Here is a 72,089-nt window from a genome sequence, read left to right as displayed (position 1 = left end):
CAAGGACCACGGTGGCACCATCTGCGACTACACAAGTTCACACCACTATTGCAGCACCAGCATCAGGCACGGTGCCGTCGATTTCTACAGCAGCAACGACAACGGCTGCACCAGCAACTACATACGTACAGACAACCACAATAGCACCAACAGCAACTGCAGCAACAACATTTGCTCCAACTACCACTACACCAGTTCAAACAACTACTGCAGCACCCATAACTACTCCTGCTCCAACAACTACAGGTACTCTTTTTCTTATTGTTACAGTTATTATTACTTATTCAATAATACTAGTGTGTTGTTTTCCACGCTGACAGTGTTGGAGCTGGGTTTTATAGGAATCATCAAACACGTGTATCCATCTATCCATCCGTTCATTCACCTGATAGATCATCTTATTGATGAAGCTGTTTTCATAGATTTCATGGAGCATGGTAACTTCGTTGGTCTTCGCCTTAAAATTTATGTATTGAGGAAAGAATATGCTCATGTAAGTTTGGAAAGTGTTTGACCATCAGGACTTGCAGCAGACAGCTGTGTGTTTCAGATTTGTTTTGACTGCATTAGTATTTCAGATTTCAGTTGATTGCCATGACATTTGGGATCTGCTATGACCATCACCAGAAAATGAACATATCCTCTGATCACTGTTGTCCTGTACCAGTTTTCCCATGAAAATGGCGATCTACATCGCACAGACTTTTGTATTATATGGTATTGATTTATCATTCTTGGTTCAGTATAATGATATGTGATAATTAATGCAACTGTGACACCTTATCATGCTCGAGTCCTATACTTTTCATTGCACATCTTCATGCACAAGAGAGCGACCCATGAGACCTAGAAAAGCTGATCCACAAGTTTCAAGCACTTCCTTGCTATTACTTCATAATTGTATTAATCAATAGAGTCGAAAACACTACTGGTCAAGGTCATTGTTATAGAAATTGACGGGTTATTTGATTTTTGTTCCCTTCCATCGACCCATTAAAAGCGGTTTAAATACGACATCCCTTTTCCCAATATTTATCGAAGGTGCAGCAACACAACATTTACTGATGTTTCACCGATTTTATCATGGGAGCATGGAATATGCATATAGGTTGATGGACACAAACATGCTAGTTGTGATGTAGCCATATTATTACTCAACATGTATTGTGTTGGATAATATAAACAGTTGGAAAATAATGACCCTCTGTCGATTTGAAGGTTAGATTGGGATAGGCCGTCATTATAAAACTAGAGACTATTGTTGGTTTCTCTCATGTACTTATGTTCGCGATGGACAAGTTTGTACAGGGCTTCCAAAAAGTGGAAAAACTTGTAAGTGAAGATATGTCAATCGACGTGGTGCCTATTATTACACAAAATATTTTCTATCCAAGACAGTGAGGTTGGTCAAAGATGTAGAAATAGGTTCCGTTTATCCAACAGACTATTTGTCCCGCAAACAATATATCCATCATATGTTACAATATCGTGTCAAAACCATGAGATTCAATTTATGTAAAATAATCCTTCACATATTAGACTATTCTTCAAGACGAGTTTAATCTATTAAAATCTCATTAGCTTCAATATATTTTCTTTAGCTTATAGTCGGTACGCGTTATCTATAATGTGTGTAGTATAGACTTTTATCATCACAATGTGTTATATATTACATTTTGTGAACTGATTTGACCAAATAAGCCCATGAAATTCTCTTGCAGAAGCAGCTACACAGATTGGTTGAGATCGTGGAAAAATTTCATTATCCCCGCCTGCTGTAATGTTTTGTTGTATTAGTACCAATAACATTTTTTCAGCCAATTTTTCTAATCGACTGGGCAAGGCGTATTGTAGAAAGTCACGTCTCTCTGAATATGATCCAATTATACCCACATGGACTCGTTGCACCAAGTGTACATTATCATTCGCTACAAATGGTGTTAACCCACAATTCAAGAACAGTAACAAAAATAACTGAAAAAAACTGAGTTTATTAGGCAATTGGTAGCGTGTATGTGGAGGTAATTTGGTGTATTCCGTTAACATGGCATCCACCATATATTGAGCTTTGATGGCAAGACATTGTGGACACAAACTGAAAGAACATTATCCAGCAACAATATGTTTAAGCCATACAATAGCTCTTATCATGAGATTACATTCCGAATTAGTCGTATATACTATATTCAACTGATGTATATTGAACACTGTAATTACCCGGTCACAAATGCATTACAGTAAATCTGGAATATCTGCATTCATAAGCATCCCTTCACATATCCATCATCAATTCAAATGCTTAGAAGTGAAACTGATAAAACCTCACACTCATTCTTTGAATTATAATTCGTAAGAATTAAACAAATATATTTTACTAGCTATAAAACAGCGCACTAACTCCAGATACCGTATTTTCCGGAAAAACAAATGACAGGTCCACCGTCTTAAAAAAAAATGAATTAACTCGTATCTTCTTTTTTCATTAGTATTTCCATCAAAATAAAAACTGTGATGATCTGAATCTAAGATGAGTAATGACTTAATATTAAATGAAAAGAAAAACTCTTTAAATAATATTCTTCTGGTGCGAGCCTTGGTTTGCAAGAGCTTGATGTTATTCAACTCGCTTCATACGTTCAAGATCAAGTCATTATCCCGTTGGGAGGAAACAATGAACAATCGAGCATCACGTTTGTTTATTATATTAGTTACGATTCTATGGTCATAATCAGTGTAAGAGAAATATGTGAAGAAAAGGCATGTTGTACACGTTAAAAAGAATTATCTTATTTATTATTGAGAATTGGTGAGCATCTTATACTCTTATGAAGTGGCTCCAAACAAACCAGAGAAAGTTCTCTTCACATCTAAAAGAATGGAAAGTTCCGTATTAACTTGAGGACCAAACATGTATTGCTGTGCCAAGAAGTGCGACGTTGTCAAAATGGCATATTTCAGATCTCTTTTCAATACTTCACATTCATTTCAGACTTATATTGTTTTCCCAAGATATGAGCAAATTCGTTTTCGACTGAAAGTCTAAACAAATGGTTTTCCTCTCAAATAATATCGAAATAAAATTCATATCGTATACACAGTGCCGACAACTACTACAGCACCTACAACTACAATTGTACCAGTGACTGCCACAGTTGCAACGACAACTGCACCAATAACTACATACGTACAGACGACGACAGTAGCACCAACAACTACTGGACCAACAACAGTTGCTTTAACTACCATTACACCAGTGCAAACAACAACTGCAGCCCCAAGCACTACCAAAGTAGCAACAACTACTGCAGTACCAAGGACCACGGTGGCACCATCTGCGACTACACAAGTTCACACCACTATTGCAGCACCAGCATCAGGCACGGTGCCGTCGATTTCTACAGCAGCAACGACAACGGCTGCACCAGCAACTACATACGTACAGACAACCACAATAGCACCAACAGCAACTGCAGCAACAACATTTGCTCCAACTACCACTACACCAGTTCAAACAACTACTGCAGCACCCATAACTACTCCTGCTCCAACAACTACAGGTACTCTTTTTCTTATTGTTACAGTTATTATTACTTATTCAATAATACTAGTGTGTTGTTTTCCACGCTGACAGTGTTGGAGCTGGGTTTTATAGGAATCATCAAACACGTGTATCCATCTATCCATCCGTTCATTCACCTGATAGATCATCTTATTGATGAAGCTGTTTTCATAGATTTCATGGAGCATGGTAACTTCGTTGGTCTTCGCCTTAAAATTTATGTATTGAGGAAAGAATATGCTCATGTAAGTTTGGAAAGTGTTTGACCATCAGGACTTGCAGCAGACAGCTGTGTGTTTCAGATTTGTTTTGACTGCATTAGTATTTCAGATTTCAGTTGATTGCCATGACATTTGGGATCTGCTATGACCATCACCAGAAAATGAACATATCCTCTGATCACTGTTGTCCTGTACCAGTTTTCCCATGAAAATGGCGATCTACATCGCACAGACTTTTGTATTATATGGTATTGATTTATCATTCTTGGTTCAGTATAATGATATGTGATAATTAATGCAACTGTGACACCTTATCATGCTCGAGTCCTATACTTTTCATTGCACATCTTCATGCACAAGAGAGCGACCCATGAGACCTAGAAAAGCTGATCCACAAGTTTCAAGCACTTCCTTGCTATTACTTCATAATTGTATTAATCAATAGAGTCGAAAACACTACTGGTCAAGGTCATTGTTATAGAAATTGACGGGTTATTTGATTTTTGTTCCCTTCCATCGACCCATTAAAAGCGGTTTAAATACGACATCCCTTTTCCCAATATTTATCGAAGGTGCAGCAACACAACATTTACTGATGTTTCACCGATTTTATCATGGGAGCATGGAATATGCATATAGGTTGATGGACACAAACATGCTAGTTGTGATGTAGCCATATTATTACTCAACATGTATTGTGTTGGATAATATAAACAGTTGGAAAATAATGACCCTCTGTCGATTTGAAGGTTAGATTGGGATAGGCCGTCATTATAAAACTAGAGACTATTGTTGGTTTCTCTCATGTACTTATGTTCGCGATGGACAAGTTTGTACAGGGCTTCCAAAAAGTGGAAAAACTTGTAAGTGAAGATATGTCAATCGACGTGGTGCCTATTATTACACAAAATATTTTCTATCCAAGACAGTGAGGTTGGTCAAAGATGTAGAAATAGGTTCCGTTTATCCAACAGACTATTTGTCCCGCAAACAATATATCCATCATATGTTACAATATCGTGTCAAAACCATGAGATTCAATTTATGTAAAATAATCCTTCACATATTAGACTATTCTTCAAGACGAGTTTAATCTATTAAAATCTCATTAGCTTCAATATATTTTCTTTAGCTTATAGTCGGTACGCGTTATCTATAATGTGTGTAGTATAGACTTTTATCATCACAATGTGTTATATATTACATTTTGTGAACTGATTTGACCAAATAAGCCCATGAAATTCTCTTGCAGAAGCAGCTACACAGATTGGTTGAGATCGTGGAAAAATTTCATTATTCCCGCCTGCTGTAATGTTTTGTTGTATTAGTACCAATAACATTTTTTCAGCCAATTTTTCTAATCGACTGGGCAAGGCGTATTGTAGAAAGTCACGTCTCTCTGAATATGATCCAATTATACCCACATGGACTCGTTGCACCAAGTGTACATTATCATTCGCTACAAATGGTGTTAACCCACAATTCAAGAACATTAACAAAAATAACTGAAAAAAACTGAGTTTATTAGGCAATTGGTAGCGTGTATGTGGAGGTAATTTGGTGTATTCCGTTAACATGGCATCCACCATATATTGAGCTTTGATGGCAAGACATTGTGGACACAAACTGAAAGAACATTATCCAGCAACAATATGTTTAAGCCATACAATAGCTCTTATCATGAGATTACATTCCGAATTAGTCGTATATACTATATTCAACTGATGTATATTGAACACTGTAATTACCCGGTCACAAATGCATTACAGTAAATCTGGAATATCAGCATTCATAAGGATCCCTTCACATATCCATCATCAATTCAAATGCTTAGAAGTGAAACTGATAAAACCTCACACTCATTCTTTGAATTATAATTCGTAAGAATTAAACAAATATATTTTACTAGCTATAAAACAGCGCACTAACTCCAGATACCGTATTTTCCGGAAAAACAAATGACAGGTCCACCGTCTTAAAAAAAAAATGAATTAACTCGTATCTTCTTTTTTCATTAGTATTTCCATCAAAATAAAAACTGTGATGATCTGAATCTAAGATGAGTAATGACTTAATATTAAATGAAAAGAAAAACTCTTTAAATAATATTCTTCTGGTGCGAGCCTTGGTTTGCAAGAGCTTGATGTTATTCAACTCGCTTCATAAGTTCAAGATCAAGTCATTATCCCGTTGGGAGGAAACAATGAACAATCGAGCATCACGTTTGTTTATTATATTAGTTACGATTCTATGGTCATAATCAGTGTAAGAGAAATATGTGAAGAAAAGGCATGTTGTACACGTAAAAAAGAATTATCTTATTTATTATTGAGAATTGGTGAGCATCTTATACTCTTATGAAGTGGCTCCAAACAAAAAAGAGAAAGTTCTCTTCACATCTAAAAGAATGGAAAGTTCCGTATTAACTTGAGGACCAAACATGTATTGCTGTGCCAAGAAGTGCGACGTTGTCAAAATGGCATATTTCAGATCTCTTTTCAATACTTCACATTCATTTCAGACTTATATTGTTTTCCCAAGATATGAGCAAATTCGTTTTCGACTGAAAGTCTAAACAAATGGTTTTCCTCTCAAATAATATCGAAATAAAATTCATATCGTATACACAGTGCCGACAACTACTACAGCACCTACAACTACAATTGTACCAGTGACTGCCACAGTTGCAACGACAACTGCACCAATAACTACATACGTACAGACGACGACAGTAGCACCAACAACTACTGGACCAACAACAGTTGCTTTAACTACCATTACACCAGTGCAAACAACAACTGCAGCCCCAAGCACTACCAAAGTAGCAACAACTACTGCAGTACCAAGGACCACGGTGGCACCATCTGCGACTACACAAGTTCACACCACTATTGCAGCACCAGCATCAGGCACGGTGCCGTCGATTTCTACAGCAGCAACGACAACGGCTGCACCAGCAACTACATACGTACAGACAACCACAATAGCACCAACAGCAACTGCAGCAACAACATTTGCTCCAACTACCACTACACCAGTTCAAACAACTACTGCAGCACCCATAACTACTCCTGCTCCAACAACTACAGGTACTCTTTTTCTTATTGTTACAGTTATTATTACTTATTCAATAATACTAGTGTGTTGTTTTCCACGCTGACAGTGTTGGAGCTGGGTTTTATAGGAATCATCAAACACGTGTATCCATCTATCCATCCGTTCATTCACCTGATAGATCATCTTATTGATGAAGCTGTTTTCATAGATTTCATGGAGCATGGTAACTTCGTTGGTCTTCGCCTTAAAATTTATGTATTGAGGAAAGAATATGCTCATGTAAGTTTGGAAAGTGTTTGACCATCAGGACTTGCAGCAGACAGCTGTGTGTTTCAGATTTGTTTTGACTGCATTAGTATTTCAGATTTCAGTTGATTGCCATGACATTTGGGATCTGCTATGACCATCACCAGAAAATGAACATATCCTCTGATCACTGTTGTCCTGTACCAGTTTTCCCATGAAAATGGCGATCTACATCGCACAGACTTTTGTATTATATGGTATTGATTTATCATTCTTGGTTCAGTATAATGATATGTGATAATTAATGCAACTGTGACACCTTATCATGCTCGAGTCCTATACTTTTCATTGCACATCTTCATGCACAAGAGAGCGACCCATGAGACCTAGAAAAGCTGATCCACAAGTTTCAAGCACTTCCTTGCTATTACTTCATAATTGTATTAATCAATAGAGTCGAAAACACTACTGGTCAAGGTCATTGTTATAGAAATTGACGGGTTATTTGATTTTTGTTCCCTTCCATCGACCCATTAAAAGCGGTTTAAATACGACATCCCTTTTCCCAATATTTATCGAAGGTGCAGCAACACAACATTTACTGATGTTTCACCGATTTTATCATGGGAGCATGGAATATGCATATAGGTTGATGGACACAAACATGCTAGTTGTGATGTAGCCATATTATTACTCAACATGTATTGTGTTGGATAATATAAACAGTTGGAAAATAATGACCCTCTGTCGATTTGAAGGTTAGATTGGGATAGGCCGTCATTATAAAACTAGAGACTATTGTTGGTTTCTCTCATGTACTTATGTTCGCGATGGACAAGTTTGTACAGGGCTTCCAAAAAGTGGAAAAACTTGTAAGTGAAGATATGTCAATCGACGTGGTGCCTATTATTACACAAAATATTTTCTATCCAAGACAGTGAGGTTGGTCAAAGATGTAGAAATAGGTTCCGTTTATCCAACAGACTATTTGTCCCGCAAACAATATATCCATCATATGTTACAATATCGTGTCAAAACCATGAGATTCAATTTATGTAAAATAATCCTTCACATATTAGACTATTCTTCAAGACGAGTTTAATCTATTAAAATCTCATTAGCTTCAATATATTTTCTTTAGCTTATAGTCGGTACGCGTTATCTATAATGTGTGTAGTATAGACTTTTATCATCACAATGTGTTATATATTACATTTTGTGAACTGATTTGACCAAATAAGCCCATGAAATTCTCTTGCAGAAGCAGCTACACAGATTGGTAGAGATCGTGGAAAAATTTCATTATCCCCGCCTGCTGTAATGTTTTGTTGTATTAGTACCAATAACATTTTTTCAGCCAATTTTTCTAATCGACTGGGCAAGGCGTATTGTAGAAAGTCACGTCTCTCTGAATATGATCCAATTATACCCACATGGACTCGTTGCACCAAGTGTACATTATCATTCGCTACAAATGGTGTTAACCCACAATTCAAGAACAGTAACAAAAATAACTGAAAAAAACTGAGTTTATTAGGCAATTGGTAGCGTGTATGTGGAGGTAATTTGGTGTATTCCGTTAACATGGCATCCACCATATATTGAGCTTTGATGGCAAGACATTGTGGACACAAACTGAAAGAACATTATCCAGCAACAATATGTTTAAGCCATACAATAGCTCTTATCATGAGATTACATTCCGAATTAGTCGTATATACTATATTCAACTGATGTATATTGAACACTGTAATTACCCGGTCACAAATGCATTACAGTAAATCTGGAATATCTGCATTCATAAGCATCCCTTCACATATCCATCATCAATTCAAATGCTTAGAAGTGAAACTGATAAAACCTCACACTCATTCTTTGAATTATAATTCGTAAGAATTAAACAAATATATTTTACTAGCTATAAAACAGCGCACTAACTCCAGATACCGTATTTTCCGGAAAAACAAATGACAGGTCCACCGTCTTAAAAAAAAATGAATTAACTCGTATCTTCTTTTTTCATTAGTATTTCCATCAAAATAAAAACTGTGATGATCTGAATCTAAGATGAGTAATGACTTAATATTAAATGAAAAGAAAAACTCTTTAAATAATATTCTTCTGGTGCGAGCCTTGGTTTGCAAGAGCTTGATGTTATTCAACTCGCTTCATAAGTTCAAGATCAAGTCATTATCCCGTTGGGAGGAAACAATGAACAATCGAGCATCACGTTTGTTTATTATATTAGTTACGATTCTATGGTCATAATCAGTGTAAGAGAAATATGTGAAGAAAAGGCATGTTGTACACGTAAAAAAGAATTATCTTATTTATTATTGAGAATTGGTGAGCATCTTATACTCTTATGAAGTGGCTCCAAACAAACCAGAGAAAGTTCTCTTCACATCTAAAAGAATGGAAAGTTCCGTATTAACTTGAGGACCAAACATGTATTGCTGTGCCAAGAAGTGCGACGTTGTCAAAATGGCATATTTCAGATCTCTTTTCAATACTTCACATTCATTTCAGACTTATATTGTTTTCCCAAGATATGAGCAAATTCGTTTTCGACTGAAAGTCTAAACAAATGGTTTTCCTCTCAAATAATATCGAAATAAAATTCATATCGTATACACAGTGCCGACAACTACTACAGCACCTACAACTACAATTGTACCAGTGACTGCCACAGTTGCAACGACAACTGCACCAATAACTACATACGTACAGACGACGACAGTAGCACCAACAACTACTGGACCAACAACAGTTGCTTTAACTACCATTACACCAGTGCAAACAACAACTGCAGCCCCAAGCACTACCAAAGTAGCAACAACTACTGCAGTACCAAGGACCACGGTGGCACCATCTGCGACTACACAAGTTCACACCACTATTGCAGCACCAGCATCAGGCACGGTGCCGTCGATTTCTACAGCAGCAACGACAACGGCTGCACCAGCAACTACATACGTACAGACAACCACAATAGCACCAACAGCAACTGCAGCAACAACATTTGCTCCAACTACCACTACACCAGTTCAAACAACTACTGCAGCACCCATAACTACTCCTGCTCCAACAACTACAGGTACTCTTTTTCTTATTGTTACAGTTATTATTACTTATTCAATAATACTAGTGTGTTGTTTTCCACGCTGACAGTGTTGGAGCTGGGTTTTATAGGAATCATCAAACACGTGTATCCATCTATCCATCCGTTCATTCACCTGATAGATCATCTTATTGATGAAGCTGTTTTCATAGATTTCATGGAGCATGGTAACTTCGTTGGTCTTCGCCTTAAAATTTATGTATTGAGGAAAGAATATGCTCATGTAAGTTTGGAAAGTGTTTGACCATCAGGACTTGCAGCAGACAGCTGTGTGTTTCAGATTTGTTTTGACTGCATTAGTATTTCAGATTTCAGTTGATTGCCATGACATTTGGGATCTGCTATGACCATCACCAGAAAATGAACATATCCTCTGATCACTGTTGTCCTGTACCAGTTTTCCCATGAAAATGGCGATCTACATCGCACAGACTTTTGTATTATATGGTATTGATTTATCATTCTTGGTTCAGTATAATGATATGTGATAATTAATGCAACTGTGACACCTTATCATGCTCGAGTCCTATACTTTTCATTGCACATCTTCATGCACAAGAGAGCGACCCATGAGACCTAGAAAAGCTGATCCACAAGTTTCAAGCACTTCCTTGCTATTACTTCATAATTGTATTAATCAATAGAGTCGAAAACACTACTGGTCAAGGTCATTGTTATAGAAATTGACGGGTTATTTGATTTTTGTTCCCTTCCATCGACCCATTAAAAGCGGTTTAAATACGACATCCCTTTTCCCAATATTTATCGAAGGTGCAGCAACACAACATTTACTGATGTTTCACCGATTTTATCATGGGAGCATGGAATATGCATATAGGTTGATGGACACAAACATGCTAGTTGTGATGTAGCCATATTATTACTCAACATGTATTGTGTTGGATAATATAAACAGTTGGAAAATAATGACCCTCTGTCGATTTGAAGGTTAGATTGGGATAGGCCGTCATTATAAAACTAGAGACTATTGTTGGTTTCTCTCATGTACTTATGTTCGCGATGGACAAGTTTGTACAGGGCTTCCAAAAAGTGGAAAAACTTGTAAGTGAAGATATGTCAATCGACGTGGTGCCTATTATTACACAAAATATTTTCTATCCAAGACAGTGAGGTTGGTCAAAGATGTAGAAATAGGTTCCGTTTATCCAACAGACTATTTGTCCCGCAAACAATATATCCATCATATGTTACAATATCGTGTCAAAACCATGAGATTCAATTTATGTAAAATAATCCTTCACATATTAGACTATTCTTCAAGACGAGTTTAATCTATTAAAATCTCATTAGCTTCAATATATTTTCTTTAGCTTATAGTCGGTACGCGTTATCTATAATGTGTGTAGTATAGACTTTTATCATCACAATGTGTTATATATTACATTTTGTGAACTGATTTGACCAAATAAGCCCATGAAATTCTCTTGCAGAAGCAGCTACACAGATTGGTTGAGATCGTGGAAAAATTTCATTATCCCCGCCTGCTGTAATGTTTTGTTGTATTAGTACCAATAACATTTTTTCAGCCAATTTTTCTAATCGACTGGGCAAGGCGTATTGTAGAAAGTCACGTCTCTCTGAATATGATCCAATTATACCCACATGGACTCGTTGCACCAAGTGTACATTATCATTCGCTACAAATGGTGTTAACCCACAATTCAAGAACAGTAACAAAAATAACTGAAAAAAACTGAGTTTATTAGGCAATTGGTAGCGTGTATGTGGAGGTAATTTGGTGTATTCCGTTAACATGGCATCCACCATATATTGAGCTTTGATGGCAAGACATTGTGGACACAAACTGAAAGAACATTATCCAGCAACAATATGTTTAAGCCATACAATAGCTCTTATCATGAGATTACATTCCGAATTAGTCGTATATACTATATTCAACTGATGTATATTGAACACTGTAATTACCCGGTCACAAATGCATTACAGTAAATCTGGAATATCTGCATTCATAAGGATCCCTTCACATATCCATCATCAATTCAAATGCTTAGAAGTGAAACTGATAAAACCTCACACTCATTCTTTGAATTATAATTCGTAAGAATTAAACAAATATATTTTACTAGCTATAAAACAGCGCACTAACTCCAGATACCGTATTTTCCGGAAAAACAAATGACAGGTCCACCGTCTTAAAAAAAAAATGAATTAACTCGTATCTTCTTTTTTCATTAGTATTTCCATCAAAATAAAAACTGTGATGATCTGAATCTAAGATGAGTAATGACTTAATATTAAATGAAAAGAAAAACTCTTTAAATAATATTCTTCTGGTGCGAGCCTTGGTTTGCAAGAGCTTGATGTTATTCAACTCGCTTCATAAGTTCAAGATCAAGTCATTATCCCGTTGGGAGGAAACAATGAACAATCGAGCATCACGTTTGTTTATTATATTAGTTACGATTCTATGGTCATAATCAGTGTAAGAGAAATATGTGAAGAAAAGGCATGTTGTACACGTAAAAAAGAATTATCTTATTTATTATTGAGAATTGGTGAGCATCTTATACTCTTATGAAGTGGCTCCAAACAAAAAAGAGAAAGTTCTCTTCACATCTAAAAGAATGGAAAGTTCCGTATTAACTTGAGGACCAAACATGTATTGCTGTGCCAAGAAGTGCGACGTTGTCAAAATGGCATATTTCAGATCTCTTTTCAATACTTCACATTCATTTCAGACTTATATTGTTTTCCCAAGATATGAGCAAATTCGTTTTCGACTGAAAGTCTAAACAAATGGTTTTCCTCTCAAATAATATCGAAATAAAATTCATATCGTATACACAGTGCCGACAACTACTACAGCACCTACAACTACAATTGTACCAGTGACTGCCACAGTTGCAACGACAACTGCACCAATAACTACATACGTACAGACGACGACAGTAGCACCAACAACTACTGGACCAACAACAGTTGCTTTAACTACCATTACACCAGTGCAAACAACAACTGCAGCCCCAAGCACTACCAAAGTAGCAACAACTACTGCAGTACCAAGGACCACGGTGGCACCATCTGCGACTACACAAGTTCACACCACTATTGCAGCACCAGCATCAGGCACGGTGCCGTCGATTTCTACAGCAGCAACGACAACGGCTGCACCAGCAACTACATACGTACAGACAACCACAATAGCACCAACAGCAACTGCAGCAACAACATTTGCTCCAACTACCACTACACCAGTTCAAACAACTACTGCAGCACCCATAACTACTCCTGCTCCAACAACTACAGGTACTCTTTTTCTTATTGTTACAGTTATTATTACTTATTCAATAATACTAGTGTGTTGTTTTCCACGCTGACAGTGTTGGAGCTGGGTTTTATAGGAATCATCAAACACGTGTATCCATCTATCCATCCGTTCATTCACCTGATAGATCATCTTATTGATGAAGCTGTTTTCATAGATTTCATGGAGCATGGTAACTTCGTTGGTCTTCGCCTTAAAATTTATGTATTGAGGAAAGAATATGCTCATGTAAGTTTGGAAAGTGTTTGACCATCAGGACTTGCAGCAGACAGCTGTGTGTTTCAGATTTGTTTTGACTGCATTAGTATTTCAGATTTCAGTTGATTGCCATGACATTTGGGATCTGCTATGACCATCACCAGAAAATGAACATATCCTCTGATCACTGTTGTCCTGTACCAGTTTTCCCATGAAAATGGCGATCTACATCGCACAGACTTTTGTATTATATGGTATTGATTTATCATTCTTGGTTCAGTATAATGATATGTGATAATTAATGCAACTGTGACACCTTATCATGCTCGAGTCCTATACTTTTCATTGCACATCTTCATGCACAAGAGAGCGACCCATGAGACCTAGAAAAGCTGATCCACAAGTTTCAAGCACTTCCTTGCTATTACTTCATAATTGTATTAATCAATAGAGTCGAAAACACTACTGGTCAAGGTCATTGTTATAGAAATTGACGGGTTATTTGATTTTTGTTCCCTTCCATCGACCCATTAAAAGCGGTTTAAATACGACATCCCTTTTCCCAATATTTATCGAAGGTGCAGCAACACAACATTTACTGATGTTTCACCGATTTTATCATGGGAGCATGGAATATGCATATAGGTTGATGGACACAAACATGCTAGTTGTGATGTAGCCATATTATTACTCAACATGTATTGTGTTGGATAATATAAACAGTTGGAAAATAATGACCCTCTGTCGATTTGAAGGTTAGATTGGGATAGGCCGTCATTATAAAACTAGAGACTATTGTTGGTTTCTCTCATGTACTTATGTTCGCGATGGACAAGTTTGTACAGGGCTTCCAAAAAGTGGAAAAACTTGTAAGTGAAGATATGTCAATCGACGTGGTGCCTATTATTACACAAAATATTTTCTATCCAAGACAGTGAGGTTGGTCAAAGATGTAGAAATAGGTTCCGTTTATCCAACAGACTATTTGTCCCGCAAACAATATATCCATCATATGTTACAATATCGTGTCAAAACCATGAGATTCAATTTATGTAAAATAATCCTTCACATATTAGACTATTCTTCAAGACGAGTTTAATCTATTAAAATCTCATTAGCTTCAATATATTTTCTTTAGCTTATAGTCGGTACGCGTTATCTATAATGTGTGTAGTATAGACTTTTATCATCACAATGTGTTATATATTACATTTTGTGAACTGATTTGACCAAATAAGCCCATGAAATTCTCTTGCAGAAGCAGCTACACAGATTGGTTGAGATCGTGGAAAAATTTCATTATCCCCGCCTGCTGTAATGTTTTGTTGTATTAGTACCAATAACATTTTTTCAGCCAATTTTTCTAATCGACTGGGCAAGGCGTATTGTGGAAAGTCACGTCTCTCTGAATATGATCCAATTATACCCACATGGACTCGTTGCACCAAGTGTACATTATCATTCGCTACAAATGGTGTTAACCCACAATTCAAGAACAGTAACAAAAATAACTGAAAAAAACTGAGTTTATTAGGCAATTGGTAGCGTGTATGTGGAGGTAATTTGGTGTATTCCGTTAACATGGCATCCACCATATATTGAGCTTTGATGGCAAGACATTGTGGACACAAACTGAAAGAACATTATCCAGCAACAATATGTTTAAGCCATACAATAGCTCTTATCATGAGATTACATTCCGAATTAGTCGTATATACTATATTCAACTGATGTATATTGAACACTGTAATTACCCGGTCACAAATGCATTACAGTAAATCTGGAATATCAGCATTCATAAGGATCCCTTCACATATCCATCATCAATTCAAATGCTTAGAAGTGAAACTGATAAAACCTCACACTCATTCTTTGAATTATAATTCGTAAGAATTAAACAAATATATTTTACTAGCTATAAAACAGCGCACTAACTCCAGATACCGTATTTTCCGGAAAAACAAATGACAGGTCCACCGTCTTAAAAAAAAATGAATTAACTCGTATCTTCTTTTTTCATTAGTATTTCCATCAAAATAAAAACTGTGATGATCTGAATCTAAGATGAGTAATGACTTAATATTAAATGAAAAGAAAAACTCTTTAAATAATATTCTTCTGGTGCGAGCCTTGGTTTGCAAGAGCTTGATGTTATTCAACTCGCTTCATAAGTTCAAGATCAAGTCATTATCCCGTTGGGAGGAAACAATGAACAATCGAGCATCACGTTTGTTTATTATATTAGTTACGATTCTATGGTCATAATCAGTGTAAGAGAAATATGTGAAGAAAAGGCATGTTGTACACGTAAAAAAGAATTATCTTATTTATTATTGAGAATTGGTGAGCATCTTATACTCTTATGAAGTGGCTCCAAACAAACCAGAGAAAGTTCTCTTCACATCTAAAAGAATGGAAAGTTCCGTATTAACTTGAGGACCAAACATGTATTGCTGTGCCAAGAAGTGCGACGTTGTCAAAATGGCATATTTCAGATCTCTTTTCAATACTTCACATTCATTTCAGACTTATATTGTTTTCCCAAGATATGAGCAAATTCGTTTTCGACTGAAAGTCTAAACAAATGGTTTTCCTCTCAAATAATATCGAAATAAAATTCATATCGTATACACAGTGCCGACAACTACAACAGCACCTACAACTACAATTGTACCAGTGACTGCCACAGTTGTAACGACAACTGCACCAATAACTACATACGTACAGACGACGACAGTAACAGCAAAAACTACTGGACCAACAACAGTTGCTTTAACTACCATTACACCAGTGCAAACAACAACTGCAGCCCCAAGCACTACCAAAGTAGCAACAACTACTGCAGTACCAAGGACCACGGTGGCACCATCTGCGACTACACAAGTTCACACCACTATTGCAGCACCAGCATCAGGCACGGTGCCGTCGATTTCTACAGCAGCAACGACAACGGCTGCACCAGCAACTACATACGTACAGACAACCACAATAGCACCAACAGCAACTGCAGCAACAACATTTGCTCCAACTACCACTACACCAGTTCAAACAACTACTGCAGCACCCATAACTACTCCTGCTCCAACAACTACAGGTACTCTTTTTCTTATTGTTACAGTTATTATTACTTATTCAATAATACTAGTGTGTTGTTTTCCACGCTGACAGTGTTGGAGCTGGGTTTTATAGGAATCATCAAACACGTGTATCCATCTATCCATCCGTTCATTCACCTGATAGATCATCTTATTGATGAAGCTGTTTTCATAGATTTCATGGAGCATGGTAACTTCGTTGGTCTTCGCCTTAAAATTTATGTATTGAGGAAAGAATATGCTCATGTAAGTTTGGAAAGTGTTTGACCATCAGGACTTGCAGCAGACAGCTGTGTGTTTCAGATTTGTTTTGACTGCATTAGTATTTCAGATTTCAGTTGATTGCCATGACATTTGGGATCTGCTATGACCATCACCAGAAAATGAACATATCCTCTGATCACTGTTGTCCTGTACCAGTTTTCCCATGAAAATGGCGATCTACATCGCACAGACTTTTGTATTATATGGTATTGATTTATCATTCTTGGTTCAGTATAATGATATGCAACTATATATTGAGCTTTGATGGGACGATATTGTAGACACAAACTGAAAGAACATTATCCAGCAACAATATGTTTAAACCATACAATAGCTCTTATCATGAGATTACATTCCGAATTAGTCGTATATACGATACTCAACCGATGTATATTGAACTATGTAATTACCCGGTCACAAATGCATTACAGTAAATCTGGAATATCTGCATTCATAAGCATCCCTTCACATATATGTCATCAATTCAAATGCTTTGAAGTGAAACTGATAAAACCTCACACTCATTCTTTGAATTATAATTGGTAAGAATTAAACAAATATATTTTACTAGCTATAAAACAGCGCACTAACTCCAGATACTGTATTTTCCGGAACAACAAATGACAGGTCCACCGTCTTAAACAAAATGATTTAACTCGTATCTTCTTTTTTCATTAGTATTTCCATCAAAATAAAAACTGTGATGATCTGAATCTAACATGAGTAATGACTTATATTAACTGAAAAGAAAAACTCTTTAAATAATATTCTTCTGGTGCGAGCCTTGGTTTGCAAGAGCTTGATGTTATTCAACTCGCTTCATAAGTTCAAGATCAAGTCATTATCCCGTTGGGAGGAAACAATGAACAATCGAGCATCATGTTTGTTTATTATACTAGTTACGATTCTATGGTCATAATCAGTGTAAGAGGAAGATGTGAAGAAAAGGCGTGTTCTACACGTAAAAAAGAATTATCTTATTTATTATTGAGAATTGGTGAGCATCTTATACTCTTATGAAGTGACTCCAAACAAACCAGAAAAAGTTCCCTTCACATCTAAAAGAATGAAAATTTCCGTATTAACTTGAGGACCAAACATATACTGCTGTGCCACGAAGTGCGACGTTGTCAAAATGGCATATTTCAGATCACTTTTCAATATTTCACATTCATTTCAGACTTATATTCCTTTCCCAAGATATGAGCAAATTCTTTTTCGACTGAAAAGTCTAAACAAATGGTTTTCCTCTCAAATAATATCGAAATAAAATTCATATCGTATACACCATGCCGACAAGTACTACAGCACCTACAACTACAATTGTACCAGTGACTGCCACAGTTGCAACGACAATTGCACCAATAACTACATACGTACAGACGACGACAGTAGTACCAACAACTACTGGACCAACAACAGTTGCTTTAACTACCATTACACCAGTGCAAACAACAACTGCAGCACCAAGCACTACCAAAGTAGCAACAACTACTGCAGCACCAAGGACCACGGCTGCACCATCTGCGACTACACAAGTTCACACCACTATTGCAGCACCAGCATCAGGCACGGTGCCGTCGATTTCTACAGCAGCAGCGACGACGGCTGCACCAGCAACTACATACGTACAGACAACCACAATAGCACCAACAGCAACTGCAGCAACAACATTTGCTCCAACTACCACTACACCAGTTCAAACAACTACTGCAGCACCCATAACAACTTCTCCTCCAACAACTATAGGTGCTCTTTGTCTTAGTGTTACGGTTATTATTACTTATTCAATAATACTAGTGTGTTGTTTTCCACGCTGCCAGTGTTGGAGCTGGGTTTTATAGGAATCATCAAACACGTGTATCCATCTATCGATCCATTCAACTATTCATTCACTTGATAGATTATCTCATTGATGAAACTGTTTTCATGGATTTCATGGAACATGGTAACTTCCTTGGTCTTCGCCTTAGAATTTATGTATTGAGGAAAGAATATGCTCATGTCAGTTTGGAAAGTGTTTGACCATCAGGACTTGCAGCAGACAGCTGTGTGTTTCAGATTTGTTTTGACTGCATTAGTATTTCAGATTTCAGTTGATTGCCATGACATTTGGGATCTGCTATGACCATCACCAGAAAATGAACATATCCTCTAATCTATGGTGTCCTGTATCAGTTTTCCCTTGAAAATGGCGAACTACATCGCAGAGACTTTTGTATTATATGGTATTGATTTATCATTTTTGTTTCAGTATAATGATATGTGATAATTAATACAACTGTGACACCTTATCATGCTCGAGTCCTATACTTTTCATTGCACATGTTCATGCACAAGAGAGCGACCCATGAGACCTAGAAAAGCTGATCCACAAGTTTCAAGCACTTCCTTGCTATTACTTCATAATTGTATTAATCAATAGGGTCGAACATGGAATATGTATATAGGCTGATGGACACAAAAATGCTAGTTGTGATGTAGCCATATTATTACTCAACATATATGGTTTTCGATAATTTAAACAGTTGGAAAATAATGACCCTCTGTCGATTTGAAGGTTAGATTGGGATATGCCGTCATTATAATACTAGAGACCATTGTTGGTGGCTCTCATGTACTTATGTTCGCGATGGACAAGTTTGTATAGTGCTTCCAAAAAGTGGGTCAACTCTTTATTAATGTTTGGACTATCGATATTGTGATGTTGAGTACACAAATTTGTTTTCTCCCAGAAGGTGTGGTTTTTTGAAATGTTTAGAAATCGATTCCGTCTATCCAACAGACTATTGTTCCCGGAAACAATATATCAGTGATATTTTACAAGGTATCATTCCCCATCTATTTAATATAGTTGGTGTGAAAATAATCATTCACATAATGGACTATTCTTCCACATGTGTCCTTTCTATCCACATTTAGTGATCTTCAATATATTGCCTTTATATCGACTATACAGTGCCGCCAGCTACTACAACACCATTGATTACCATAGTTCCAAAGACATTCACAACTTCAACGTCAGCTACTACACCAAAAACTATTACAGCATCAACAACTACCACAAAACCACCGACTTCCATAGCATCAGCGACAACAGCTGCACAAACTACATATGTGCGGACGTCGACAGTACCCACAACGACAACTATATCAACTATAACTGTTGCTCCTACTACCACTCCGCAAGTGCAAACAACTTCTGCACCACTAATATCCACAGGTACTCTTGTCTCTTATTGTTACAGGTACTATAACATATTCAGCTATGCTTGTGTGATGTTTTTATACGCTGCCAATGTTCGAGCTGGGTTTTGTAGATATCCTGTCTATTCCATATGTCTTTCCATTCAAATTTACCTTCCCTTGGTGCAGTACCTTATTGATATAACTGTTTGTGTTTAAAGTTGGTAAACGTTTTGGTCTTTATCTGAATATTTTTAATTTTGAGGAGATACTATTCTCTTCTACATTCTTAGAATTCTCACCACTAGGACTTGCATTGGACTGCTGTGACATTCAGATTTGTTATTGATTACCTTCAGATTTGGGGAACTCTTATGTGCATTATCAGAAAATTACATTTCTCTTCTCCTTTATCAAGTTTCTGTTTGTAATGATGAAGTACATCCCGCAGACATGCTATAATATGGTTTTGCTTTTTCCATTGCTAGTGTAGTATCCTGAGATGTAATGCAGCTCCATTACCCTGGCATATCCATATGCATCTCGCAGCATATGTATGTACACCAGACAGTGATCGTTGACTCATAAAGCAAACATCTTCCTTTGCGCATATGTATCTTCTTGCAATGACTAACATAAGGGTGTACAAATTACTGATGACACTATTCAAAGACGATTTCATTAGACTTTTCGAATTATTGATTCCTTTCCAAAGACCACATTAGCTGACTTCAAGGATGATAGCCCTTTTCCAAATAGTTACCGAAGTGGCAAAATCACAAAATGTATTCATGGGGGCAAGAACAATGTGTACATTTCACTTTTGGTGATTCAATTTGATCACAATAAGACTATGAAATACTTTTGCATTAGTCCTCATAGTGATTGGCTGTGATCGTAGGAATAATCCATTATTCCGCCTACTGGGACTTCCGTTTTCTACTAATGCTATTAACACTTTGGCAGCTGTCTTTTCTGATCGACTTCCCAAAAAGAATTATGGAAAGAAAGTCACGCATACTTGAATATGATCCATTTATAGGCGTATGTGCTCGTTACACCGTGCTTAGATTCAGTTTAATTTGATATTAGGTATTTACCCATTTGATATTAATTTTATTACATAATTTTGATCTGGGTGAATATAGCAATGAAGGAAGAAGAAATAATTTGATTCATGAGCCAAGTCCCAACAAAAATAAAAGTTTACTATTAACTTCAGAACCGTTAATGTTATTACAAGAACAGCGTTAACGTTTTTACCACCTTATGACTTAGTCAACTAAATTTAAAGTTTCGCTCTGTATTCAATTCTTTGTTTGTAATACATCATATTCACAATTGTTATTTAAACGTTTCTTCTGTACTCTGTGGTGACATTGCATATGAATTTACTGTGCGAATTATGGCGTCAGTGTTTGTACGGATTCCCTCAGATGATTCTGATCCTTCTTTAAATGTGACAACCCATACGAAGTATAGATGATATGTTAACAGCTTCAGTCTGTTCAAAAGTCATATCTAAAGATTTAAATTAAATTTGACACAAGTCATCCTGGCTTGAGAGTCTGTCGTAATTTGTTCAGATGATCCCAAATCTACCATCAAAGGCTGTCACCATTATTTAAAAATAGATAAACATTTAAAAGAATTTGACTAATAAATAATTAAAAAATGTCTGGCCACGTTTGCTCGAAATCTTTCTGAAAAAAAATGGATTTTAAGCATATTCCGATACGTCTTGTCTGTCTTATAATATCGAAAGAATATTAATATTGGAAAACTCTTTAAATTACTTATAAAAATCCATTAACAATAATTATTCCATATTTATCAGACGCATCTTGGTATATTGTTTTTAGGGTTGTTCCAAACAAATTATTACCTATCCGCCAGCATTGGTACCAAACGAAACCAAATTTGTTTCAGAAACTACAGTACATAATTTAAACATATTTAACCATCATTCTGGCAAACATGACACTTTTGTTTTCAAATCTTTATCATATATGGATATTCATATTTAATTTAGAACACTATGGCTATTTAAACCAGCTTAACTGATCTTGAACAAATGGTATACATAGTATCCTAGCTTTATGGATTTTCATGAACGTATAAATGACACCAAGCCAATAATACATATGGCTGCCATTACTAAATGTAAATGAAAGTTGTAAACAACTTCTTAGCTGATTTGCAGTATTTGCTTTGCCAAATTTGAGCGAAATTATTCTGATATTAACCTTTCTCAAGCTGTTCAAACAATGTCAATTTAAACAGAGAAATTAGAACCTTCTTTAAGTAACAGCTTCCCAAACCCTACTCTGATATTGACTACATTTTAAAGGAAGCATCTGGGCATGTGCAAGTTTCAAGTTTTCACAAGTGATACGATTACAAACAATGGATAGAGAGGTAGTTGATAAATACTTATGAAAGGTGCACATGCCTAAAGGCCATTAAGTTGTAATCAAATGATGTCATTGTATCCAAAATAACTCCACCATTACATAAAGCAGCGGAATAGCATTTGGAGAGCTTTACCTCAAAAGATTGCTGAAATGGGTGTGGCCAACGTAGACACAAAGCATTCTGACATATAGCCTTTACGTACTGGAGAAGTGATGTTAATGAGCCTTCAATATACATGAACAAACAAAAGACTATTTTAGCATTCCAACAGTTGGTTTGCTACATATTTACTGAACAGCACAGGATGAAATTTAAATAGAAAGCACGAGACTTTCCTGCCTGGCCAATTCTTCTTATGCTAGGCATGTGTCAGCTACGTTAATGATTAGAGACATGTTAGGGCCGATTCATGCACAGTTGTTCTCGTAGCCTAAGCGGCAATGTCATTATTGTGGGAACTATACAAAGAATGCTAGGATTGTGGAACAAATTATATAAGGTTGCATGATCAAAGGACTATGTATTGATTAGCTTGAGTAAGGATGTGAAAATCGTTAGAGAAGGAGACGAAGGATCAAGAAGACGAAATGCAAGAAGATACTTCAGTGTAATTAGGATCCATGTGGTTTCCACAAAATATCTCGTCTTACATTAACCAGTATTCATAATATGCATTTTTGTTAGTGACAACTATATCAACAAGATTGACAGCTTCAAATGCTATTCATAATGCCTACAAGTGCCACGGCATAATTAATGGCTGAACCAACATCAAAATACTCAACTACTGAATCTCTTCTGTAGAATATATAGAATTTAGTTTGAACAGAACACTGAGAGTTTTCTTATTCTTGTTGTATTGGATTCCAAATTATTTTATATCCTAAACTAACATTTGTTCTGTATATCAAATAACTCAAGAATCAATATGATACAGCTTCGATTTGATTCAGAACATGACAAGAAGAGATTGATGAACAGACCAGAATATCGTATTCTATTTACATAGGATTTTAGTAAGATATCAATTTGTTTATGTCTTGACTATATCGGTATCAACTTGTGAATCTTACCTGTAGATACGTGATATGTTAGACGATCAAGGAATGGAATTTATGAGCATTTATAATTTCCACTTCTTAAGACGTCTGTGTTAAAGCAAATGAAGAATCACCCTATCTCAGATGTTATTGGTTCTTCAGTATTCTGTCCTCTAGTCAATCTAATCTTGCATATTTGACCCAAATACCAAACCATAAATGCTTAGACACCCACAATTTTTGTCACATAATTGATTCATTAAATTATAGCACCAAATTTTTTACATACTTCAAAGTTGTATATTTCTTATTTCCACATTGGTTATCAGACAAGTCAAATTAATAGTTGATATTTGTCGTATATTCTCTAAATAATGATGGATATATATCCATGGACGCGTATGGTTCGAAACATGGAGACCATGTTCGAGCTACATTTTAAAAATATACTGTACTTTGTCGGTTGGTTATCTTATAAAACCACCATTTTTACAAAGCAACCTTACTAAAATCATACAACTAAAGTTAAAACTGTTGAAAACAAAATCAAACAAACTGTCAATTTTAGATTTCTTATCCACGTTCAATATCTTGAAATAAACTTATATTTAACAAACTGATAATACATCTAAATCGTTTATAAACTTGATTTGCTCATAAAGATTGGTAAACGTGTTATGTTATGTTGGCTTTCTATCTCAGGGATATAAAGGATAATGAAAGGGCTGATGAAACATCCAAAGCTGCCATTGCGGTTACCCATTTGCAAATGGTAGATTTGATTGATTGATTTTTTGATATAAAATGGCATGTTTTTATGCACCTTGCAGTTTCTATAGAAAGTATCATCCACCAATAATCGATGTAACATCATTGCCATCCATCGCGATCTGAACCCCTTATAGAAGATAGGAGTTGATATTGTGCATGCATAGGACACATTTGCCTACTTCATGCATAAGGTTGAAACTTACATCTTTATCATGTATACCTTACAAAGGTGAACATGAAACTGACACTGTCCATTTAAAGCAGTCACTAATTTTCTGAACACTGTGCTTCCAATAAAAAGTTTAAATTTGTTTTTAGATTACAAACAATTTCCAAGCACACAAAGAAACAAGTTTTGTTTTAAAAGAATATACATCATATAAACTAAATATTTGTTTGAAAATAAATTATTGAACATTTACTCTGCTAAATCCCGGTGATTGAATAGTCAGCATTCAGGTCCTGAAACCTCTTTGATAACCCATATATCATAGACTAACTGAAGTTGCTGTTGAAGGGCAGCCACACAAACAGCTGGTTCACTTCACCACATATTTTACGCAGTTCCTAAAATAGAAGTGAGTAATGAACATGTTAAACAGTTTCCTCATTTAAAACACTTATGGATGCCTTTATCGTATTACCTTAGAAGTGCCTTTCGATACCCCAGTCCACTTTGTATAGAGCATGTGCTTACCTATGCATAATCCAATTAGAAACATGTTTCAATGTCTGAAGTAAACATTAGCCTTTGGAAGTGTTTTTCATAATGCCTCCTTTACGAACAAAATATTACAATCTATACTGAGGTATATGGCCTTTACAACAACAAAATAATAGTTGTTTTTAAGGTGTCACCATTATTTATTATTTGGTGAAATTTTCTTATTTTCCATTCATGAGATAGTTTATTTCATTCAGATCATTTTCCGTGTGGATAGTTAGAGATATGACCTTAAAAACTTCATTAAGTCAGGTGGAGGATTCGATATTGATGTTGGAAACACTGATTGTTAATCATTTATCAAATGCGGATGATTTCGAGATACGCACAAGTCACTCCCACATACACATCAAGGGCAGGCAATATCTGCATCTGTATTGTAAGGGTCATAACTTTAAACACATTTATTCAAATATGATGTAATATAAATGGATGACAACATAAATGGTGTTTCACATATGGAACATTATAAAATGTAGCTTGAACAACCCATCTTCATACCGGTATTTGACCTTTAAGAAGGTGTTGTCTTTGACTAGGTAAGGCATATTATATTACATTGTATGCATTCGTATAATAAACAACTATTTAAATGCACAGGTCTGTACTATGACTTGACGTGTAAATTCATATTATGTGCACCCATGTATAACCGACACATTTCCAGTTAATATGTTTGTACGTCAGCATGGTATATAAGAGCAAATATATTTGGGAGAAGGTGGTGACATGTTAGGAATAATCAAAATTGATTCCAGATCAGAGGCTTACAGTGATAAAAAGCAGTATTCTTTGTACATGAGACAGTAGTTTCTGGAGTTTACAAATTTATTAAGTCTTTCCTGTACTAATTCCTTTTACTAAATGCCCTTTCCAGACGCTAAAACAGATTTTTCTGTTCAAATTCTCATGTGAACAAAACTCTAGTGCATATCACAGGATAACTATGTAGCATATGTGAGTCGTGAAAGAAAGTGGCATGTGTTACAACGGGGGAACATTATACTAAGTGATGATACAATGGATGTATCATAATCGTACATAACATATTTAAGTATGTGCACTCACATTATGACATGCTCTCATTAGTCAGGAAGTTCAATGAAGTGAAATAAATTATGTACAGGCTATAATTTCATGGGGTCCGTGCCTTATAAAAGGGCCATTGACATATGAAATAGGTATATGAGCGTTCACTGTATTTTATAAATTTAATTTTTACATGTTTCACCTTAAACTGAATTTAAACTATTTTTGTCATATTAATTTTCAAAGCTTAGTTTCTTGTGAACACACACCAGATACATGCATCCCTACTGTAGGGTTAATCTTAACATGAGTGCATTCCCTGCATATCCTACAGTGTTCATTCAGGGTGAACACATAGTAGTTTGTTTTCACCCCCACTCAGTGTAGCGGGATGTTTAGATGTGAATTTCACAAAGGAAACTTATTATCGTGTTCCACCAGGAACAATTAAGACTTTATGAGGGAATTAACTTACAAAAGAAAGTGTGACCATATAGTTTATCTATTATTATATTTTCCTTTCTGTTTAATTTAAATGCAGAACTGTAGCAGTTTTTATTGTTCTAGTCCTATTTCGCGATTGCTTTATTTGGAAAAATACTCTTCTTAAACTTTATTGCTAATTGTTTCTTCATTTTTACAATTTACTTAATATATAATCATTATTGTGCTGAGGTGTTTTATATATATATATATATATATATATATATATATATATATATATATATATATATGAATTTAAATTATTTTGTGATTTTTATATTTGTTTCCTTATTTATAATTGAAGTATGTGCAATAACAAGAGAAATCTACTCAAAAAGATTTGGACAAGAACCCCCGGCCAATGGTTATGTGGGATACGTAGAGAAAGATTCAGTCCCAGGAAATACTAATGAAGATGAAGCAGTATATATAAATGATACAATAGCTGCGAACGTAACAGTATTCATCAACCGTTGTGCTTATTGGTAAGTAGTCTGTATATAGTACAATGGCCTCGAATGTAAAACTATTCATCAACCGATGTATTGGTAAGTACACTGTGTATAGTATAAATTATCCTGTTGATAATATAGTGCATACAGTTTACATGAATTACCTTTTTTAAATCATTTATATATCTACTGATTATTTGCTGGAAGAGCTTATGGCAGTTTTGTCCAACCTTTGGACCGCGGGCCGCTTGCTGATTTTAAATGGAATGCCATATCTCGAGCAGCTATATTGTCATGCTTTTCAGTTTTCTGCTGCGGCCGTCGGTTTCCAGAAAAACATCGTTCAGTGGCCCATGGTGTCAAAATGGTATGGACAGCACTTGCTTATGGGATGGTCTTTTCCATCTTGTGTCCATCGTCTATCATCATTATGTCGCCTTGCACAAGTTTGTTATGTCTACACCTACTAAATTGCTGGGAGAATTACCGATGGAACTGTGCACTTACACACACACACACACACACACACACAATCATATTTATTCCAAGATGTTTTAAATCCAGATTTGATAATCATATTTATATAGAGTTTTCAGCAAAGATATGTCATACAATTTATGTGGTCGTAAATATTTTAAGAAAATGATGAGTTGCTGGCCTCCACAATTAACATAGTATGTTCCTAATTCTCCTAAATGGATGTTCATAGTTTCATGAGGTTGCCAGTAACGTCTTCGTATGGTGCTTAGGGTGCCCTAAACGAAAATGCTGCAAACCTTACCACCAACATAGTTGACGCCAAGGCTATTTTTGATTATCATATTACTCAAGAAAATCAGAATTGTTGTCAGCATCAGAAGTAAATAAGAACAAATAGTAATATCTGGGGTTTTGCATTCAATAAAACATCATTTCCTTGTGTTTCAATTATGATAAATGGTAATTTCTTGGTGGACACCGACATTAATTTTTCAGCTGTCATGTCATGATCCATAAGTCCAATGCAAATAATGTGGCTTTGTGCAGCCGCCGGCAAATAAGATTCCAGATGTGTATATCATGTGTCTGTAATGTATGTCCACAAACAAGGTCCTGTGTTACAATTGTTAGAAGCAGGATGCCATTTTAATGGTGTTATAAATTGTTTCAGTTTCATTATGGATACCATTAGTTGTGAGTTCATGCTATTTTAAAACAAATATGATCCAGAATGATTACGAACAACAATCCATAAGTCAAAATGTTTGAGATATTTTTGTTCGCTGATTATAACTTAAAGACTTGTTCTTTAGTTGCACACATTGTAGTCTCTTCAGCACTGTTCCAATCCTATATGAATTGCATCATGAGGAAATTATGGAATTAAAATGATATTTCTACCTTGTATATTTAACGTTCAGAAATTCACCAACATATTTATGTTCCGTGTTGTACTGACATCTTGAGGTTGTGATAAATGTTGCAGCAGGATCACAACTATGATTCCTTATACATTTAGATTTACTGTTCTTACACCGGAGATCATGAAATATTTAAAAGCAGTGAATTTGGAATGAGGTGAAAGATATTTCCTGCTGGTCTTTTTCAAATCCAGTTTTGTAACACATTTAATAACTAGATAATGAAACTGTCTCATTTCCCCGTTGCAAAAGGTCACTTAATAAGCTCATGATTGTGCCAGTTGATATAAATGTCAAGCACTTACATTATGTTATTGAACTTTTTTTTAACAATACTGAAAGTTACATGTCTTAAATTGTTCAAGATGATATGACTGCAATGTTCATAAATTTGTTTATTTGTAAGGGGGTATAATTATGTTTTGGTGAATTAATCTAATATTAAATGCATATTTGTAATGGGTTATGCTTACATTTTTGGTGAATTTACGCATTCCTAAATGACACTACTGCTATTATATAAATACATCTTAATCAATAAAATCCACCTTATCTCTTTCAGTGTGTGCTTGTATGGATTACTTGAGTGTTATAATGACTCAAATTGTGGTAAGCAGAACTATATGCAAGATATCTTAATTTGCCAATCTCACCATTTGATTATAAATTGATGAATCTTTTCAACAGTAATTTTTTCAAAGCACTATATATCTCCTATGTCTTTATTTAGAAAGCTTTCTGAAGTCAAATAACTGGTGGATGTTGCATTGTGATAGAATGTCAATAATGAAATTTGATGATATTTTTTATAAATTATCTAACACGGTTTAGCACTGACTGACTCTTTAACATTTTTGGGCAAACTGAAACCAAAAACATTTGATGTACAGTGCATCACAATAATATCATAACATACCAATGAAGACATGATATATTATTACAGGCGTGTGATATGTAACAATAATGATATAGCACCTACTTATTCATGGAATATATCATCTAGCTTCGCATCTTATATTTCAGAACAATAAACTACGTTATTAACTTGATATTGCTAGTCTATAAATGTCACAGTACATGTAGAGTTCACTTACTGGATAAACTGAAGCACATTGTTATCCAAACAACGATCATGGCATTGGGCAGAAGCATAAAATTGCTTGTCCTTGGAAAACATGTACAAATTGACATGAAGCAGAGACAGCACAGGCCTAAAATATGTGCATATGAATCTTAATTGGAATTAACTAAGTCAGAAATGTACACCATTGATTCTCTGAAATGCAAATACTGCATGTGCACTTTTATAAGACACCTGTTGTAGTCACTCATTTATAAGACAAAACTGTATGAAATCAATAAAATAAAAAAGGCTGTTAGTACGACTCAGATATATAAAAAATGATAGAATAATAATAAAGACAAGAATAATGTAAAATAATATTATTATATTCTTCAGTCGAATATATCACACAATATTTACATTTACATTTGCTATTACAATCCAAATGAAATCAATAATGCTGACAATTTAGATCCATTTTATCATAGATTTATTAAAACGATTATAGGTCACAAATGCAAACGAAATAATTATGCGTGCACTTATTTATAACAGTTTTATAGAACGTGCCCTCTTTTCGACATAGGCGGGTTCTGTGTTTTGTATTACATTGTCAAAGGGACTGTCAATCATGTCTCGTAAACTGCTTGTACCATTCATGCGTATTTTTAAATGATACATCAATTTAGGCCTTTTTAATGGAATTTGCCTTAAAGCCATTGGTGTTTATAGCGACTCAGTGGCCATTTTGACGCCGCTTCAGAATCCATTCTTTCCATCTGCAGCTCTATTTGGTGCATGTGTAAGTGAATTCCATTGTTCCATGTTTCTGCAAATATCTGGTGCTACCGCTGCCAGAAGATGTAATTTGTTATGACAGACCTATTTTCAGCAACAAATCAAATTCACTTCTGCAGTGCAGTTACGTTTCTCAAGCCTGCCACTGAATGCTCCATGACAATTATTTCATTTTCGTTCATCATGTTGATGAAGGTACTAACATTAAGTAATACATAGTGTACAGTACCTACAAAATCAGTAATAGTTAAAAACAACTTGGAATATTGTTTAAGTGGATAATATGCTGCTTGGTTCTGTAAGTTACACTTAGATCATACAATTTGTGAAATCTCATTAACAGATTTCCCAAATGAACAAATGTCACCTGCGTGTGATTATCATTCAGTTTAGAACAAAATACTCAGATTACCTGAAAACATGGCGCTAAACATTGTGTCAATACAAAAGTTGTGAAATAAAAATAAAATAGGTACTGATATTACTGATAAAAGACTTAGTTCAGATGTTTCCATTTTGCCATGTTCAGAAATCGGCATTGCAGAGATTATTATAAATAAGGCCAGATCTTGAATGATATATTAAGCTCTTAAACGTCTAATATTCATTTCAGTGTTGTAAAGATTATGTATAAGATACGAGAAATTTTCGCTGATGTTAATACACGCTGTCTGACATTTTTGACACATTCTAAGGCAACAACGTTGGTCAAGCTTTCTAAATGTTTACGTTTTATTTGAAAACTATTTTCTTTTAGGAAAGGAATTGATATGAGTGTTCTAATTTACTATGAACATATATACTTTGTTTTTCATTTATCACTAATTGACACGTGCATTTGCGTTTTACATGGTTACCAATTTTGTAGATATTTACAGGCTGTAAATTAAACTAAGCCATTTGTATGCATGTAAATATTGCATCCTTCAGTCTTTCAGGTGATTTTAAACACAAAGTCAGTATGAATGGAACATCTACCTCAACAATTTATTTGTTGTTAACGTATGTGCATGATGTTCAGAATTATGCCCTTACAACATATTTTAGAAAGGTAAAGGTATGGTGTGGACTAAATTGAATGACAGCACAGCTGATTCACCCACTGATATTTGGCAAGGGACAAAACTATCTCCAAAATCATTTTATTTCGTTGACATACATGCCGTTTACATTTTTTAAAAGTGACCACGCAGTCTACGACAACATCGGTACACACACCATCTACAACAACATTACAGACAGTGACGACCACCTCGCAAATAGTGACACACACAACACCACCAGTATGCAACCCATGGCAGAATTGGGAGCCTTGCAGCGGAGAATGTGGGACTATTGGCGTACGGAAGAGGACACGAAAGTGTTCAACTCCGAATCAAGAGCTTGAAGCAGAATTGTGTTTCATTTATTGCACCACAGCATCTACAACACCAAGAACATCTGTTGTTACCTTCACCACTACAGAGACTACCGTCACAATGACAAGCACGCCGTTTATTTCCACACATTGTAAGTATAGATAGATAGTGCTAATTGTTTTTATGGTTGTGTTCGTAAACTTTTTATTTTACATGCCTATATAATGTTACATCGTTGATATGCATTCGATACAAATATTAAATATGTGATTCCATTCTCTTGTGGACACAGAACAATTCAGTAATGCGCACGCAAGTGACAATCGAAGAATTAATGTCATCAGACAATAAATAGATTTTGACTGGTATATGCATCAAATATCCAAATTTTTGTTAGATCTACCCATGCGTATCATTTAACCGCAAGATTTGCAAACATTACCTTTAAATAAAGTTGCTCAAACACATATTTCACTACTTATTAACGGTTAAATATGACTGTATCATAGACAACTGTTTTGGTCAGCCATCCCGAATACATTCGGCTTAGGAATAACTGTACATGCTTCAAAACAGTAGTTAGATTAACCAGGCACTCAGGACTAGACCTGTGAACCCTAGTAAATTGATAAATCTACCCAAAAAGGTTTTTGAGGTTTTGCAGCTGAAGATGTTGAGTCTATTTACCATAGTCTTACATTCGGATAGCTTTGCAGCTGCTTTCTTTAATATATTTGAGTAATCACTATACATAGGTACACTACAGAGATTAATTAATTGTTGTTGCCAAGATATGGATACATGCATTCTATATGTCCATCGTGATCTGTACAGATCTACTTCACCTCAGTCGTGATGCTAACTTGGATAGATCAACGGTCTAGCTGCGATTCAGGAGAGCCTTTTGCGAGCTGTCCCTCTTCCATGCAGAGACATTAAGCGGGGGCTAATCCCAACAGAAGATTTCATAAATCAGTAACACTTGTCACTGACAAAACTGCCTCTTCACTAGTCTGTAGCAGAGACAATAATTCATCTTTGTGGTAGTCCAGTCGTTAATTTGTTCACATAAAAGCATACGAACACGTTCTCTCTTTACAATAGTCACAGACCAGAGGACATTGATGGTGTTGGACTTCAGTTAGATATGTCATTGGCTCATTGCTTATGTCTTCTTACCTCTTGAAATATCATTCAGATACTTCAAAGATCAAGTACTCCCAGCTCTTCCAGATACCTCCACTGACTAGTGTTTCGATTCAAACATCCGACACTCACTCCGTCATTGCCATTGATACCTGAGATTTAGGCTGGAGGAGTTAATATATCACCATAGAGCGTAGTAAATTGAAGATTCCCTCCACTTCAGCATCCTACATGTGGACCGTTTTTCTAGAGGATCATGAGTTTCTCTAAAGCATAATGTATCTCTGCGTGTTAATGGACGTGGACAACATTTCAGTTGATGCATATCAGTATCATAAAATGGCCATTCACGCTCCTTTCATCTCCTTTGAAGTACGGACAATTCTCTAGTGGACAGGTACACAGAAGATCATTATTTTATTATACCAAAATCAAGGAAAAAAAATATTAAGGCAAAGAGCTTGTACTGACAGAGACAAACGGTCCTAACATAATGGTTTCTTCATCACTGACTAGCAGACACACACCTTTACCAAGAAAGAAAGAACAGTGAAAGGCTCGCTCACATAAAAAGCGAAGATGGCATTGTGCTGATTACATATCACACACAAATACCTAACGTATGTACCTATTGCGAGTGTACTTTGAATACAGTGTGTCCCATGTCAGTGCCAATTGAGAACACATTCGTCTTACATCCCGTTGAAACAAACGTATTTTGACATCAACTACCTTTGAGACACAGCATGGCGAGAATCACCTTAGAAAATCTGGGACCTTTCAATGGGATGCAACTTATACATCAAAAATGTAATTATGTTTTAAGGATTGCAGATATGTAACATTCGTCCACGGTATAGCATATGCATTTTAAAATATTTTAACACCTTTTGGTTCATATTTTCTCCTACTATCCTTAATGATATAGCTATTTAGTACGATTTATCTTCATAATTCTTGTGCAATCACTTTTGGTTTTTCATAGATAGACCTTTGTGGACTATATCCCACCAGTATCATACCAGATGGCATGAGTGGTGGATGCCTTCATTCTAAGATGTCATCAAGTTTTTTACCTCCCACCTTTCAGAATAATCTATCAGGCTCTTCACATACATAGTTTGTGATGTCATGGATCATATTGGTAGCTCTCTGTTTACTCCAGTCATCATGGTCACTAGTGCACATCATTCTTCTTCAACTTGGCGAATAGACCAGCGTTTAAGCAAGTTTGATAAATGTAAAACTCGGGTTAGAGAGCAGTCAAATTTCAAATTGTATGATGTTATCGAGACACTGTTCTGTAATTGATGCAGTAGGAAACAATATGTATCAAGTTAGATCCCATTTAAATGCATTTACAAATTTTCGTTTTCATGTCGGCTCATAACTTTGTTTAGTATCCGTTTATTTTAAAAGCTACATATCAACCCACTATAACACTCTTAAGTTTTCAATACACTTTTTTTAAAGCTCTGACATACGTCTTTCGGGACGGATTAAGTACTTGATGTATCGAGATCAATCCCTCGCTCTTCATTGACAAGGTGGCAGAGGAGGAGTAGTGTAATTCACTTTTGGTTGGTGAAAATGGCTGCTAAGATGTTACACTATGAACTATGAGTTAGTCCCTTTTCTTTGCAAGCTTGGGTCTCTGTTCCAGAAGCAACATCCCTCTAGCTTTTTTCCAACTGAATCCTCGTTTTTAGCTGTGTCTATGTTGAGGATGATTAAGACAGACTCTTTACCCAGTTACGACTTCGTAATTCTATCTAAATCAAAAGAGCAAAACAATGGGTTGTAAACATCATAGTCACACACTTAAAGGTAGCTCTGATATTTTGGGAACTAAAATTTGAAGGTGCAGTTTTGAAAGACTAATTCCGCTTATAAATCTCATTAATAGAGATCTGTCTTTCATAAAATATAAAGCCTATGAGTTCAGGACTTTTCCTGCATCTTAGGCCTATATATTCAGTCTTGGTCCAAAGAAGGATGATATTCCGATTATTGGGACTTATCTGAGGTATCAAATTGAGATTATATTGTTTGCCATTCAGTGCCTCGTATTATTAATTGCTGGGGGTGAATAATGTCCTTGGAATATGGGCTTCTGCCTGGTAAATATACAGGAACATAATGCCAATTGCGTATTGCATAAGTACCTTAGTTAAACCCGCTTTTATAAGGGCACTTTTGGCTTGGCAATTGATATTCAATGAATGTAGGTATATTGGCAATTTTTAATACCTTTAATAAGTACCTTTTCAAACTTTAACTGAATATTACATTTCCTACCCCATTTTTGTATTATATCTAAAATGTAATATTATTTCTACACATTTTAGATCAAATTAGTAACCTGTTTACATTTATTTACTTGTTATCATTTAACAGACTGTCCAGGTGACAGGATGTATGTTGATTGTGCATCATCTTGTAATCTCAACTGTTTAACAAAGAGGACTGGGTCTACATGTGTTGAATCAGACACCTGTATACCGGGTTGTGTCTGCACAGATGGAATGGTGGACATGGCTGGCACTTGCATCCCAGAAAATGATTGCCCGTGCTATGATTCGACAGGCAATCCTATACAGAAGAACATGACAGTTCCATCACCAACAAATCCCTGTGAAACCTGGTTAGTAATATTATAGTCCACTGAATATGGTATCAATATTTATGCGGATCCTTTCGAAATCGTTGTATCCAGACCAATAGAAATAAGTCTTTTTAATTTTATTTGTGTAAATATCTCAACTATTTGCGTTTAAGATGAGCCTGGCACATGATATTCATACCCTCAGTTTTACCTGGAGTCAAATATTGTTGGATATAAAAACACTCTTATTGAAATATGAACTCTTTAGTCACAAAATAATATCAATAAAAATGGACTCCTTCGGCACGAAAAAATGTGAAACTAATGAATCTTAAAATAGACATCAGTGAGACTGTTTGACTTGGATAATAATGATACACATACATGTTTTCATTAAGTAGTGGTATATGTAAGATATATAATTACCTTACAGATGTGATATTTGTATTATCCATAAGACTGCACTTGTTTACCGTGTTGATGACATCGTTATGCTGACAAGTTTAGTAACATCTGCAGTGTTTCTTAGAATTTGTATTTTGGCTGACCTTATCAGTAATACTTGCCTTCAGCAAAAAATGTATTGTTAACTATACGTTTTGGAATCTTTCTAATAATATAAACACTCTCAGGACTACTACATATTTCCCTAGTTACAACTGTACTGTTGATTGTCTTTTTCGCACCACTCATTGCTGGTTAAATATGAAAGAAAGATAATGAATCACAATTGTCCGGGTGAAATGTGGAAATACAACATTTATGGTCAGAAACTGTGTGCAAGAACTCAGAACAACCGTATTCTCACAAACTGGTTGTGACCTTCAGGTAGGATTTCTCCACTACAGCAGCACACATGAGATTCTGCTTTAAAGTGTTATGTTCCTGTTTGTGGATGTCATTTCAAGTGCTGGATAGGTCAATTTCACAAAATTCACATTTATATAATCTCTATCAAACTCATGAATCTTCATTTATGGCTACTCTATGCTAAAATTACAAAATTGATATTCCAGCACTCGCATATCACAATCACTTCCTATTACCATAACAACGGAAAGATTAGTAGTATATGGTGCTGTGTTTTAACTTAGTCAATACTGAGTCAGCATACATTTTCTATTTCATATTTTTCATGCAGTTATTAAAACTGTTTATAAAACATACCCGTATAATTTCCATATTATTTTACTTTATTAGAATTTTTTTAATCGAATGACTTGTTTAGAATTCAGATATCAAAACTGTTTGATATTCAAATATTTAGATCATATGAGAAATATAGCTGCACATATTTTAATGAGAACAATTTAATTTTACTTTCAGCATGTGTTATAATAATGGTGAATTTAACTGCACGGTCAATCCTAACTGTAAGTTTTACTTTCATAGTATGTGTAATTACACAAGTATATACATACTCATAATGATCCATAAAGTCATCCATTATACACACACTATGAACCAGCTTTTAAATATTCACGCACAATGATCTATTATCTATGTATATACACAAAAAATTTCGTTTTGTCAGGATATACACAATGATCCACTGCAAATGTATATACACAATAATCCAATACATAAGTATACACACAATGATGTTATGTACGTATATACACACAATGACCGATTATGTAAGTTGTTGTTGCTGTTGTAGATTTTAACGCCATGTTTTAGCACAGGATATGCTATACATGGCGGACAATATAACTGGTGAAGAAGGAACCGGGGAAAAGCCCGGAAGGAACCATATGCACACGATAAACTACTGGAAAGCAATCTAACATATACGCACATTGGCTGAATAAGTGTAGATATGCAAATAATGGTCCATGTCATACGTGTACACACATTCAGAATGGTCCATTTAATATGGTTACACACACTAGTAAGCTTTTGTGGTATATACTTGGTGCTAACGACAAAAGTACAATCTGATATTCAGTTATGCAACCTTGTTTTTTATTTCTCCCTGAGCATAAATTTATCTCATCATAAGATTTTCAATCGAAGACTTCTATGGTTGGTCTTAAGTAAGAATAGTGGCAATCCAATATGGCCACTAGAGTGGTTATCTTGAAAATATCACCACTGATCCACCCAGAAGGACAGTTAAAACTATATCACCAGACGACTTCGTATTATATCATAGTTTGTACTACATTAACATGGTTCCAATCATGACTATGGCTACCGTAACATACAGTATGTATTTACTTCAATTCTGAAATGGTTATTCATATCCACATGGCACTTAAACCAGATGTATTAGTATGATATATAGTTGGTCATGAATGAAAATGGCCCTGATTGGATTTCAAATATTGTTAACACGATGGTTTTACTCTGAACTAATTCAAATCCTTTAAAGATAATAGAGTGTAGAGCCCATTGAGGAACTTGATATAATTTTGAAATGTTTCTTTGACAATGGGCTTGGCATACAGTCCGTGGTATTTTTGTCGCTCATTTGTTACTTTAGCTATCACAGTCTTGTGAGTGATGTAACCTTTTTTATGTTGATATGACTTTAAATTCTACTTTTATTTATCCTTTGTTCTAAAGTAAAAATAAAATAAAAATTTATTTTCATGTTTATTGATGAAGGATCATTATCTTCCCATTTGCTAGGTTGTGCGTGGAACACATGGTCACCTTGGAGAGAGTGTGAGGTTCCTTGCGGTCCAGGCGTTCGATCAAGGACAAGGTAAATAAATCCAGAAAAATCTAGTTAAAAGTGGGACTCTTCCAAAGAAACATATTCAGAGGAGAAACAAAACCTCACACAGACATAACAAGACAATTCACTATATAACGTATTATTTTTTTTATCCCGCCACATATAGGTAAAACGAAGCACAAAATTAATGCAAGTGTGACTGAAAATAAACTACGAAATACTGAGAAAGCATGAACTATATGTCAAAAGTTGCGCATTTGGTTCCAGGCGTTGACAGTAAAGCTACGAACATCTAATCAATGTTATCTTACTGGAATAAAACCAACTTTCTCCTTAGAACTAATTACTGCATATTTCATTAAGGCGCACGGTTACCTGCATCACTTTTAATGGTGTATTTTAGAATTCTAATTTTCACATCCTGGATAGAGTAAGAATCTTGAAGAAAGACATCCAGATACTTACATGACAGTTTTACATCACAATTATCATTGCAATGGAGATAGTTTTCCGGACAAGATATTCACGAAAAATATAAATTTAAAATAGTAAATAAATGATCCATACATGACAGTTTTAAAATGTCTGAATATCCAAATTAACGATTGTATTTCTTTTCCCCAGAACTCTAATATCTGGGAATCCAGATGAGTGTGGTTCTGATATAGAAGCAGAATCTTGCAACAAACCAGAATGCAATAAATATTGCGTTATTGACTGTAAAAATTATTCCATCAATGCAACCATAGAGGAGACAGGATGCACCTACTGGTAAGAATTAAAGAATATGTTAGTAAAGTACATTCATTTCTTTCATTTACCTAGTGGAATAAATGACACATGTTATGAGGGCATATTAACATAGCTATTTGTATTTATAACGACTTAATTTGAATTCCAATGTCTGCTCTTCTATCCTTCTGACTTTTACTGTCATATTAGCACATATAATTCAATTTCGGAATGCCATCAGAATTGTTTTAGTATATATTGTGCTCCAAAACATGTATTACAGTTATTGCCCTTTTTTGACTGTTATCTGGAAGTTGTTTGACATATCATGTGAATGCAGCTTGTCTCACAATTTGGAATAAATTACCATGAAACGTTTTAAGTATCATGGTTATTATTAAAGAATTGTTTTGAAATATCCGTGTGATCCCCTAGTGTTGTTTATTGTTATTTTCTCTTGCAGTTTAATACATGTATGACAGTCTCTTTGAGTACGACAAGTCTTAAAGGTCTTGGTTGATTATTGTGAAATTTGGTGCTTATCATCTGAAAATGGATTCAGCATAACACTATGCTGCTGTAATTTTTGTTAGTGTTATTTACTTGCAACTGAACATAGTGTAGAGAGCGATCGTTTGATCACAACTAGTCTCACAGATTTCAATAAATTCCCACATATCGTGAGAAATGTAGATCTAAGTGAACTTTTGGACATTTTATTAACAACTAATTTTGTACAATATGTATACTGTGCTTCTGCAATTTGTATTATAGTTATTGACCATTTTGAGCTTGATATTGCGCGGAACAAACTGTTACCAGTGCAACTACTCGTTCAGCTTTTAATGGTTTGCATTGAAATTTGGTACATCTTATGGTCATCGTCTGAGGACGAATGTTTCAGCAAGTTACAGTTGTATCAAAGCAATAGTGCCAACAAGCACATTATTGCCAGTGCATATATAGAGGATCTCAAATGCGTAATGATTTGATATTGAATTTATGAAACAATTTGATTAATATCCAGCTTTTTACGAGCCTTACCCATTCTTTTTATTACACAGTGTTCGTTTCCGTGCTATTATTTAGATAGAAACATTGATATAAAAAGAACGAATAATAATTTCACTCATTTTTACAGGTGATGCACCTTTCATTCGTTGTACGTAGTTTAACTAGCATTGACGTTTAAAAGTAGATTCTAGTTTTATTGCAAACTATAAATCAAATAAAAAGATCCCTTACGAATAAGCAAAACATTTTACATAGACAAAATCATTTGTCAACATGGAATGTTCAATGTGTGTGTGATGACGGGTTCTTTGATGCACTACCCCTAACAGCTGACGATCCATTGTTACGTAAACTAAAGTGTCACTTTTGCAACTCAGCATTACGTTGTTGCGATATTCATATGAAATAAGGTTTACTGGGTGCAGAAATCCCCATATTTAAGGTAGTGTGTTAGTGACTGTAGAGTTCCACTGTTTGATTCGGAACAAATATGAAACTGCACAATACATAGGAAAAATATACAAACTATGTGGTAACAATTGCTTATTAAATACACACAGGCTGGTTAAGAAATGCATTTTACGGTTTTTACACCCATATCTCAAAACTTTACATTGTTAAACAGGTGTTATGCTTCACTGACTTGCATTCAATACGTGTTTTATCTTTAATTGAAAGGCACGGTTCAATACAGACTCATTAAAATAGATGGCTGTATGCACATCACTATTATTACTGAACCATGACAAGACGAAAACCTCACAGTATCCTACATTTCACTCTTTATTAGCTTTGTTAAGTTGTTGAATTGAGCACAAGACTTCACTGCCCATGCACGTTTACACATGTAGTCATGAAACTGTGTGAATGGTTATAACTATGATAGCACGTTGTTGAAACTAATTACGGTAATGACTGACGCACAATGTCGTTTCAAAAGGTAGACATTGATGATGGCTTCTAAAGGTAAACAGTGATAATGGGCTTCCAGAGGTGGACAGTGGACAGTGGTTAAGGCTTGTAGAAGTTGACAATGATAATGGCTTCTAAAGGTGGACACTGATAACGGTTTCTAGATGGTAGACAGTAATACAATTTTCTACATTATAAAATAATAACTTTATATAGAATTGGACAGTTATAAGTGCACTTATAAACTTGGACAGTGGTAATATGCTTCCAGATGGTTTCAGTGATAAGTACTTCTAGAGATATTCAGTGATAATTGTTTCTCAAGTGTAGATAGTGTTAATAGCTTCTAGAAGTGGAAAGCAATACTGGCTTATACAGGTCGACAGTGATAATGCCTTCTAGAAGTTAACAGTGATACTGGCGTTTATACCTGGACAGTGATAATGGCTTCTACAGGTCGACAGTGATAATGCCATATATAGGTGGACAGTGATAATGGCTTCCAAAGGTAGAGAGTGATGATGGCTTCTAGAGATAGGCTGTAAAAATTTATTCTAGAAGAGCAGGATTGTCATGGCTTCCAGAGAAAGAATCATTATGGGTAATATAGGTGGAAAGTGACTAGAGGTGGACAATGATAATGGCTTCTAGAAGCAAACAATGAAAATAACTTCTAATGTAGGGTCTAAGAGCAATTATGTTTTAATTGGATCTTTCATATTATGGATATTTCAAAATTTTTGGGAAATATATGATATTGTAATTAGGATATGCAAAGCGAATCTTATATTGTGAAGTCTACATAGACCTCCATTTGCTATTGTTCAATACATGAAACGTGCCTGTCCAGCTGCATTTACTTAATGACTACATTCAATCCTGTTATCCCTATATATAATTAAAAATTCTTTAAAATCCTTATCTTCGATCACTATAGATTTTTCTATAATTTGTCACAGGTTTCGGGAGATGTCAATAATACTGTGGGAGTAGCAAATGGAACTTTTTCAAACAAATATTCTATGGGGAAATATATACAAAAGACATAAAATTATTCATCATATCATGATGGATATACCCAGTACAATAGAGAGAATAAATATTAGTGAAGGATGTGATCTAATATTTATTTGAAAGTATCACGCAAATGATACTGGATAATTGCTGTGTTAAAAGACTTAAACATGCAACATATAAACTGTAATATTAGCTCATTAATGTCTATATATTATATGATTTTCCATTTAACATCAATACATATCCACTATATTTTTATCAGACACCCTTTAAGTTCTTTTCGGTTATGAAGGTATATAGTGTGAATCCTGACATTACACATACCTGACAATTGGAATTTTTTCCTTTTCATTTCTGAAATATTTGATCGACATATGCCTCCTTGATTGAGAAGTAAATATTTTAGAATTTTTAATGCCATATTTATATCATAATCAACTCAATCAACAGTATTGCATACTTCGGCAAATATTTACCTGTAATTTTGTTTTAATAAACCCTCCCCAATTGTTGAAAAACGTATTAGGCTCCCAAAGCAACTTAATCTTCAAGAAATACTGTAAGTGGTATTTAATTATACTACTGCCTGAATTCAAATGTGAATTTTTGTTTTAGATTTAGTTATTAAAATTGTTATAGAATTTTGTAAAATATATGAGAAACGTACACATATTAATAGTTTACATATTGTATTGCACATGTATTTCTTCAAATTTGATCTTGGTGAAGTACAATTTGGCACAACTACAGTTTACCTATAAAATTTGTCTTCACGTTAAGCTTGTTTTAATTATTTTTATTTATCAGCGTTTTAAATATATTTTATTCACACTTTCATAACATACATCTACCTTTGAAACTGGATGACCCTTATCATATATAACATTATGTGTTGGTAAATCTGGGTTGATGGGTATTCACATAATCTTATGTTTTCTATTCAGCATGGACACAGATCTGCCAACACATTATTACCAGTTAGTAGATTATGGTCAATATGTTTGTTTAGCTGAGAACATGTACATGATAACAAAAGATGTATATGTTGAGAGATTATAGTGGTTGTTCTACTGTTTTCAGCTACTGTGAAGAAGTCACATTGCAGAAGATGTGTGCAATGAAACCAGGCTCGAATGGTAAAGTTTTATATGCCTGTACCCACTTAGTTTACTATTGTTGTATTGCAACATGATTGCGAATAATGATAGCATATTTATATATTCCACTATTGTGTCCGTAATCATCTGTTTTGATTGATTATATGCTGAAAGATTTTTTTAGTGCAAAGTTCCATGTAGATGTGCTGTATTACAAAATACAAATTTGAATAAAATAATTCATGGTTGTTGTTCCAAATAATGCGAATAGAGACTCAAACACTAACTAAACTCAACGGAGTCTAAAAGGCATAATTCTTTGTTTTCTAATATTACTTTGTAGTGAGCGTGTTGTATTTCTTTTCCTTTATAAATACTGGGCTTATCTCTGTGGGTTGTACATAAAATGTAATTGAAATACGTAAAATATCTACTTTGCTTTTGACACCACAAAAACAAACTATATCGAGTATGCAGGAAAGGAAACTTGTCCTATTTTTAAGTACCAAACTTGCATCTGAATTAAAACTTCGAAGCTTAAACTCACTCTTTAACTTACCAGTGATCACACACCCTATTTTGAAACGGCTGACCAAAAAATATCAGAAACTATAGATAATGTTTATGTGATATAAACAGATCTATTCCAAATAAATGATATGCTTGCCCTACCAACCACATGAACATGATCATTTTAATGTTGTTGAAACTGCAGTTGAAGGGACACCAAGAAGCAAATCGTAATACGTTTGATAATTTGTAGAAGAACCCGTTCCATGCATGATATGTTATGCAGTTTGCTAGTACAGCTGCAGCTCACAAAACTCATGTTACACTTGATGCCAGTATCACTTCAGATTTTGGTCATTCACAAGCAAGGGTCACACGATATCATATGATATATTGTATGTTTACATGTGAAAAACAGGAAACTTCTATTTTCATATGCAAAACATAATTGTAATAATAATAAATTGAAACATATTTCATCAATAACATTCTGTGTTTCACTCGTTTATATATATATATATATATATATATATATATATATATATATATATATATATATATATATATATATATATATATATATATATATATATATATATATATATATATATATATATATATATTAATTTTAAATTGATTGAAATGACATATGTAAATCTAAGGTTACTCTTTCTAAACATGGCTTGCAAATACATATAAAACGATACCTATTGTTGGTTATTTTCTCAAATAATTATCATATTTTTTAAAACCTGGTCCATTTTAGTAAAGGTTAACAAAATAACAACAAAGTAGTCTCTTAAAAAAAGCACTTTACTATAATTAAAGTCCTCATATAACAAAAATGTGGCCAAAATTATATTAATGGGATGCAATTTATGATGTTGAACATAGCTCATTACATGACACTTTCATACGTAGCATGGTTAGTTTTCGGGATCCTCTGAACATCACTTTATTGCGGTATCACTGTTTGGCTCGATGAACCTATACGAAAATCTTTTGTATCTCAGTGGATTATGGCAAAACCTTGTATGATGGAGGCGTGCTTCATACAGCTTATAATCATTATTATTGTATATCTGTCTTACGATTATTGTAATCATGTGCTCGTCTAAACATGTGTTCTTTGTCTCCACATATCACAGTATTGCATTTCTCCATTCAACAGTGCACAAAAAAGCATGAATGAATTATATGCATGATTCCATTTATACAGCATGGTATACTAAGATATCTGTCCATTCAACAGTACAATAGTATTGAAGGATCGTGGTTTAAATTATAATTTACATACCCTCTTCACTTTCCATACATTTTTCGGGGTTTCTAAGACTTAAACAGTGTTAAAGTGCTTTTGTAATGCAAAATGTGTTGGGAGGGGAGGAGGATTCCTGTTTTGTCGACATGATCCAACATGTAGTTAAGAATAAATAATTAACTAAGAAAAATGACAAAAACTTTAAACTAAAGTAAACAAAGATAAACTACAATTAACCAGGAAGACTTTGATGCACTTTGAGACAAATAGTAGTTTCTAGACTTAGCATTGACATAAATCGTCACATTTACATATATGCGCAGACACATAATTTCAGTACACATATATTAAATAAATAATGCACCACACATATATTAAATAAATAATGCACCAAGTTACTGTGTTTAAAAGATAATAGACAATGGAGTACAGTCTTAGATATATTTTTAATTGTGTTATGTCTATTTGATTTAAGTTATATTTCATTTAACTTAATTGTTTGTTTATTAGTTTTAAATTATTGATTCCATTACGTGCTTTGAAATATCTTGTATTAATAGGATTTGACATTGACCAGAAGTTCAATTCAGATCTGTTTGACCGGACTGTTTGTTTACCAACAACTAATAATATAAACGTTGTACCTAATTCCGACCTAGTTCATGGCCTTGATTCACAACCATTAAGAATTGTTGGAAACAAATATTTTATTATATTCTTTCTCAGAGTAAGATTCATAAAATGGTATCGAGACCATACTTGGAGTACTTGACAAAACACATGTAGGACGTGTTTCAACCTCCGGTTTTTCCGTAGCATTGAACCATATTCGGGTATCTGTTATACGTTGTAGCTAGATTTATTATTGATGTTTTGAAAACGAAAGATTATAAGTTCATTCACACAGAAGTTAAAATGTTTCATTTTTTACCGGTTTTGTGCTAATAATTTTAGTTTTCTTCATCAAATTAATTCTTGGACAATGAGAGTTATGGAAATGTTCCCATAATTCAAACACTGGAATATTATTTTCTGTGATTCAGCAAATAACTATTGACATATCAGTACAACGCTGACCACATCATACGTCAACACCTTCCACTTTGGATTTCATCGGGATTCGAACTCATTTTCATTAGGAGTTTTATTACTAGGACTTCTGTTTTTCAATTCTTGGATTTTTCTTGGATTATGTTTGGATTTGATTAGTAGAACCGTAAATTCTTTTTCTCATTTTACCTTGGTTTTCTAGGGAAATAACTATTTTGCTAATTTTTACAATGCTTGTTTTTACTTTTCTTTGTTACATTTCATAATAGCCTAAATACGTAACAATTGGCTGTTCTCAATACTTCGGTGGAGGTTTTAAACTTATGCAAGTGTCATTCAGGATGAAACTTTAAATTGGGGAGACAATATCTTTTAATCCACGCAGGATACTTTTGTTTCCGCTCTCATTCGTCTCAAAATATTGTTTTAAACATATCAACAAAGCACCTTTTAAAAGAGGTGTCGGGATGGAAACAATTATATAGTTAGTATAATTGACATGCAAAGAAACATGTTGACTAATCAGTAACAAGCCAATATTCGTTAATAAAGACGGTTTAATCATTCTCAGTCAAAATAGTTAAGTGTAATAACGTCTGATTCTTCTTCACAGTGGATCAGACAATGTGGGGTTTTCTTTTTCCTGTGCTTTACCTTTGCACACTAACCTATTTTATATCAAATTTAAAAAAAGGAAACAAAGGAAATATAAACCAACGCAGTAAAATTGCACAGATGACATATATTATAATTTCATTGAGATATTATGTCAGCTCTGATGTCACTTTGCAACAACATCCACATTCTGTTTCACCAATCCAAGTTACTAATTCCTGACTTTGTCTCCTTCGTATTCCACAAAATCTTTACAATCATCAATAAATCATATAGGAAGACATTGCAGTAAAGTCTTGTTTTATATAATACAGTTACAAAAGAAAATGTTTGTTCAGGTGGCATTTTGCCATAAAATATCCAGTTGTATGGAGAAAGTGTTCTCCAACTAGACGGAGGTAATCCCGCTGTCATACTGGAGAAGAAAATGACAGACTTTTGTTTGATCGTGCATTTTAAATTCTATGTTTATTTCACAGTCGACGGAGGTTGGTCTAACTGGGGGGAATGGAGTCAGTGCTCCAGTACGTGCCAGGGAGGTACCATGCAGAGAACTCGTGTTTGCAACAATCCCGTGCAGCAGTGTGATGGATTATCATGCTTAGCACAGAACAACACATTCAAAGAGTTTGCACCTTGCCTTCAAGATGTGTCCTGTAAGCATTATTTAGTACTGTCAAATACATGTATTTCTCAGTTTACACTTCTAACACAAAACAATTAATATTTTAACAAAGTCAAGCTATCAGACATGTCTGTTTTTTTCCATGGACTTACCAAAATAATTGTCATAATTATTTATTTATATCTGCATAATTTCTTCTTCAAATATATTACCCAATTTAATATCTACAAGAAATTATACGTCCTTGCAAATCAAGCCTTCTCTTACTAAACCTTTTGAGGTACAAGCTGAACGTTTTTTATGCCGACCTAGGTGGCAAATCTCTTCTTGATACAAGGATTGGAGCGACATTACATGAATACTTCATGCTGTGTAGCATGATGAATACAGACAGAGAACCAAATACAAGCATTTTGGAATTTTACCCCCTAAAGCAAGTTGGAGGAGTATTCCTTTTTAAATGATGTATTATCCGTCTATATAAAAAATCTTATTTATTCGATAACAATTATGGTGGCTTTTCAGGGTCATCATTTAACCATCATCACACGCTTAGGCACACTTAGTATGTACCTGCACAGGTATCAGTTGCGTCCCCTTGCATTATTGTATTTAAAATGTTGCCGGTCTGGTGTGTGATATAGGAAACCTGTAAGATATCTTGGCATAATTTGCACCACAGTCGGATACATGTACTTAGATTTTTTATATTACTCAAAGCTTCAAGTTCAGTTCACAATTATATATTTGATCCTCTACTGTATTTACTTCACACAGGCTGCCAATTGGATTTCCTTACATGTAACATTGTCTTACAATTAACAGCATAGCACACACATTGTTAGTATACATATTAATGAATACGTGTATTATTATTTGTAAGCATGGTGTCATCTCGAGAAACTGAAATTATTGCAGTCTACACACAGACTGATATGTACACATATATGTCCTATACATAGTTGAATCATAGAGTCCACTTCGTAGCTACCGTAATCAATGTTTCAGTAATTTTACTCGCACCGGCAGTAAATAGGCTTTTATATAGGTAACGTATATTAAAATTGATATTTAATCATCAACCTTAGAAGTATTAATAGCGACACACTAATACTATACATGTTTGGGCGGTCATGGACACCCATTTGCAGGTAGTTGTCCTTGCGTGTAGGTCTGCAATTACACTTTGAGTTCATAAAGAAGGACTTGCACTAGGCATGTACATATAGCCTGACTTATTTTGTCTTACATATATAGCCCCTAGGAGAGTTCAGTGTGACATCCAGTATACATGTGTTGCTTACTTCTGTTGCCAATCAAAGACTACATGTCAGACCTGTATATCATAGACTTAAGGCAATGCCTGGTACTTTTGTGGGCATTAAAGGAGAAGGTAGAAAAGCGAACCTTGAGGGACGAGGACATAATCCATTTACACCCAAGTGGTTTGCACCATATCACATACTGGGGAGTAAGAAAAAGAGCAAACAGTCTCATTTATAATCTCGCATATCAGAATTACAGACTGGCTACACGAATAAAATATAATATACCTTGTCCCAATCTGCAGTAGTGGATAGTGTAATCGCATCCAGAATTGCACTGTTCTGTCATGACCAGAATATGCCATATATCTCTGACCACAATGGGTTACAACCACAATCGATTGTTTTAGCCACCAGAAGAATACGTTTTGTGCAGTCTTACAAAATCATGTTTATACAGGCACTTTCATAGGTCCGCATCACATCGTACCATACGGAACTTCCAGCTTAATGTTTCAGACCCTATAAATGTCGCGTCACTTATTCTCAAGCCTTTGCAACGCATAGGGAGTCTTTACTTAGAGACTTATTGCAAGTATAATGAGCCACCATCCTCAAAGATTCACCATTCTTCATCAGCTACTTTGCAGCTAGCATAAGATACGCTGGTTTCAACTCATTATCGAAAGACCATGACACACATTTGTTCTCAAGGCACATTATCGTATCTTAATATTTGTGTGAAGACTCTGCCTTATGGGTTGAGGATGGATAGATCGTTTAACAACAACCGCCATTGTCCTCCTCTCCTCTCTACAGCAACTGCATGGTTTATGTTCCGACATCAGTTGCTTATTGAAAAAGAAAGGAAGAATCTACTTTCAAATGTATTCCGCAATCTGGTAGAGTTATTAACATTCTGGGGTGCATACTTAATCAATTACAAGATGCACAAATTAAACAATTATTTTCCTGACAAAACGCATACCCTAGAACATTAGGCGGCAGTTATAGAGGCCCCTTGCAGCAGTTTTTAATTTGGATATTATAGCATTGGACCAAAATATCCTAGCATTGGACCAAGATATAAATACTTTTTTGGATCATAAAGAAATCCTTTCTTTAAAACGTCATCATAAGGGCAGGCTACGATCGTTGTCTTTATTATTCGTCAAGTGTTTACTTTTCATATTTACAAAATCTGTCAACAAGCCATCACAAAGACGAAAATTAAAGTCTCATTGAATTTTCTCTAGTAGACGGACGCTCGAGGCAATTAACCAAAATATCGTAAAATCGCCTTTTGTACACAGGCCAATGGAAAAAGGTTCTACTGATCGTAATCCCATCGAACATAACATTTGTTTCGATTATTAGTCGAGAGAACGATTGTTTTGTGCTTGAAATTCTCTCCATGTGAGCCTCACAATCGGTTCAAAATGTCATCCATGAGGCAAACTATGTAATCAGAGTGGACTTGCAAGATATATATATTAGCACCCCCATTGACACGGCTTCCAGAAAGATCTTGTGATTTGCTTAAAAAGACAATGTTTACCAGCTCAAGTCACTCCAATTTGGACTCTTCGTCAGTTTCCTGAGTTTTGACTTCATTGATGGGCTGAGTAATTTTCCATGTCCAGATCATCTCCATTGTGACAACATTGCCATTCATGGATTGCATCCTGCAAAACGCTTCATTTGAGTTATATCTTGCAGCAACACATTAAATCTCTTTTCAGTTTCCTTTTTCAACCTTGATTTTCTTGTCAGCATATCCGACCTTGTATCATCTCAAAATTGTGTACATTTAGATAAGCAGTTAAAGACTAGATAGAGTACAATGGATTCTTCCTTATTCAGAAGAATCAACTAAAAGAAATGAAATGGTGTCTTTATCCCTTGGTTTTCACCCAGATATCTGCTGGATTGGATCGACTCATCATGGACCTGGTTCTGAGAAGGTGGAATTAAAAACTCACAAACCTTGACTTACCAGTTTTGAATCTCACGATTGATCGGAATAGTCTGGACACATACGATTACTATCCAACACCTCAGATTCCGAATATAATACAAAGAGTAAGAACATTAGAGTGTTGCCTCGTCCTGAGAACGCACAAGGTGACAAATCTTGGCACAACCAACTCATCAATCTCACAACAGAAATCCCCATGACAAGGTATTCCCTCAACTGATAAAACAACAATGATAGCAGCTGCCAAACCCAGCCTTGCGGAACATGTATGTCTTGTTTATATTGAGCAAACCCTCAGGGACAAACAGTTACCACGATTTCAGCGAATAACATCTCTCAAGCGAGACGGCTCTTCACAATTAAAGGGTATAAATTCAAATAAAAATCATTACAAAATAGTTTTACCAAGAAAACAGTGTACATCTTTAAGCATCATTACATCAAATATATAGCTTACTAATATGTATATTTTACCAGAAACAGTTACCACTCATTGCAATCAAAGGCTACCTTTGGTCATTCTCAGACACCCTGCATAATATGGAAGAGAGGATATCAGACTAAGCACAGGCCAATGCAGTCATCTTTACAATCGTGTTTGCACTAGTCCACAGACCTTGTCTGATAGCCAAAAGTAGACTATATCATGGGTAATAAACTAGCTGATCAATGCAGAATTGAAACCACTATAATCTTCCAAATTGTTAGAGCGGCAGCAGGGGGTATCATCATGCTTGATCAATTTGTCCGGACTAAATGCAGTCAGTATCATTCGTGACTGTCCCTGCTCTCATTAACAGGAACAGTCCATATTTCATGGGCAGTCGGACATTTTTAATGAAATTCCTGTTTAATCTGGCCACTTCATCTCAAAGCTGTTTAAAGGATCCAGAATGAGCTTTAAAGTGGTCCCTAAGAAGGTCTGAGTTAGTGTGCTAAGGAAAATCATGCGTTTTACTCCCCAACAAAGGTCAGAAGGACAACGATATGGCACAGCGTATTTGTCCTCGGTAAAGTAGGGTATTCATTCCACAGATTGGAATATAACCACAGATCAAATGTATTTGACTTTGTTCCGCATTTCTGATCATTCAGTTAGGTCAGACACCAAAAACATTGCTTTTTAGCGAAATTGTTTTCTAAATTGTATCAACTCCGTAGAATAGAGAATTAAGTCCACTTCGCCAGATGTTATATCAGATAACTTTGTATTATACAATTCTAAACTCAATTTGGTTGGACCTATAATTGTAGTGCAACAGGTTACCTTTTAAGCAGATAAAAATTGCTTGGATACAAATTGATATTTTGGATGTTGTGATGTGATATTCAATAATTTACAAGATGACTTAATCCAAATGACGTTTGTAATTCATACTTCTTCTACACTAATCTGGGCTTGTCATAACATTTACTCTCAAATTCATCCCAATATCTATTTCATCCCTTATGGAAATGGCGGTGCTATGATATTCAATATAGTCACTACATCAGCCATCGTGAAAATCATCTTATCACTACTTCTTCCAAAATGGATGGTCAATATTTTTGATGCAGTTTATTCTGTACGGAAATGTATATCCGGCATTGTCTTTACTCGTGAAGCTTTCTGGTGTATAGTTGGTTCTAAATAATGTTTGTGAGAATCTGATATCTAATATAGTTAAAATAGTGGTCTTCATGAAACTTCTATCAATATTTCTCCTGTATATAAAGTAATTTCAACATTTGGTTTACACCAGTAGACGTCTTCTGATGTATATGGTACTAAATGAAAATGGTTTTGAGATGACATCCAGTATGGTCACCTTGGCAGCCATCTAGGAACTATTGATGTTGCTGCTTCTCTTAATTATTTGTTCTAATCAGTCGAGAATACAAATTGCGACAACCAGACATCGAATGTACATAATACAATGTACATATTGAAAATATCATGTTTTCGCCAAAAATCATCTAATGGTGTCACGTTTGTCTTAATAACAATAGTGGTGATCTTGGATCCCACATGGCTGCCACGGTGACTATAATATATAATTTGTCAGGAATATGTGAAACTATATAAACATTTAGCCATCAAAAAATAAATAATTTAATTCTCTTGAATTGGTTGAGATTCTTTTGTGTCCATTACATTCTCAAACCCTTCAAGGGAATCTTATTGTTTTCACAAAGACATGAATAAGTATATATTATCCCTCGCCAAAAAGGTAACTTGTAATGTACACTAAATAAGTAATTACTGAGTATCGAATGTTGTAATTCTGCGACAATTCAAACTTTAAATATTCAGTACATAGTTCAGTGTAGATCACAGAATGCTATAATACTACCGTAACTATATATTTTAACGTACACTGAATGATGGTCAGTAAAGAATGATGTAATTATACCACAATAAAAATTTCATTGTTCACCCAATACGTTACTTTAGAGTACAGAATGTTTTAGTTGTAAATTGTAATGTTTAATATACACTCAATAAATTTACAACTACCAAAATTGCAACTATTAATATATCTTCAATAACTTAACTGTTTAGTACAGAAAGCTGTAAGTCTACCAATATCAGATATACCATTCAAGAGCATGGAAATCAAGATGAAATAATTGCAGCCAGGTTAGACGTTTTACTCTTATATTCCATTAGTATAATGTGTACGATGGTGTCATTAACAATCTGCAAAGACCCAGATATGCCATCACATTATGCAACACAAGTTCTGGGTGTATGTAGTTACCATTTGGATGCTATCTTGCAGAACCCAAGCATTGCCATGAGATACGTTCGTTGTATTGTTGTTTAGTGTTTTCATTTCAAAGGTTCATGAAAGTTTATAGATCTTTGTCACATTTGTTTTCGCAAATAATAAATTTAGATTTATTTTCTTGATCGCAGTCTTACAGAGGCCCATAACTCCAGCGCTAAGAAAATGAACTATTCAGTGTGAATTTCCCCAAACAATATTATGTCAACATTATATGATTTAGTGTGATATTGTATGAAGAGAATATAATGATGCGTTGAGTCTATTTTACATTGTCTAATTATCATAATAAATTATATAATTAAGAAAGATATTCATCTAGAAACCTAGGATTTAATTTGGACATGTACAATTTTTCTTCATACTAAATGATGCTTTAGAGCTGTAACTACTGTAGCGGATTCAACTATACAAGTATAGTCTCTGAGCGATAATACTTTGTTGGATTTATGTTTCAGGCTGTTCCGTAAATCAGTGGTCTACTTGGTCAACCTGCAGTGCTACCTGTGGAAGTGATGCCATACAGACCAGAACAAGAAGCTTTATAAATGCAGCCAATTCTTCACTCTGTGACAAGACTACATTTGAGTCAAGATCATGCAATAATGATCCTTGCAGCAGTAAACGCAATTTTCATTACTCTTTTGAATGTGTGTCTACTGAATTCTTTGTGTGCGTGCCCCTAATGCATGCATGATCAAGATGTTGCCCATAGCGTTAATCAGAATGGCATGAAACTAATGAAAATATATTGAAGGAGAATGGGCATATCAGCCCCTTAAAAGTTTCAACAGCACAAACGCATAAAACGTAGTATTCACATTCTTGGGAAACTATAGGAAACGCAAGAATTTTATCTGTTTTACATCAGTTCAAATTAAATGTCTTATAGTATGAGAAATGATTACTCTCTCGATGTAAAGTATGTTAAGTTGCGAGACAGGAGCGTTTGGGTTCCATTAAATTTTCAATTGCAATTTCTAAAACTATAATAGTGATTATTAACGTCTGAATGAGTGTACTTAATAAACGTTTTAACTGAACATACAATTTTACTTTGTTACATCAAAACACAGTTATGACTTATTAATTCATACTTTCCAAGTGAATAATAGTAATACATCAATCCCTTGAAAGTTCATGATCGGTAAACTTGCAAAATGTGTATAATAAAAACCCCGTCTTTTTACTAGAAAAAAAAATTATTTATTCTTTATTGTTAAACATGGAGAAAATTGTACTAAAAATGTGTAAATGAAACTTTCCTATATCGCTCGCTTGTTATGAATAAAGGTCGTTAGTTTTAGGAAATTTGAATCAATATTATTAAACTCTCACCGTTTGATAAGAAATGATATATTTTGTTAATCTATTTTTCCAAACAAAGTTTTCAGCATACTATAAATAATACTGACGAAATTTTGGTTAATGAAAATGTCAGTAATGCCAGCTGGTGGCAACACTTTAAAAAATAAATATTGATTCATTTTTTTATATAATTTAATTCGTGTTTTAGTTCCATTCTTTAAATTGGTTTACGTGTACTGATCACAAACGCAACTTGCCCTCCGGCATTGAAATGTCAATTTAACATACCATACATGTCTGCAAGTGGTTATGTGAGAACCCGATTAAGAAACAAGCATGCTTTGACCTCAAACTTCCTGTTTTGTTTGCACATTATACCTGACGAAGATATAGCAGTCATGGTAATGTCTCGATTCAGCTCTTTTTACTTGCTCTATTAGAGACTGTTCTACATTAAATTATGTAAGTATTTTAAGTAAACTAATGTCGGCCTGCTTATTCATTAATGTGATGAAGTAATGAAAGAAAGCAAAGGAAAAATCGAAATGAGTACTTAGGGAATACAAAGCCTTGTTTCCCAAATGAAGTTCTTCATGGAGACTTGAGTTCCAGAGTTTTTAAATATGCCACCCTTTACGATTTTACTATACGTCTCACTTAAATTACGATTTTTAGAATAAATAGTACAAAGTATGTAAATAGGATTGCAGTATTGATGTAAAATGACAATATTGTTTTTTCCGTCTTGGACTTGCATTTATATTTGAAACGAGTTTGTCATGGAATAAGACTAATTTGATGGGAGTACCTCAAACGTTTTACACTACACATGGTTTGGGAAAAAAACGTTTGCAAGATCAACGTATTGCTTATAGAATTTTCGTCCTAGAAACAATACATGTTCGGCATGAAAAGGATAATATGCATATTAAGAAGTTTTACTAGCACGAAATAATGAACGAAAATATATAGACTTTTTGGGAAAAGCAGATAAAGGAGCAGTCACATTTATTGGACATCATGTGTTGATTTGAGCATGTCTTATGGCAGGAGAGATGACTGCAATCAACACGTAAAATTAAAGAAGAAAATCAAAACATTATATCAAGTAGAGATTCAAAGAAGCAATTGAGATTCCTGGGCTTTGGACATGTAGTTTATGAAACTGTACTGGAAGTAATTGAGGTCCATATTTACTTTACAAATTCAGTATAATGTTTACCGTATAGGCATCCAACTCTAATCACACATCGAAATATTTTAAACAACTTGACAATAGCATTACATGACATTTTCTTACATTGTGAACTAGCACTCAAATATTTCCTCAAGGATGAGAACAAGTTTCACAATTGATTGCCATAAAATTATGTAATGAATATTTTTACTAATACAAAAATAACATTTGCGTTTCGATGCAGTGAAGTAATGCACAAACTTTTGGTAACACATGATTGTTGTTGGCACCTCTGAGTCAAGTCGAAAACGTAGGTGAGTATGTTGAAAATGTTACGCAATTTATACAAAAAACAAAACATCTTTATTAGGCAAATCTCTTTATAGATACGTGTGTCCAACAAGTTTATAAAAAATGTGCATTCAGACATTAAACAGCCCCATTAACCATTGCACTTCTTACCGTGCAAAATTGTATTTTTAAAATTAGAATTCGTTATGCTGTCTGATGTTGTCCACCATCCTTTTGTGTGAAACCCCATATAGTACAGGGCAGTGCTGTACACAGTAAGGGAGAAGATTAGTGTAAGACACTCTCAGTATGGAAAACTCTGATTAGACTAATGACAAAAAAGTGTTAAACACTGTCAACAAGGAAAATTGGTAGAAAATTTCAAACGATGGACAAATGCCTGCATTGTATTAGGAGCGAATTGAATTTGTTAAATTTGTAAACCTTACGTTTTAGAGACTTTATTGAATTAAATAGTACTTGTTTTTAAAATACGTATATTTAACAAAATATTGTAGAACAATAAGTCTCACTTTCATATCAAATAGACAAAATAGATTATGTAAACTAAGTGAATATTTAGGTTATCCTTGTCTCTGTTTGTTCGTCCCATATGGGACATTCTCTCATAAGTAAGATGAAATTTTCATCCATTGAAGAAAGTTTATCTGTTGACTTTGAATACGAAGTACAATTCATTAATGACCCTCACAGTAGGAGTGTTAGCCTGTGTTGCATAACATTAGCCATATTGAATATATAGCCCCAGAACTGTTCTAATATATTGATTCACACATTGTCGAGTAGCACTATGTTGCCTGACACTAACAATATTAAATGTATAGTCCCATAGATGGTCCATCTTAAATTGATGCAAACCATAGGAGAGTATCCCCGTGTTGACTAGCATTAACCATATTAAACATATAGTAAAAAATTTTTGTCAAAATAATTTTTTTAACTTTTTGCAAGGATGGTTTAGATAGTATGTATTCAACTGAAACAAAAGTCGCCTTTAACAAACATACACGTTATTTTAGTATCTTATGGAAACATTAATGTAGCAGAATTATGGAGTCTGCATTGTTAGATAAATGTATCACTACCTAACTAGGACTGTTTTTCCAACCAGTTCGTCTGAAAGTGCAAATTATCAGTATTATTGTTCAGCATTAACATTATTTGAAATATCAACTGGATCAAGAATGAGTCAGTATTCTTTCTGTAATGTAAAACTGCTGTAAATGTAAATTTTGTTCTATATGTTACCAGCCACGTGCATAATTGGACAATGGATTGCATGGTCTTCATGCAGTGTGCATTGTGGAGCAGGTGTAAGACAAAGGTCAAGAACTGTTTCTGCCACTACTTCTGCAGTCGAGTGTAATGCCATTGATCAAGTACAGGAAGATATTTGTTTGGAGAGTGACTGCTGTAAGTAAATAGCTTTATTCATTTATCTGTTTCGAAAGAATCTCGTCTGAGAATTAAATTGGATAAGCGCAATATATTTGTCATAAGCCATGCCCGCACCCACTATTTGATAATTGCACAACTATTATAAAGTTATATGCAGATATGTTCCCCACAATTAAACTAAGTCAAATTGAGCAACATCATTAAACTTACTATATATATATATATATATATATATATATATATATATATATATATATATATATATATATATATATATATATATATATATATATATTGCATTTATATTCAATGTTATGGGTCCAGAACTTACTGGTTGTTGCTTCTAAATGCTTACTTATAATATGTAATACTTTGCAGTCATTCATGAAATGCAAAATGCAGTAGATGGTTGCTTGGCTGCTGTTGATAGGTGAAGAGAAAATTAATTACTGGGTAATTGCGATTATTATTGTGCAACTTATTATTGTGTCTGTAATCACTGCATAAGCGATGTTCCAGTAAAATGTAATTATGACATCGACAATACACTGTGGACGTGGACAATTGTCTCATAAATGTGGTTTTTAGCTACATTTGAGTACTAAGATTATCACTGCATATATTGTTTTGTTTTTTAATTTCTAAGGCAAACTGCCTTATCTGAGTAATATTTATGTTTGAAAAGAACAGTTTGAAACAGCCTTCTATGAATATGTTAGGGACAAAATGTATATTGATTTTAGGAATGAGGTATGTGTTTATTTTTCTTCTTATTAATCAGATACCATTGCTGTCGTGATGTTTCACCAAAGTGTTCAATCCATTGATTTTGTTAATATTTATCTCTCTAAACATCCGTGAACAGGTGTATTTCGAACATAATGATAGGATTTATTGTTCATGGATAATCCCTACAAAAACAGAAAGATATACAACTTCTTCGGTTTAGTCATATTTTCTACTAAATAAACCGTTGCATGCTTTGAGCTACAACATTTCTCTAAAAAGGCATGTCAGTTATTTGGACCTTTCCATAAAATCTGCCATTTATCGTGCTTTAAAGGCCTTGAAAAATGTGTTCATGTGTCTATTAATTGAATCATTCTTTCACGTACAACAACAGTTTCGTTTTTAGCGCTAGGCTATCTTAACAAAACAATAATGTTTGACATTGTTAAAATACCAAACACATTAATTATTGTAACATTAACTATAAATAGTGTATGTGCATTTTCAGAATTCAAAACAAAAACATTTTTATCGATATCTTTATTTTTTCCAAGACTGTGAACCACCACTTGTGTGGACAAACTACACACTGTGCCACAACAAGACATGTACCATTGAACTCAACACAGTTATGAGTAACTGTATGGATTATGCCATAGGAGGTTGTGTGTGTCCAGACAACATGATTATGCAAGGGGACAAGTGTGTATTAGAATGTGGATGTGAATATAACAATACAATACTCAATGTAAGTACAATGTGTAATTATTGTAATGTTGTTATTACTCTTTTAACACATGACACAAATCAATATATATATATATATATATATATATATATATATATATATATATATATATATATATATATATATATATATATATATATATACTGCTTGATATGTGCTTGATATGTGGACACCAGTTTGGACACCAGTTTTATAATAAATACCAGAAGCCTTCTAAATACAGAAAAACATGTTCTCAAACATAACATTTAATGACAATGTCTGAGTGCTACAACAATCAAAAGGACCATATACTTGCTTTTCTCAGGAAGAATATGTTCTTCCATGACCAGATGTGATGGTTTAATGATAAAAAGTAGCTATAGTCTGAAGAAATGGAATTATAGTTAGCATATTATTTGTTTAGGAGTGTCAAGCATACCTATAGAGGCACATATATTTATATGCAGCTAAGCAGCCAAGAGAACAAAGTGTACATTTTTACATAGAAAGGCAGTCACGAGTACACAGTAAGCGTTTTTATGTAGACAAACAGTTAAGTACGTCAAATTTGCTTTTATATAGCATGGCAGCCAAGAGTACAGTGTATACATTTATATGCAGCTAAGATGTCAGTAGTACAAAATATATACTTTTGTGTCGCTAAGCTGTCACGAGTGCAAAGTAACCATATTTCTTTCATTATAACGTTTTTAAGCTCAGTTGCAAAATGATGTGAATCACCTTATTTGAATATGATGGGGTATTCTACAAGAACAAATGTCAATGACCAGTGTTCTGCGGTAGATAGAGTACAGAAAAGTGACCAACACTTTTCTCCAGTATCTTGTCTGCAACATGTCAAATACCCCTGGTTTGCAGTGTCAAGTATATCATTAGGTCAACCTCTCATGTAGCTAGTACAAAATTTGACAACCACTACTGGATTCCTGTAGCAAGTAGAGAGTATCTCAAATTGAAACTTTGTTCGGATCAAATGTAAACTTCCAAGAGATTATATCAGTGGAGATATTTATTGCGTATGTTTGATGCCAAAATCAACAAATTATCATACATCACCGGAATAATGTTTTGTATATCATTATTTATTACTTTATGAAATGTATTAGATATCCTGTTCATTAAGACACACGAGTGCTATGTATTCATCAGAATTAGATTTTATAACATAGTGGGGATATCACAAATTTATTAAGTTAAAATTTAAGGAATGTTATATTTACTTTTCTGTAGAATGGTGAATCCATGGTTAACGGGTGTCAATACTGCCAGTGTACCGATGGGAATATGGACTGCACAGATATTACTGTTATACCAATATGTTCAGTAAGTATTCGTCTTGAAAGCTTGTTATGTCTGAAGATTAATGACAGTAAATTATTTGTTATAGAATGAAGCAGTCATTTTAAGATTGAGTATTGAGGTCCATAGAATTAATGTTGGCCTCCATTGCTTGGCTATACAAGCATACCTTATGACAATATTCATATTTTGTACGAATGATATCATCCTCAACATGAAATCTGAAATATGAATCAAGCCAATAGTGATGAGAAATATGTGGAATAATGAGTCCCCACGCATGAGAACTTGAGATGAATTATAGGTGAATCAGGGAATGTTGTATAACAAAAACAGATGTTAAATAAAGATACATGCCTTAAACATGATCTTTTACTTTATAGAACACGAGCTTGTGTCTTGAAGTGCAATTATGTATGACTTTGCTTGACATTATGGTCTATTAAAATTTAATTATTTAGACAGATTGAACGGTATGAATGAGTCCATATGCAGTAGACAAACAATGTGTCTATTGAAATGTGTATATATACTTCAGCTACAATAAAAAATAAACTTTTATTTAAAATTTGAGCATATCACAAAGTGTAATTTAGTGTATTTTTCTCAATGAGTCTCCAAAACACATTAATCTTTAAGCAGCAGTTTGCAATCTTCAGTAAAGAAACGATAGTTACACTAAATTTGCGTGGTTATTTTAAGCGGAGATTTGTACACGGGACATTGCCGAAACTTGAAGTGTTTACATTTGCATATGTGTCATTTGTAACTGGTTTTAATTTAATCATTTTCTTGTTGTTCTTTATATTGCTATCTTCATCGTTATGTCTTTCAGTTTTTTATGGAAAATGTTGTCTGATTAAGTCAATCTACTTTATTTATATGCCCCACCACAAATACAAAAGGTCGAAATAATCGTATCATGGTCATACTGTCCTTCCATCTGCTACACTTCAGTTAAAGTTTGCCTTTCTGTGAGATTATCAGGCATTGGAATATACATAGTCGTTGAATTGTACATTCATACCACTTGACCCTTGATAGGTTTCTCGTCAATACAGTTAACTGAAAGATTGAAAAGAATGCGACGGAATAATGAAATGTATCTTACTTAATCATGTTTAGTTTTTCACTCATTTAAATTTCAGTTTGGTGAAGAACTGGAATATGGTCAAGACATGTGCCATCCCAAATGTGTTCCATCTACAGGTTTGTCTTCATATTACATATAATACTTATTAAGTTATGCCTTTATTACAGGATGTATTAGGTGTGATAATGTTAATATAAGCTTCCTTATTAACCTGTTCATACACTTACATTTGAATACTAAGCTATGAATTAGAATTGAATGGCATTTCAGGACAATATTTGCTGTATGCTGATGTTTAATATTGTGTTACTTACATTCCATAAGAATCGAGTACTGGACTTACAATTTTATAAAATTTTTCAAAACGATATTTCAGTGATTCTAAATGAACATGTTTCCAATCTTTTTATTTAAAAAAAGTTGATGTCATAATTGCCATCTTGATATTCTTGTCGTTTCTACTCCTCTTAAACATGTATCCATAGTGACATGGTTATTTATGAAACACGTCCTGAACAATAAAGATGCTGACTTAACATAAAATATGGAGTGCCAGCTATCATAAAAAGATTGCTAACATTATTTTTCTTCAAGGATGGTCATGTCAGCATAATATATTCACTGTAAGACTTAACATGACGTTTAATTGGTGTTTAGTTAAAATGGTGATGATTAATATGTATATCATGATGGAGCGTTTGAATATATAGTTATTGGTACTTTTGCAGGGTAGTACGTCATGGTGACAAGCGGTTAAATGACTACATATTTGTAATATATTACTAGTCTTAAAAAATGTAAAGCTGGCTTTAAACTCATCGATGAACTGTATTATAGACTTCCAGAAAATATTAATGTCGCTAATTACTCTGAACACATAGTCTTATCGAAATGCGGTTTCCGATAAACGTGTTTATACAATGGTCCCTCTCTTCAATTTCCATGACCGACCAGCATCACCAGCTTTATTGATCGGCTTGTGTGCCAAGTATCTAACGATGATAGCCACTGCTCTAACTTGATCAAAATCTTAGCGCAAAAGTATTGACGTAACATTCATAATCAGCCATATATCGAGGTCTACTAATGGACATTACTTGAATATTTATCGATTTTAAAGCCTATACATTAACATAGGTTTAAATATGTCACAAAATTAGCCAACTTTAATGCAGACAAAGGTTTAAAAAATCTGAAAGTCCGAATTGCTGTTGATTTGTAGATGTCAGATTGTGTCACATCGATACTTGAATCGATGTTATCACCACCAGTAATTAAGAAGGTGACACACACAAGCTTACAGCTGAAACGCATGGTATTGTTCTATGCAAGTCAATGTGATGTAGGAACACCACAAACAAAAATACATGTATTAAATGTTGTGTTGATTACTAAAAGTATATTAAAGAGTAACATCGTCTTCTCGGTTCCCATGCAATAAGATCACTTATTTTGTAAACACTGAATATTTTGTTTAATAGAAAGACCGATGAGAGACTTTACCATCATAGCGTCAAATTCCACTTCAAAGTGATATCATTGTCAGTGAAGGGATAGGTTATTGCAAGTCCAAAAGCTCATCACGTATTCATAATTTAGAAGGAACGTGAAAGCAATTGGACAATTGAAAAGAGGTATACACTTATGGTTATTACCCATAAATTGGATTTCCCTAATATTCAAATAAACTGTGTCAGTCTACATTATGTAGCAGCTAAACATGTAATGAATGGAACTAGTTAAAACATGGTTAAGTCCTTACCTGGGTCATATAATGATATTTAAAGTCAAATTTGTGTAGACTGATTTTATGGACAATGTTTTTAAATGACTTTCCTCTGGTATTGGTGTTTATTCCAAATTCTTTTTATCAATATTAATATGAAAATTAGTTGTATCACATTAATTCATAACGTGTGATTTTAAATGAAACTAAATATTAGTTATACCTTTTGTAATTTATATATAAATATTACTCATATATGAGACCTTCATTGAATGGTCACCTCCTTCTGTAATGCTGCAGAAGATGGGGCCTTATCTGAGAGTGACATTTCTAAGATATATAGTTGGATATACTGATCAGTTTTTCGTATTGACATCATTTACACAAAATCACAATAACTATATATATATATATATATATATATATATATATATATATATATATATATATATATATATATAGCAATGGTACAGATCTGAAAAGCATATTTTCATATTTGTGAAGGATTTTGAAAATCAGATCCAAATAAACTTGGAATCATGTCTAAAGTAGGTCCTTGGATTATTATAATTCACTGATATTATGAACCAGTGATTTATACATATTCAAATCAACGCATTTTTATCCAACCCAGTTTGTTGACACATGTGAAGAATACCTTCAACCGTGCTCTGACTCCATTAACTTTAGAGCTGGGTGACGGTAATTAAGTAATTACTGATGTTAACGGATATAAGTGTGTGAGTATATCTTGCCAAAATCCGAAACAATTAAGTTCCCCGATCTTCTTTCAGTGATTTCAGGTTCAATGTGAAATGGAAAGACAAAGAATGTTTACAGAAAATACTGTAGTTTTAGTCCGCTGTTAACTCAAGTTTGTAATAAAATAGCTGTATTACCAAACTGGTTATATTGGGGTTACATGAGAACATTGAATCGTTTGAGTACGTAACAGTGAAAAGGTATAAAAAACGGCAGATACAAATGAAAACGTAAAGATTATTTTAAATTATATTTAGACACGAGAGCGTCAATAACAGAGAGAGCCTCTTGTTTAATGTGTATACAAAATTTTAAGACGTACTATCATTATAAATCTATCCTGAAATTTGTTAGTCAATAAATGTTATTTAACAGTGCAATTGCATCTATCCAGCCATGACCATACCAAATATTATGACCAACAACTGCATGCATTCATATTTAAAATATGTATAATATTATCCGGCTTAAAAGCAAATTTTCTGTAGGTTCTTAAAGACAAATTGGACAATAAGTAGGCACAAGTACCCACTTAAAATACCAAAGAAATAATCGTATATTTACTCACTGCTTATATAATTACAAGTAAAGCCGTCTATAATTATTATTTTAAAAGAACCGTATACATGTTGAAATGTCCACCTTTATCAAGAAAGTGGAAAACCATGGACAACCAGTAATCGGTATATGCAGTTATTTAGACATTAAAGTCATGCATATGATCAAAATCGCAATAAACTACTAAATGATTAGATGTTGCCGAATACAAATCATATAATATTGATCACCTAAGTGACCAATTATGGATATACAATCATATTCCATGCAGTGAATGAACATGAGTATATACAAGCATATTCCGTACCGTGAAACAACACGAGTAAACCAACAATAGTGACCATCTTAGGGTCAGTATAAGTGAATACAATCGTACACCTTGCCAGGAACAAACGTGACTGTGTACAGCCCTGTTATAATTGGCAATAATCAAAAGAGTTGGCACAAGTCACTTTCACAGTCATCGGTTGCATCATACGGATTTAAAAATTATACTTAAAATAATTATAAAAGACAAAGATACGTGCATTTTTGCAAATATTGTAATTTTCAAGTATGTTTGTGAACTTACCATTCTAAATATTGTGGAATAATCCACATATAAAGCAAAAACAACAAATTAAAAGATATTGATAGTGTATGTTTGTAACATGAAATTAGTCTGACTTATACATGTGTTAACGTGATGTTGGCACATTTCTTAGATTTGAATCAGCGGAAAACAAATTAATCTGTTAATAAGCTTGTGTATTCGATTCTTAATTAACTTTTGCAATCTTGACAAATGATTATTAGTTTATTACGCAGTTTGTGTTATCATGCCAAATTATCGTTAAGATCATAATTACCTTGTGTATTGATTCCAAAAGATCATTAGGTTCTTAATTATGTTGTAAAATGATACAAAATACAAATTATTTCCTGATTAACTTGTGCAATCGTAAACAGAGGAAATTAGGTTATTAATGTTTACTTTTGTAATCATGCTAAATGACCGTTAGGTCATTAATGAGCATGTGTAATCATGTCCAAGGATAATTAAATTCTCCACCGTTGTAAAAATAAATCCATTTTTGCACCTTAGTAAGCACTTTAATATCCCACATACACGCTGATGTGCATCACAGTTTTTTTTTAAAAAGAAATTATGTTATATTGAATTCTTATCCGTGTCGTACGACAATTAAAATTGAGAAACGTGTTCTTGATATGGATAACGATCAACGTCAGACATAAGTGCAATCCGCTTCTTCATTTTTTGTCAATCCTTGGCTTTATTTGCATGACTTGCACTAACTCTATATGCAAGCTCCAATAACGATCATTGGTGTTCTATATGACTTGCATTAATATGCTACTTATAGTGTATATGAATGTTACCGATACGTCAAAAATATTTAGAATTTGTATTTAAAATGGTCAAAACACTATAAACATTCATTAAAACTTGTATTCGCAGAAAATGAATATTATGCAAGAAATATAATATTTCATCTGCATGTCACAAATCAAAATGTTTACCATTGTTTGCCAATGAAAAAGTTAAACTCCCTCAAGTTGCTTCTCTTAAGATTGACAATTATGCTGCTTGTATAATTGCCACCCCATACATACACATTGCAATGGGATAAAATGCATATACAATCTCAATCGAAAAAATGACGGTATATTTTGTCAACAGTGACATTTAAATGGAATTCAATTGTGTGTATGAATGTAAGGCCTTTTGAATTGCATCATAATTTGTGTTTATAGTCATCATTTTTTGAAAACACTTCAGAGCAGAGATCGTTATCTGCCCTGCACAATAGAAGTACATACACATGGAAATCGATATGTACACTTATTAAATGCACTTAAAGATAGAAGGGGACTCCATGAATCGTGTAAACTGTGGTAAACAATACTTAGACAACTCATTATTTGCTATGTTTATTGTTGTTCGCTGTCATTCACATTCGTATCATTTGCTAATGTTATAAATATTGTATAATTGATTCAATGAAATGCACTAAAGACTTCATTGACTATTGTAGCCATCTTATAAATTTTGTTCGCCTTACTCCACATGGATTTACACTGAAACAAAAGACTTGCAATATGTAATAAATCCGGAATGAAAATGATAGAGATCAACCCACCATTGCTTTTAATTATTAATTGAGATATTGCAGTTATTTTCAACTGCCTACATCATTAATAGGATGATGTGTTTGTGGTAAAACACTTTATTGCATAAACCATCAAATAGTTTTTCATCATATTTGGAATAATTTATTATGAAGCTAAGTGACTTCAAACTGGCAGAAGTGTGCCTACCCATGTCACTTTTGGACTAAATTCCCAGTTGATTAATTTTCCGTAGTACATGATATGGTTTGGTCTTCTAAGAAATTCATAATATTGATGACAATAAAATTCATTCTGTGACACGCTCATTTACTCCTGTAGATGGGAAGTTATGATTACGGTCATACCAAATTTGTTTTACGGTTTTAGTTACACGTTAATTATTTGCTTTTATTTCCTTTATGGGTTTCCTTCATACCTTAGAATAATTATTATGGAGCTATGGTAACAGTCTGACATTGTGGCAAATGTTGTTCCTTTTACAGCAATGCATCGATAATATGCTTCATATGTAGGCACTGGACTTGCTACCGTACTTCACGGAGCTTTCAAACAAAGACTTGTGCATAACACGTAGGCCTGGCTATGTTGTTGTACTTCCTTGATATTATGTCTTGTACCTGGCATGCAGGTCCTGTCCGTGTTGTTGTACATCATTGAGCTTATCAACACAGTGTCTAGTACATGACATGCGCCCAATGTGCTTTTTATTGTCATTCCATTGATATTTTCAACACAGAGTCTTGACATAACATACAGGTTTCGGCCTTGGCATTGTACTTCGTTGAGCTTATCGACATAGTACCTTGGAAATAAATGCAGGTCCAGACTTTATTTTTGTACTTCATTGAGATTATCAACACAGTGTGTCTTGTACACCACATGCATGCTCTAGCATTGTTGTTGTACTTTATTTAGCGTATGAACACAGTGTCTTATTGTTATACTTCTTGTTATATTTCACTGAGTTTAGAAGCACAATGTATTGTACAAGAATTGCAGGCCTTGGAATTCTTGTTTACTTCCCTGATTTTTGAAATTCAGTGTCTTCTACATATAAAAATGAATACGAAATTGACCAAGTTTCAAAAAAACAAGAGGATCGATAGGTATTAGTCAAATTTGTTACTTTGGTTGCTTACAAGTATAATAAAACAAATAGGTATGAATGAATTGTATCTATAACAGTTTATGAGTACATCAGCAAAAAGAATAACTTGAATGATGGTATTTCAGGAAGCTCTCCTTCCTGTTATAGAAAATATAGTTTATTTTATTGTTTAAAGCTTGCTTGAGGTATTTCTTGACACTAACTTAGATCAGATCGAACTTTATAAGCATTATAAAAACGATTTATACAGCTCTTATTTTGTGCTCAAACATGTGCCATAGTAGGTACTTTGGAGTTTTTAAAGGGTGTGGTATTATTTTAGTACTCCAATAATAACGAATGAACAAAGGAGGACAGACAGACTTTTCATGAATTCATTTAGATCTAAGATTACATAAACGATATGTGTGATTTATCCAGTTCACGTGAAAGTCATTTTGTGGTAACTATAAAACTATCTGACATAAATACTATAATGTTAATTTGAATCGTTTTAATAACGCCTCGTGTCATCTAAAAATATTAATCAGTCTACATTAATTAGATTCCATATACGAATTTGAATTTTTTAAAAACACTAGTCAAATACACACATACGATCAGATCCCTTTAAGTCACTGAAGAATAAATATGGCATATTGGACATTTTACGAATGTGTTAAAGCATACTAATAGATAGTTTTCAATATATTGACTTCGACTACTGTGTATAAATATTTCATGTTTGCTGAATAAGCGAATGTTTTGCCTTTTTCATTATTAATCCAAGTAGTTATATCCACTGCATGTTTTTTTTTAAAATTATTCTTCTTCAAAAGTCTTAATTTGGTATTTTACTGTATATTTCAAACAATAACGTACGAATAATACATCAGCTATTGAAATGTATATGAATCTTCAAAATGATTTTGATTTCTTTATTTTGTTTACTTTTTAAGCACAATCAGAACTATTTTTTGGGATACAATTTCATGAAGTTGGCATTAACCACTGGCATAGCACCGGCCCAAAGCAAAGAGAGGTGGGCCAGGCTCAGTGTAGCTCAACTTACTATCATACACGTTTTTAATTAGGAGAGGACCACATATTGACATTTTGCCATGGTGATTGCGGAGCAGAATTTTTGCTATTCTGGAGTAAACATACAATTTCATGCAAATATTATTTGTGAGGTCACACTTCCTTACCTCAACAGGACATTCACTGTATTATTTACTTTTGGTTTTAATTTTGTCTTATGTGTTACCCATTACAAATATAAATTCCATCCTCCATGATTATTTATAATTGTACTGAATTTTTTTCCAGAAACCTGTACTCTGAAACAAGCTACTCAAGTGCTAGAAAGCAATAACTGTGTGTCCTCTGGATCTGTTACATACAATTACTGCTCAGGTCGATGCAAAGCAAGTTACTACATGCCAAATCTTCTTCCATTTAACAGTAATATATTATCATTAGAGATAACTACATCTTGTGAATGTTGCACTGGCACTGTGAGCAGTTACAGGAATATAACGATGGACTGTGGAGCGTACACACAATTATTCAATCTGCCTGTCATCTCTGAGTGTGGATGTAACCGCTGTCTGGGGAGTAAGTTTTGTTTTTCATGTTTGCTTTTATTAGTTTCACATGTAATATAACAGTAAACCTTATTAAATGGTTGTTCGTCTGTCATCCTCTGTTATCAAAGGATTGTTATCGCTACTCCTCCTAAACAACACTACAAGGGCTATCAAGACCCACTTCTGTCAATACCTCTCCTAGGTGTCTACGAATATCACGATTTCTTAAGATGTCTTGTTGGTTTTAAATGGAAATAATATGTAACGATATCCTTATTGCTTCCAAGACAACAGTCTTGAAAGTATTGTTATTGTTATTCCTCTGAAATGGAACGGAATATTGACACGATGCCATAACTTGGACACTTAATGTAACTTCGTGTTAGTCGCAAATGAAAACAGTGCTCATCTATTGTAAATTATGAGCACCACAATGACCCAGATGAAAACCTTGTCGTGGCTACTCTCGGAAACAGAATGTCTGTTTTGCATAGGATTTTCGTCTAAAGAGTTATTCGGGTGTCTATTTTGGTATTTTATGAAAATGATACAAACTGACTTTCATTATGGTTATCATGGCGGCAATCTTGAAAACACTCAAATGCTATTATCTCCTCTCAAATGGATGGCTATATCCACATAACGTTTTCCAGTAGGCTTCGTATGACTCCTCATTGGCTGCAAATAAATATGCCACCAATCTTACGTCAAATATGACCGTTCTAGTGTTATCGCTGCTGAACAAAGAGTCATAATGATATTGGGTTTCCATCAAACGTCATTTAATTATGTGAGCATTATCTTAAATGAAAATGGTAAGAATATGTTATCCAATATGTTATCCAATATGTTATCCATATGTTATCCATTATACAATTGTATTATTGCTGAATAATGTTACAAATTGTTTCAACATTTGACACTTAAAAGAAAGAGATGGTCTTATATTGAATTCCAATACATTTTTTTTTGGCTCTTTGAGGGACGATTGTTTCTTTCTAACAATGTTTGCATGATATATTTTTATGTATTATATTTTGCTAAAATATATGACGATATCTATAAAAGTTGTATCAAAATCGAAGGAAGGAATTTCTTACAAATGTACTCAAATAATTTCACAAGTTGACATGTCAATTACGATCATGTATTACAGGTCACATATTTTTAGACTTTATAATTTTAGAACTCAGTTCTTTTATCTTGACTTTATTAAATAACAATTTCCATGAATTAGTTTTGCGTAAGAAAAATTAAATGCAGTTTTCGTACAAGCCTGATGTTCAAGGGTTGTTATTCATCCCTTTCTATATATGTACGTCAGTATATCAAGCAGAATATTAAACAATTATTTGAACAAGTCTCCAACAGGATGCTGAAACTAAACCTCATAAATGAATTTGTGAAACACTGTAAAGAACTTACCAGATTCTCAACCATGATAATCCAGGTTGACGTACATGGCAGATAATTTATTCGCCATGCTGGCCCCAGATGACTGGTGAATGTGTCCTCAACTAGGGTGGTTAAGGTAGAATGACAAGTACTAGCTATATACGGCTGGTCCAGGATGACAGTTGAATACAGCCTCAACCAGTCTGATTCAAGAAGACATTTTAATACAGCCTCAACCAGCCTGATTCAAGATGACAGTTGAATGCAGCTCCAACCAAGCTGGTCCAGGTTGACTGGCAAGTACTATCTCAACCAGACTGGTTCAAGATGGCAGTTTTATACAGCCTAAACCACACTGGTCCACCTTGACGTGAGCTATGCCTAAACCAGACAGGTCAAAGATGACCGGTGAATAATGACTGAACTATGCTGAGGTCCCTGTGGAAGGCAATTACCTTCAGTTGTCACAACACAATATGAATATTTATATCGACATGGGCCGATAAATAACTTACAATCAATCTGGTTTCCTGAAATATTTGATTTTATTTGTTTATGTTGCAATAGGGTGAAAAGTCCAATATGGCTCTGACTATTTTCATATAAAATGAATACAAAGATTATCGGCCGTCAATACATTTTCAAAATTTCGTCTTAGCTAACAAAGGAGATTCTGCAAAATAATGAATCTCCTCAACATTCCTGTAAGCAAAATGTGATGCTCATTCTAATGCGAAATCGATATACAAGTAATTTCGTCAGAAATATTTTAGAGGATTTTATTAGTATACCCATGATGCCTAAAATATCAGATCCTAAAATAATATATTGAAATTTACTGTTTTCAGATACTAATTCGTTGTTTTCTTTTCTTTCAGCTTAAGGTTAGAATCAAATTACAAGATCCAGTACATCTGACCATGTACTCCAACTGAATTCGGAACAATACTGCAATCTTTGGAATATATTTATTAACATTATAGTTTCAAATGTATATATGCATGTAGATATGCCTGTTAAAATGCTTTACAAAAGATGCATAAAATAAAATCAGCAAGCAAAATATTGTGTATTTCTATCATTTGTTAATAATCGAGGATGCCTCTCTATATATTTATTCATATAATTCGTTTCACATGTTAACCTAACTGTTAGCCCGTTGACAAGGGCATCCCTTTTTATCTAAAATACAATTGTAAACTGTTTTTAATGATTTTGGTATTTTTCAAATAATCTGTCTTCCTTCTGTTTAAATATTTAACTGCCTCTATCAATCTCTGGAATGCATTCTTCGTTCCTTCTACGAAATGACAGTTTCTCTGTATCTGTCTCTCTATTTTTGTGATAAATATATTCTTATACATCATTTCTGTCATTTTCTAGGACACTAGAACCCAAATGCGTTTTCCCATCTAGCAGTTAATAACTGGAGACTGCGATTTGGAAAGAACGTTATCCCAGTATGACTTATTGGTCATAATCAACAAAAAGATAGCTTCCTCATTATCGTTGGAGTACTCATATATTCATAGTCGCTACCCAATGTTCCGAACCAGAACAATGGAAGCTTGTGTTTTAAATGACTTTGTATTGGAAAAGTATTTCCACATTCCAGTAATATCCTTACATATAATAAGAATCCGTGTGATCAATTTGTCTGGTACTTATCTCCGAAATTATTTATTTTGAACATATATTATGTACACA

General features: G+C 34.2%; 1 protein-coding gene across 1 annotated transcript; it reads left to right on the top strand.

The window, feature by feature from the left end:
- Positions 1 to 20,028: 20,028 nt before the first annotated feature.
- LOC149776723 (SCO-spondin-like) lies at positions 20,029 to 71,587 on the top strand. Its single transcript, XM_089942527.1, has 17 exons — positions 20,029 to 20,291; positions 27,021 to 27,201; positions 29,131 to 29,177; positions 31,612 to 31,938; positions 35,331 to 35,577; positions 36,865 to 36,911; positions 38,173 to 38,248; positions 38,846 to 38,992; positions 42,977 to 43,032; positions 46,909 to 47,085; positions 53,524 to 53,685; positions 57,114 to 57,275; positions 58,544 to 58,737; positions 59,971 to 60,063; positions 61,188 to 61,248; positions 68,728 to 69,015; positions 71,261 to 71,587. Exons 4-17 carry the CDS (start codon positions 31,908 to 31,910, stop codon positions 71,263 to 71,265), a joined length of 1,746 nt encoding a protein of 581 aa, XP_089798653.1. The 5' UTR covers positions 20,029 to 20,291; positions 27,021 to 27,201; positions 29,131 to 29,177; positions 31,612 to 31,907; the 3' UTR covers positions 71,266 to 71,587.
- The last annotated feature ends 502 nt before the right edge of the window (positions 71,588 to 72,089 follow it).

This window comes from Sinohyriopsis cumingii, chromosome 18, assembly GCF_028554795.1.
Source record: "Sinohyriopsis cumingii isolate HCF-2022 chromosome 18, ASM2855479v2, whole genome shotgun sequence".
NCBI classification, from domain to species: Eukaryota; Metazoa; Mollusca; class Bivalvia; order Unionida; family Unionidae; genus Sinohyriopsis; species Sinohyriopsis cumingii.
This window is presented reverse-complemented; position numbering and strand designations above follow the sequence as displayed.

What these genes read in the sequence shown, in the direction of transcription:
- LOC149776723 (XM_089942527.1), top strand. Translation starts at nt 31,908, where the DNA reads ATGACAAGCACGCCGTTTATTTCCACACATT. An exon ending in AATGAAACCAGGCTCGAATG is followed by an intron (nt 43,033 to 46,908) that starts GTAAAGTTTTAT and finishes TTTATTTCACAG; the next exon opens with TCGACGGAGGTTGGTCTAAC. An exon ending in CTGTTATACCAATATGTTCA is followed by an intron (nt 60,064 to 61,187) that starts GTAAGTATTCGT and finishes TTTAAATTTCAG; the next exon opens with TTTGGTGAAGAACTGGAATA.